This window comes from Schistocerca americana, chromosome 4 (genome assembly GCF_021461395.2).
Source record: "Schistocerca americana isolate TAMUIC-IGC-003095 chromosome 4, iqSchAmer2.1, whole genome shotgun sequence".
Lineage (NCBI taxonomy): Eukaryota > Metazoa > Arthropoda > Insecta > Orthoptera > Acrididae > Schistocerca > Schistocerca americana.
Window position 1 is genome coordinate 580,758,223 of NC_060122.1, and position 72,089 is coordinate 580,830,311.

Consider the following 72,089-nt stretch of genomic DNA (forward strand, 5'->3'; position numbering starts at 1 on the left):
TTACTGGTGGTATTTAATTCATATAATTCATTCCCAAATTCATTTTATTGTTTCGCTTGAAATGGACCACCCCTACCAAATCTGGTAATGAAGTTGCTAATTTTTAAGTCGATCATGTAAACTAAATACATAGTATAAATAAAAAACCTGAATGGATTATCCTATAACAATCACTTTAGTTTAGAGTAAATCCAGTACAAATACAGCGTCTCATACAAACTTTTCGCAGGAGCGCAGTGACGATTTCTTCAGACGCCTATCTAGAAATGATTTACACCTTCACGCTTATTTCGTATGTGCAAAAACGGAGGGGCAGCACGGTCACGGTACAGTGATAGCCGAACGACTCCAAGCTGTGGTAAGATCATCGAGGAAATCACCTTTTCTCTCGTGCTGAGAGGCTTGGCATTTGAAGCACAACAATTGTGCAAAATTTAATCTCCATCTACATCTACAACCTGATGGTGAACCTGAGGAACGTCGTGAATAGATGCCCGTGCATCATAATTATTTTGTCATTGACTTGACGAGAGGGGAGTGTGTCTGGAATCTTCTGTAATCGTTCAGTTTTTTTTTTCTAATGTTACGCGTTTGCTAATTATGTTAGACGCAAGGTTGTAGAACTAATACATATAATACAGGAAACCTGGACCACGAAATGTTGAGATTTAGACTCTTGCCTGTGTGCTATGTCCCTTTTGTTGCTCTTCCCACCGCAAGCCTTCATGCAAGACGATCTTGTTCAGCATTAGTCACAGGCTTACACTTTCTGAACAAATGGGTGATCAAGCATGGAGTGTTATTGTGAACATAGGGGGAGTGTAGATCATACTGGGAACCGAGTTAAGTGAATTTTATCTTCATTTATATTACGTCTGGTAGCATTCCACGAACTTTTCATCGACTTACCATCATGTGGAAGACTGCTAGATTGAGTGAATGGAGGTGTAGAACAGACAAGTGCTCTTCGGCGAATTAAGGTGGCCTTTCACTGTTCAGCCTAATAGCTGGTGTAATCTAACCCGCCAATTCCGCGTGTGACCTATTCGCCTTTTCTATTTTAAAAGTCTGAATCTCTTGTAACCGAATAACGTTTAACAATACGTAGCAGGGAAAAGAATGCTTTTTAAATACGATCGTGGCCATATTTACCCTTATTACCCACTAATATAGATAAGAATTGAGGTAATAATGTTGCGAGTAATTTTTGTATTTCTCCAGAAGTGAAAATGTGGCGTTGGTTGCACTACGGAAAGCGAATCCTTTTGGCGGTGTACCGCTACCTGCTCAGACCGTCTAAAAAAATCCAAAACGAGGTATGGATAAAGGAGATCGACTTTCAGGACTGGTACGCCACTCACTCTGTAAGGCCTACGGGATTTGATTATATATGTATCCGTGTAGCAAACAGCTTGCGGCTATGTAGACTTACCTTATGACAGATTCACTGAAAGAAAACTGTATTTACGAAGACTGTTTTGGTCTCCAGCTCTGAAGGAGAAACTTCAGTACTTAATTTCAGTTTTTATTTCTTTAAATATGCCAGAAGTAAATTTATTTTAATGATTTTTGTGGCAAAAATTTTTACTTGGAAGCAATGTGGAGGGAGACTGAAATTTTCTTACATGGCTTAATGGCTACCATCTTTACTTTGAACGATTACGTAAGGTTAATGATGTGATTAAGCAAATTTAAAGCAAATAATTCTAATTAATTGAACTTTAAAATGACATATCAGACCAACCACACTTTTTTTCTCTTAAAATTGAAAGTAAACAATTATTCTCGCAAGTTACTTTGAAACGGCATTGCAAGACTGCAGTAACACCAGAATTAACTAACCACCATCTTTTAACCAAACAGAATGACTCAGATTAACAGAATCTTCCGTCGGTTCTTGGTAGAGCAACATTATAATAAATGAGAAGCACCAGTTTGCTTTTGTTCCACAATATTGTAGAACAAAAGCAAACTGGTGCTTTTCATTTATTGGAATGACTCAGAGTTTACGCTTAACAAAATGGATTAGGAACTTTGGATCGGTATATGAGTTTGCGACGATGATTGTAACCAATACTTTTAACAAAACTATATTACAACTTTGGCAAACTATAGGGTTGACTATAACATTGTGATACACCGCTAAATATGGCTAACACAAAAATGTCTTTCCTTGTTGGTTGCAATCGTATTGGTGTTGCAGTTGCTGCTAGCTGTATGAATATTTGCATAGCCTCTTCACAGCTCCAGACATGGAATTTATTTATAAATATCATAGAGCTGCAGTAGCCACCTTTATTTGCTGTATCATCAGCTCCATATTCCATCAAACAAAAAATGCCAGCTGTACTTGTTTTCCAATACAAAATAAGCTAGGAGCAATTCCGGATCAATAAATCACTCGCACACCAAATAAGAACCATTTTCACACAGAATATTTACTGTTTTAGTCTCATATAGCCAGACGTGGCACGCCATGATACGCGGACTGTAAAGTGTCAGCTCCTACTCCCTCTGGTGTTCTGTTCTTTTCCTCCCTTACAGTGCCTGCGCAAAGGTCAGCCAAAAGAAAGGAGGTCGAAATCCCATCGTGAATTACCTACGTTTAAGATTTAATTTTGTTTAAATGAATTACATATTTTAACAACCGTTGAATCTTAAATAAGTACAATTATAACTTTTTATAAATTTGTACATTTCATTTTTCATAAAGTGATTAATGTTTCCACAAAATACTCTCTTTCCAACGAAAATTTACCACACATCCTATACTTTCGCTTAGTGACATAGTTATAAGGGGTTTCCTTAACAATAATGTTTAGTATAAGGTCAATCATTTTATCCATTCAGTTTTCATCTGATACTGTTTAAATCAATAAAAACTAGGAGACACTTCAATTTGAATTTAACTGTATCATCACATATGCCCCATATTTCGTTGAATCATCCTAAAAGGAAGGGTTCAAAGAAATGTTTCTTTGGCCAAAACCCTTACTTATGGGCTCACAAATCACTTCCAAAAAATTATAGGTTTTCTGTCAGGTTAGCACACACTGAAAAAACAAGTGTACCTTAAACTAACATCGAAACGAAATTACTATTCCACAACACCTTCTCAGTTTCAACTTAAGTTTCTTTACCCACACAGCATGCGTTTATCACAACATAAATTAATTATTCTTTCCTTTCAGAAACGTCTTTTGCCATATTTACCATTGACTCAACACTTATTGTTAGGTTACTCTTTCGTACTTTCTACCAAACACCAATACTTCTACACACTACCCTCTACATTTAAAAATTTTACTGAAATAGAACAATAAAGAGGCTAATGTGCCCTAGAGCGTAGCTTGATCACTTCCTTTTCATTTGATTCCTTACCTTCGTGGAAAACTACATGATTCTTTCTCAATCTCCATGACATCCAATTTTATCACTGAATTGTGAGTCCTCTTTCACAACTCAACGTTTAATATTTTACTTCATTTCCAAGGCTGCATTATAGGAACCCTGTCCTTTCCACAATATCTTTATATGACATTTGATTTCTTCAAAACTTTGAAAAATGCTTTACACATTGTTCACTACTATTAACATACGTACACTTGAAAATAGTTCTGCAACACTTTAATGAATTACAGTATTGATTTTGTGCTTCTTCCTCTTTCTTTCTTTCGCAATTATATTTAATGTTCTCCCATTGTCGTTTACGAAACTCAGTTCGTACTTTTCCAGGTCGACCACATCCCAAATACTGAAACTCCTTTTTGATATCGTCTATTCTAAATAACAAGCATTGCTGTGTGATACATTTACTATCCTGTATAGACCATTATACAGCAATTTAAATTAGCTTATCACATAATTAATGTCACCCAATTTCCCATGAGATTTTCGTGAGAACCAATTCGCCTACTTTCATCATGCTGACGAATCCTGCTCTCAGCCACCGCTGTCATCTTGTTTCTAAGCAACTCTTTCTTCTCGTCCATTGTCATGTCTTTAAGGGGAAGCTCTAATAACTTTTCCACCAAACTCATTGCTTCTTCTTGTTTCATAATTTCCTCAGGAGTAAATCCGGTACTTTAATGGCTCAATGAATTCATTATCTGCTCAAATTCAGTTACATACTTTCCCCACACTCTGTGGTTCTCATGGCAGTCACTACAATCGCCTAATCTCTCATATATCTCTCTATTGGGTTACTTGATGGTTGGTACGTGGGCATATGCACAGCCTGTGTTTGGTGGCGCCCCATACCATACTAAGACAATACTGAGCAACACTGATAGCCATTGTCAGATAACACTCTTTGGTTTACCGACATTTCGAAAGTATTCGAGAACTATTCTGTTGTATATGGCTGCTGCTGTTGCTTTCCTCAATGGATATAGTTTGATAACTTATGAAAAAAGTTCCACCCCTACCACAATGTATGAAAAAATAATTAGCAGTGGTTTTCAGTAATGGTCCAAATATATCCAATCCAACTATATCCAACGCATTTTCTGGTTTAATAGCTTGCGTAGGATCTCTGTGGTATTTGTCAGTTTTGCATTTTGGCATATGTCACACAATTTTACTCTCTGTGACACTTTCCTTGCCAGATAATTGAAAGTATTGAGTCCTAACAAATTCTCTGTAGACTTTTTGACTCCACAATGATCATAAACCAAATAAAATCAATCACTTGATCTACAAATTTCTCTGGCCAATATATCCGCCATACTCCTGGGCTATCAGCATTATATAAATACAATACTCCCTAAAAAATGTTGTATGAAGCCCTAATATTAGTGACATCGGCATCATCAAATTAGACCTCTACCTATTTCAGTGGCTCCTATTTCTGAAGACATGCCTTATTAAGTCCTTATCTTCCATATCTTTGAAGTAGCTGACCCTGAACCTACCATAATTCTCTTCCACTCTATTTGATGTCTCTGCATTTTCTGATAAATATGATAATGCATTAGACACGTAGTTTTCAGCACCTTTAACATATCTGATCTCTATGTCGAATTGGTGGAGGTAAAGCGCCCATCTCATTAGTCTGTTAATCAACAGTTGCCAATTTTTTAAGAACGCCGATGCATGAAGGTCCAAATTTTCTGAACCCCCAAATAATGGCTATACTTCCTTCTCTGGAACTGATTAACTCCTCTCAAACTTGTTTAGGGTAGGCTGACAAGGGCCACTGGTTCATTTCTATTACACTTAATGATGTTAGTAACCTTTTGGCCTACCTGGCATATTATAAACGTATTAGTTACCCATCCACAAATAAATAACCCCTCCTTCAAATCTGAAATTAATCCTAATCTTCGCCCTACCACTGTCATCAAGCTTGTTCTTTATTCGGGTAATCACACATAGTTTCTGCATGATGCTTTTCCAGGATGGAGCCTCATCCATCATTTACTGTTAACTGGTTGATTTCCAACTGTGAATTCGGAAAGATTTCCCTTCTACCTCTCAGGTAATCATTTCTTGTCCACAATCGATTAGCACTTTCTGCTTAATTAACCTATCGATGTCTAGTATTATCTCTGTACTGAGGTTATGCACCACCGAGAAGACAAGTAAAAATGACGGTTCTTCTATTTTAAAATCGACCTACATCTGATATTTTACTGGTTTGCTCACTTTTCCAGTAGCTCCTATTACTTTGACACCTTGTACAGGCATGTATTCTATGCCTGTTGTTCTTTGATCACTTCAAAGAACGTATCTGAACAGCAATAATCTAAGCGACAGTATCCTATAGAACATATAATTCATGATTATAGACCTCAATCGGTATTATTGTCCATATTCTAGAGTTTGCTTGTCCACCCTCTTTATTTCCCACAACAAATCGTTTTTCTACAGCCAAGTCCAGCCAAGATATCTCTGTTTGTTTATCTTTAGGTTTTATCCTCTCCTCTCATCTTTAACTCTTTGTGCTCACCATCACACATCTTCTTCCTCCTACACATCTCCTCCGCCTTCAGCAGGTAGCAATACTTCTGGACCCTGTGGAGATTCGGCAGCTTCTGATTTAGTTTCTCATTCCAACCCTGTCTTTGTTCTATTGGCTTTACACTGGTCAGTACTGCGTACAGTACCAATCACTCCTTGAGGAAAGATAAATTCGTCACCACTATTACTTTCGGGTGCATAAGTTTTTGGATGGAGCAGTTTCTACTTTCTTTTGCTCTACATGACGCAAGAAATTCCTCAGTCAATCTCTTGATCTCTTTGTCTTCCTCTAACTAGTAACCATTGGAATCAAACATATAATCTTCCTACTCATCCTGGGTAGGTGTTATTGGTCGTTGGACATTATTGACTTCAGCAGCAATACTATCAGATACTAGAGCGTTTAGGCTACCAGTTCGATACGCTAACAGACCTGTCTGATTTTCAGACTCGCTAGTCTCGTGATAATCTTCCTCCTCTACTGAAAATCCCTCAAAATCTTAATGGGACTAAATCACTTTAATACTTGGATCATCGTCTTTAGTCTCAGTTTTGAAAGTTACCTGTTTCGTAATGCCCTGTCCCAATCCATGTTTGTATTCAGAGAATGGGATTAACTCGTCAGAACTATTTGTGCACGCATCTCTGTGCAATGCTTTCTCCTTTCCTTCCTTTCTACTTGTGAGGGTAGAGCCTCTTCTAGGTCTCTAACTTTCGGATTTTGCTCGACTCTCCCATTTTTCACCTATCATATATTTGACGAAGGTCCACAAAATACGCAACATTCTCTGACCTGCCTTCTTATTTGCAATTATTGTTACTCTTCACAACAACGAGCCCCTACTTCGGTACTTTGAAACACCTTCTCTTTGATCCAAGGTCTCTTGTTCTCCTCTGTTTTTACCTCTTTCCATTTGAGTAATTTCCACTTCAGCTTCATGCGAAACTGTTTTCTGATCTACAATACGTTGTCTCTTTACTCCGAGGCTCACTTTTTGCTTGTTTCTGTTGCAAAACGCATTTCCGACACAACCATGCTCGACCCGCCAATTTGTATCTTCAGACTGATAATAGGTCCGCCGTGGTCTTCTGTAGTGTCAGTTTCGCTTTTCCGGGCCTAACAGATCCTGAATTTGCATCTCTATACCCTTTACTATTGTTGAAGTTAGCTCTGCAAAGGCCTCTACCGCGTCCCCTCGTCACATTTATTTGTTTATGCCTTTATGCCTTCTCTTTCAGATGTGTTTTGGTTCCTGGACGATGTTTGGTCGCGTGTTTCTCAGCAGCGATCCTCTCCAAGAAATTACCGAACGTTCTGAGATTACTGCCGCCATCGCGATTCAGATTCTGATCACCTGTCATTCAGATACTCTAGTCGTTTGAACCAGTTTTAACAGTAATCTTTAATGGTACTCTTTTCGAGATTCAAATGGTTCAAATGGCTCTGAGCACTATGGGACCTATCTTCGGAGGTCATCCGTCCCTTAGAACGTAGAACTACTTAAACCTAACTAACCTAAGGACATCACACACATCCATGCCCGAGGCAGGATTCGAACTTGCGACCGTAGCGGTCGCGCGGTTTCAGACTGTAGCGCCCAGAACCGCTCGGCCACCCCGGCCACCTGCCCGTGATTATCTGGCATTTTTGCGAGGACGAATTCTCGCCACAACTTATCCCGGTTTTTCACAGACCAGAAATTCTCTAAAAACTTCCCCTTGAACTGGGATATCGTCTTATTCGTCGCAACCAGGTTCAAACCCTACGTACTTACAGTGCTTGTCATCGCATATACTGAAGAATTTATCTTGTCTTGGGTAACACCCACCAGCAATTCTTTATGAAATCGACCTGATGCCAAACTCCTCGTTTGTTTTGGGGATTGCAGTTTTCCTCTTTGTTAAGTAATTTAGAACTTTGGACAATAAAGGGGGTAGTACTCATTTTAGTTTGGAACTCGATACGCAATGATTCGATTTCATTAAGTATTGCTGTGGTTACCTCACCTACATTGGTTTGCATTTTCATAACAGTATTTTTAAGTGACACGACATATGCTATCGTCTTGTCTGCAATCTTAGTCTTCATTACAGTATCAATTTCTGCAATTTCACTACTGCTATCAGTTCTATACCCTCTTCTATTCTTTACAATTCAGTAACTAGTCTTTCGTTGATATCAAATACTTCGTTTTGGACTTTTGTCAAGTCACTAGTTACTGTCGAATTAGGAGACCGAGTTCAGTTATTCTCTAACTCATCACGTTGAGGATGGCTAAATTTGCTTATTTTACGTGTTATATTGTCATCCAACTGCCTAATATCGTGTAGGACCCCCGTGACTAAGCAAAAGAGCCACGATTGACTCGAATAATGTCTGAAGTAGTGCTGGTGGGAACTGACACCATGAATCCTGCATAGCCGTCCATAAATACGTAAGAATACGAGGGGATGGAAGTCTCTTCTCAACAACAGGTTGCAGGGCATGTTCAATAATTTTCATGTCTGGGAAGTTTGGTGGCCAGTGGAAGTGTTTAAACTCTGAAGTGTGTTCCTGGAGCCACTCTCTAGCGATTATGGACGTATGAGGTGTCACATTGTCCTCATGGAAGTGCCCAAGTCCGACGAATGCACAATAGACATGAATGGGTGCACATCAGACGGCATGGTTACGTATGTGTCACCTGTCAGAGTCTATCTAGACGTATCAAGGGTCCCATATCACTCCAACTGCACACGTCCCACACCATTACAGAGCCTCCGCCTGCTTGAATAGTCTCCTGCTGATATGCAAGTTCCATGGATTCATGAGGTTGTCCCCATACCCTTACATGTGAATCCTCTCGATACATTTTGAAAAGAAACTCGTCTGAACACGCAACATGTTACCAGTCATCAACAGTCCAATGTCGGTGTTGCTGGCCTAGGGGAAGCGTAAAGCTTTGTGTCGTGCAGCTATCAAGGGTATACGAACAGGCCTTCGGCTTGGAAAGTCCATATCGATGATGTTTCATTGAATGTCTCGCACGCTGACTTGTTTATGGCCCGACATTGGAATCTGAAACAATTGGAGGAAGGGTTGCTCTTCTCACACGCTGAACGAAACGATTCTCTTCAGTCGTCGTTGGCTCCGTTCTTACAGGATCTTTGTCCAGCCACAGCGATGTCGGTGACCAGATGTTTTACTGGATTCCTGATAATCATGGTACACTAGTGAAATGGTTGTACAGGAAAATTCCCACTTCACCGCTACCCCGGAGATGCTGTGTTCCATCGCTCGTGCGCTGACTATAACACTACATTCAAACTCACTTAAACTTTGATAACCTGACATTGTAGCAGTAATAACCGATCTACCAATTGCACTTGTCATATATAGGCGTTGCCGACCGCATCGCCATATTCTGCCTGTTTACATACCTTTGTATTTGAAATGAAAAGTCTGTACCAGTTTCTTTGGCGCTTCAGTGTATCACCCTCATATTCTAATTCATCGTCAACATCTTCTTGGACATATTTCGCAAAATTTCAGTTAATTCAGAGGCAGACGTTAAATAATCTGCATCTACCGTCTGCTTCGTATCATCATATTGCCGATCGTGATTTGTGTTCTCTTTTTTTACTTTATGCATTCCTGTTGTTGATTCGCTTAGTCACCCCTTAATCTCGTACCCACTGTCACTAGCCGCCAGTAATGACACTTGACAGCCATTTGCATCACTTTTTCCCACTGCACACACTGTTAATACTGTTCTGCAACCTCTTGATTTTTAGCGTTTCCGAATTATCGATAGCCTAGTCATATTTGCTAAGTCTGTTTCTTCCCTCACAATAATTCTAAAGCAATCTAAGAGGCTGTCGAACTGTCAAAAACTGTCTTTGCTGCACTACCTTGCAAGTTTTGTCATGGAATTTTAGCTTCAAATTCTGGGTTTCGGTTCTCACGCACAAGATTTAACTTCCTTTTCACCAAAAAAAGACCTAAAAGTCCTGTCAGATCGGCAAGTGTAACTGAACCAGCCGATTTCACGTGTGACCGATTTGCCTAGTTATTTTAAATCTCCGAATCATATGTATCGAAACGTGTTATCAAGTCAACAAGTACGGATAAGACGGCATTTGAACTACGAACATCACAATACTCACCTGTATTACACGCTAATATGCATTAAAATGGAGGTAATAATGTGCCAAATAACTTTTGTATGCCTCCAGACGTGAAGACACTGCATTGGCTGTGCTACGGCGGTCGGGCTTACGACTCTCTGGCGTGTACCGCTGCCTGCCGGAACTGCGTCATAAAGAAAGCAACTTTAGTGCCTCCCGCATTGTCTGCGTGCCGCTTCTCAGAAACACACAGCTTGTAGTTCGGCACCTACAGCATTTTCATTAAAACTGCACCACATTACACTGTTATTACTAAAATTGACAACAATCTTTAACATAAATTTGGACATGTGATACCTACTATTTGCATGGTACCTATTTATGATTTAAACTTTTGTCCAAAGCGAAGTGTGGCTAATGGTGTTACATTTTCAGGATTGTTACGTCACACAAGTTATTAAACACGCACCACTTTATACGGCCTACCTGTATGAACTTTTATCCGAATCCTGTAGCAAACAGCTTGCAGCTATGTAGCCTTAACTTAGAATCACTGAAAGGAAACAGTATCTTCAAAGATTGTTTTCGACGCCAGCCAGCTCTGAAGACGTAATTTCAGTTCTTTATTTCAGCATTTATTTCTTTAAATGAGCCAGAACTGAATTTAGGTTAATGGCTTTCGAGGTAACACTTTTCACTTGGAAACTAGATGGAGGCAATCTGAGATATTATTAGATGGCTTAATTGCTGCCATCTTTACTTTGAACAATTATGTAAAGTTAATGTTCTGATAAAGCAAATTTAAAGGGAAGGAATCTCAATAAAAGGAACTTGATAATAACACACCAAACTGACCACACTTTTTGTCCCTTCGAATTCAATGTAAACTACTATTATTGGAAGTCCCTTTCATATGACACTGAAAGACTGCCGTAACACCAAAATTAATTAATTATGATCTTTTACTGTTCATAATGACACAAAATATACATGTAACAAAATGGAGTGGGACTCTGGATCGGTATATGAGTTTGGGATGATGATTGTAAGCAATGCTTTTAACAAAACTGTATTACAAATTTGGCAAACTGTGGAGTTGACTGTGACGTTCTGATACTCTGCTAAATACGGTTAATACGTTATGTCTTGCTTTCGTGCTTGCAGCTGTGTCGTCGTTGAAGCTGTTGCATCCGTGTGAAAACTGGATAGGCTCTTCACGTCTCCAGTGACAGAATTAATGTATAGCTACCACGCAACACGTTAACTTGCTGCCTTATCAGCTCCATATTCCATTATATAAAACCAGTTGGATTATCTTGCTCTCCAAGTCAAAATAAACTAGAGACGTCTTCAGAAACCACAGGTCACTACCACACCAAATATTAAGCACTTTCACACCAAATTTTTACTGGTTAAGTCTCGTGTAGTCAGACGTGGCACGCCATGATACGCACACGGCAAGTGTTGACTGCAACTCCCTCTGGTTTTCTGTACTTTTCCTCCCTAGCAGTGTTCGCTGCAAGGTCAGCCAAAAGACTGGATGCCGAACACCCATCATTTTGTTTAAATGAATTACATGTTCTTATTCCCTTAGAATGTTACAGTTGGTACAGTTATAACTTTTTATATATTTCTACTATTTATTTTTCGTAAGATATTTTCACAAAATACTTTTTCTTTCCCGCGGACATTTACAAAAGAAAGTATATGTTTGCATACAGACGTAGTTATAGAGGTTTCCTTAACACTAAACAAATATTATGGGATTCTCGCGAGTGCTAATGTTGGTATTGGTTAAAAAAAATGGTTCAAATGGCTCTGAGCACTATGGGACTTTACATCTGAGGTCATCAGTCCCCTAGAACTTAGAACTACTTAAACCTAACTAACCTAAGGACATCACACACATCCGTGCCCGAGGCAGGATTCGAACCTGCGACCGTAGCGTCGCGCGGCTCCAGACTGTAGCGCCTAGAACCGCTCGGCCACTCCGGCCGGCCGGTATCATTTAACTTGACGCACATGCTACCGAGGTTGTTCGATACCAGGATACAATTCAGCCCATGTATCGGGACCCCGATTCGATTTTGTGCTTCGTTTCAGTATGAGCTTTGACCTTTCAGTCCCTACTAAAATGTGATGTATTTTAAGTTCAGTTATTTGTGAACGTTTGAATTTTTGTGTGTTAGCGCACGAGCGTCCATGCTGCGTTCATTAGGCGACCGAATGCTCTCTAAATAATGGCGATTAATACAGCCACGAACAGTTTCTTGAAATTCGGAGTGAATAAATGTTCATTTGAAATCAACATAGTTCGTTCAACTTTTTGCCAAAGTGCATTCCAATACTCCATCAAACAGCCTGTGGTTATTAACCTGATGTACCCCGTAAGACAAAGGTACTAGAATGCATTTAGTAAAGTTAAAACCATGATCGATCGATGTGAATGCTGGCAGTTAGACTTCGCTTGCGCTGAATCTCGTGATAAAAAAGAGTACTAAACTGAATTAAATATGTGACTGTACACGATTTGACATTCAGGAGAAGTTGCAGAATAATAAGCACGGATTTGTCCGATAGTTCGCGTTCATGATAATATCCATGCCATACAGCAAAAGTGCGTCCGACCGAATAACCAGCTCAGGATTCAGACGTTTCCGATATTTTTTAAACAGTAGCCACCCTTCAGTGTGAAATGCTGTATGTCGAGTGATTTCAAATCTAATTCATGGCTCGAACGATTCTAACCACCTATTTCCAATGATATGATAAAGTGAAGTTTTGGTAAGTGACTTCCCCCGTGGTTGAACTAAATTCCATTAGTGTTCCTAGAAATATCTCATATCTGCGCCTTCACAGGGAGGTTTCATGCGGTTGTAACTCATTATTTACCAGCAAATCTATACTCCTACTGCCGGAGACTTTGCTATTGTGATTGATTGTAGTTCCTGGTTCCCGAAAAGATAATAAATCGATACTGGTCTTCACGTCTGTTTGAGGGTGGTACAAAGCGAAAAATAAGCCCCCTACTTGTGATGACGTCTGGTCACTCAGCAACGTTGTTCAGTGCAGTCTCTATTTTAACGACTTGTGCAAGAATGAAAATTAATAACTAACGATTGTCATACGTGAACCCTACAATCAGCACTGTCGTAACACCTGCCACAGGTCATCACCCATCTTGCTTTGCTAAGCAGGAAAGTCTACCCGGACGTTCTCTGATGCGTGACTGGCCAACACGGCACGTTCTCGTATTATAGGTTTCCTTATCTTAACAGGTATAAACGGAATCTTACAGGTTCGCTTTGTTGTCCGTTTTTCTGCCTGTTCGTCCGACTGTCAGGAACTCTTTTTCTCATGAATGCTTCGACGTATCACGATGAAGTTTATGTCCCATAGATCAAAAGGTAGAACCATTTGTGTCATGTATTTTGACAATCACAAACTAAGTCATCAAAACCTATAGGTTACTTTCCGTTGACCTAGAATAATGAAAGTTGACGAGAAGTAAGCTTTTACTGCAAAATAAAAGGAGAAAAATCAGAAAATGGTTAATCTGTAATTACATAACAAGGTATATTTATTACCGGTTGTTATCCGAGTCTCTGTGTATCCATCTGTCGAAACCCTTTTTCTCATGAACAAGTAGACGTATCAAGATAAAAAGTAATTGACGGAAAGTCATCGAGTAAAGTGATTTCTAGCGTTTCCCAAGGTAGTGTTATAGGCTCTTTCATGTTCCTTATCTACATAAACGATTTGGGAGACAATCGGAGCAGCCGGAGTTCGGTTGTTTGCAGATGACGCCGTCGTTTATCGACTAATAAAGTCATCAGAAGATCAAAACAAACTACAAAACGATTTAGAAAAAATATCTGAATGGTGTGAAAAGTGGCAATTGACCCTAAATAACGAAAAGTGTGAGGTCATCCACATGAGAGCTAAAATGAACTCGTTAAACTTCGGTAACACGATAAATCAGTCTAATCTAAAGCCACAAATTCAGCTAAATACCTAGGCATTACAATTAGGAACAACTTACATTGGAAGGCACACATAAACATGTTGTGGGGAAGGCTAACCAAAGACTCCGTTTTACTGGCAGGACACTCAGAAAATATAACAAACGTACTAAGGATTCTGCCTACACTACGCTTGTCTGTCCTCTTTTAGAATACTGCTGCGCGGTGTGGTATACTTACCAGATAGGACTGACGGAGTACATCGAAAAAATTCCAAGAAAGGCAGAATGTTTTGTACTATCGCGGAATATGCGACAGAGTTTCACAGAAATGATACAGGATTTGGGCTGGACATTATTAAAAGAAAGGCGTTTCTAGTTGCGACTGAATCTTCTCACGAAATTCCAATCACCAACTTTCTCCTCAGAATGCGAAAATATATTGTTGATACAGACCTACATAGGGAGGAACGATCACCACTATAAAAAAAAGGAAATCAGAGCTCGTGCGGGAAGATATAGATGTTCATTCTTTCCGCTCGCTATACGAGATTGGAATAATAGAGAATTGTGAAGGTGGTTCGTTCAACACTTTGTTAGGCACTTAAATGTGATTTGCAGAGTATCCATGTAGATGTAGATGGAATTTTTGTCACGTACTACGGTCTGTGATCCCTTGGCGGCCTAAAAAATTTAAGGTTAAAGGTCGTATGCACATTTATGTCACGTAGTTTGACACTCGAAAACTCACCAATCGAACTTACAGGATACTTTCCGTAGGATACTTCTCGTTGACCTAGAACTATGAAATTTGCAGGAAACAGGATAATACAATACAAGTAGAAGAGACAAATCCTAAAAAATTTTAAGCTATAATTATGTCAAATAAAAAAATCTTTTTGACGTTATAACTTACATTTCATTCATAATCTGTCAGAAACATAATAGAAAAATATTACTCCATGCAAATAAAAAAATATAAGTTGTAGTCATGTTTTAATAGGTACATAAAAATATTTTATCAAATCTTTTCTCTCTGCATTTATATACAAAATTCCGCTGCCCGCTTCATTGTCTACGTACAGCCTAATCTCAGGGCAGAGGTTTTGACAGGCTCTTGAAATTCCCGGAACCGATTTGTGGTCAGTAGTTATATCGGTAACAGGCAAAATTTTCGATTTTCTGGATGGATGAACTGTCTATATACATGATTAAGTAAGTACTGGACCCTCAGTAACAGAGTCCTACTCGCACTTTGCTAATCTGCCCATTAACGAAGTCGTTTACATCAATCTGTAGAATTCCCCGTTTGCAGCTCGTGTCGTCGCTAGAATGACTCCCCTAAATGTCGTTGCTCTACTTACCGTGCCACGAGTCCACAGCTGCATCAGGAGGCATTAAATCTCGCGGTAGGCAGTGGTCATCATCAAGTTTTGGCTCATCAGTTTACATGGTGAGCAGCAAGGATAGTATTACACGTGTATGACGTACAACTGTCGGAATGTGCTCTTCTGACGATGCTTCTCCATCCAGAAAGAAGAACGAACAAGGTCCTGTTGGGTAGGAATCCTATAACACTGTTCTAATCCGTAAGCATTCAAAATAAGCATAGGACTTCAACTGTGTGACGCAGGAACTATTCATCCTTACTTCTCCTTATATCGTCTGGTACCTTCCGATGAAACCAACTACTTTCAGTGACAGCTAATCCCGTGCTGCTACAATAGTAGCGTGTTATAAGGACCTACTACAATTACGAAATCATTAAATGGAAACTATCGTGTAGAGGACGTTGTGGAACAGGTGAACCATAGAGTCAGTTTTATTGGCAACACACTTAAAAGATAATGATTGAAGCAAAAGAAATGAATTGAAGATTGTGTTGCGGCCGGTCGCGTCTTCTTGTACCCTAGGCAGAAATGCTAACGATTGCACCACCGCAGCACTTCAGTTAACATTGCTGCACGAACTACCCAAGCACAGTGCCCCCCTACCACAACCACCACAAACTTCAATTCATCTTCTTCTTCAGTAGCTCTACAGCCCTAGGTGAGCCTTGGCTTCTTCAACAATCTTCTTCCACACTTCTCGATTATTTGCTGCTCTTTTCCACCTCCGGACTCCCATATTGCTGATATCCATTATTACCTCATCGATCCATCTTCTTCTAGGTCTCCGTTTTCGCCTAACTGAATGGATCATACCTTTCATCATTTTCTTTGGAATTCTATCCTCTGCCATTCTCTCCAAGTGTCCTAGCCATCGTATTGGCTGTGATTTCACATATTTTACTATGTCCCTGCCTTGTATTAACTCTTGTAATTCGGCATTGTCGCGTAATCTCCAGCCTTCTTCCTCCCTTATTGGCCCATAGATTTTGCGTGGTATTTTCCGCTCAATGCTTCTTAGAGCATTTTTATCGTGTTCTGTCAATGTCCATACCTCTGAGCCGTATGTGATAATTGGGTGGACTAGGGAATTATGTATTAGAAATTTAGTTTTTCTTGTAACTAGGCTACTTTTGAAAAGCTGCATATTTGCAAAGTAAGCTCTGTTTCCTGCTTGTATCTTTCCCTTATAGCCTTTCCAATACTGTTATCATTTGTTATTAGGGCTCCAAAGTAGTTAAGAGAGGACACTCCATTGAAGCATTTCCCATTGATGTTTAGGTTTTTCGGAGTTCTTCTGGCCTCAGATTGTGACATTACCATAAATTTTGTTTTGTTTTCATTTACTATGAGGTCAATTTTTAAGGCTTCTGTTTCCATTGCCCGGTATGTTTCTAGGAGTGTATTGGTATTTCTTCCTACTATAGCAATGTCATCAGCGTATGCACATATCTGGCTAGTTTTCATAAATATGTTGCCTCTTTTGTTGATTTTATTTACTGCACTATGCAGGGCTATGTTGAATAGGACAGTGGAGAGACTATCCCCTTGCTTCACACCATTATTAAGGTCAAAGCTTTCACTTGTTCTGCTAAGTACCTTTATTTTTGCTCTTGTCTCTGTCATTGTCATTCTGATTAGACTTATTAATTTAGCACATATACCAACTTCTTTCAGTACTCTGTATAGTTCTTGCCGATTTTTGCTGTCAAAGGCTTGATTGAAATCGATGAGTAAGAAATGCAGATCTATATCATATTCATAGAAGTTTTCCATCATTTGCCTTATCACAAATATTTGATCAGTTGTTCCTCTGCCTGGTCGAGAGCCACACTGATATTCCCCTAGTATACCTTCTGCACACTTCCGTATCCTTTCGTTTAATATACTTGTGAAGATCTTTTAAGCTGTTCTTAGGAGTGTTACACCTCTATTGTTTTCACATGCTGTTCTGTCCCCTTTCTTATAAATGGGGACAATTATTCCAATTTTCCAATTATCTGCCATTGTTTCTGTTTCCCATATATCTGATATTAATGTGTGCAGTTCCTTTATTACAGCCTCACCACCAGTTTTTATTAATTCAGCAATAATGCTGTCTTCCCCAAGGGCTCGATTGGTTTTTGACTTGTACACAGCCTGGGAGACCTCTTGTAGTGTTGGCTTTCTTGCCTCATTGGTTTCATTGTCTACTTCCAGCTCCACTCTTCCCTCCTGTGCAGCTGTCTCTTCATCTTCTAGGCTGGTGCTTAGTGTATCTTCGAAACAGTCTGCCCATCTTCCCACTATCTGTTCTTCCTCCCTTATCATTTTCCTCATTTTCCCATCTTTACTGGAACAGGCCATTGTTTTAACTTCAATTCATATATTCTGCTTATTTTCCCTTACATTGTAACTATTGTCAGGCCTCTCCAGCACTGTAATAGCACCCCGCAGCAAAAAATTTAATTTATTTCTTCTGCTTTAGCCATTATCGTAGATAAAGAAGGGACTTAAATGTCTCAGCGAAAAATATAATTACAAGATCTGAAAGATCATCAATGGTACAGGATTTTCCCATTAGGTCCAGCGCTGGGATGCTATTCCAATGCTGGAGAGCCGTGGCAATAGTGACGATGTAAGGGACAATAAGCATAATATGTGAATTGAAGTTAGTGTTGGGGAGGGCACTCGGCTTGCGTAGTTCGTGCAGCAGTGTTGCTTCTAATGCTGTGGTGGTGTAATGGTTAGTATTTCTGCTTATCAAGCAAGGAAACTGGGGTTCAAGTGCTCGCCGTAACACAAATTTTAATTCATTTCTTCTGCTAATCTTTATCGTAGATAAAGAAGGGACTTAAATATCTAAGGGAAAAACGTAATTATAACTCTTAAAAGATGCAACAGCTCTATAAAGACACTACCTATAGTACGCTTTACCGTCCTCTTCCGGCGTACAGCTGCGCGGTATGGAGTCCTTACCAGGTAGAGTGACAGAGCTCATAGAAAAAGTTCGAGGAAAGACAGCTCGCTTTGTACTGTCACGAAGTAAAAGAGGAAGTGTCCTGCATACGAAAGTCATTTGAGCGGAAATCATTACACCAAAGAAGTTTTTCATAGCAACAAGATCTCTTAACGAAATTTCAATCATCAAATTTCACCTCCCCCAACATTGGGAGAAATGATCATTGTGATAAAATAAAAGAACTAAACGTTCTCACATAAATATTTAAAAGTTCATTTCTCCCACACTATGTTCAGGTAGTGTAGTACCTTGAAGGTGGCTCGATGAATCCTCTCTCGACGACGTAAGTAATAATTCCTGAATAGTCATGAAGATGTGCTGTCAGTTTTAGCAAGCTAATAACACAATGTACTTAAAGTTTATTTTCTGATTTCCATTTCGAATCTATTGTCATTGGTTTTTACATTTCTTAGCTCACATTTCTCTTTTACTACTATTTTGACGCATTACAAGCTCCACATCTGATAACGAAATTGTCTATAATCTCCCAACCAAATGGTAACCGGGCCTACGTATGTGCTCGAAACATGTGAGCTAGTAAAGAAATTGAATGCCCTAACTGTGTTCCGTTACGCAGGCACGAGTTCTTGGCGTTGCAAATGAGGGTACATGATTGTTTATCACATTTTACTTACAGGGTTTCGACGGATGCTCTTAGAAGTGTCGGGATAAAACCATGGTCACCATATCATATCCAATCCCACGTAGTTAACTGACGAGTGTCTTTCAACATGTCTTTCCTCACCTACAGCACAAGTGTAACACACTTTCAGATATGCTGGAAACCACAACGACCAGTCATTACTTAAGAACATGGTCATTATCTCAACACATTTTCTGAAAAGGGGGCTATTTTGCCATTTTTTACCATGACGTGCTACGTAGACTAATGGTTTCCTTATTGTCTTCAGACGTTCAAGAACTACTGTTTGACATTGTAGGCACGTGACTTGCAAACCATTTCTTTTGAGTCTCTAAGGCAATCAGCAGAGCGAGGTAAAAATTTTTAATTTAATAACACTTGACGAAGAACTTGCTACTACCTTTCTTTAGTATCAAACAAAAATGAACTGCAATAACAAATAAAAGCCAGGTGTGTTGGTGCCGTAAGGTGAACGTCTCTGATGTTTCCAAGGAAGACAGTAATTCTGCAGGAAGCACAGCAGTAACAGGAGTATTGTGAATTGTGATTAATAGATCAGTCGTTAAAGCATTTGCCGGTAAATGGTAAAGGTCCCAAGTTCGAGTCACGGCCCGGCCCTCAGTTTTAATTTGCCGGTAAGTTCAAAACCGGCGCACGCTCCAACGCAGAGTAAAATTTTTTTTCTAGATGTAAAAGAAATATTAACCCTACAAATACATGAATAAAAACGTGAGGAGCACTTATGGTTACAGGTTCGTTTAAATGGTTCAAATGGCTCTAAGCACTATGGGACTTAATATCTGAGGTCATCAGTCCTCTAGACTTAGAACTACTTAAACATATCTAACCTAAGGACATCACAAACATCTATCCAAGGCAGGTTTCGAACCGGCGACCGTAGCAGCAGCGAGGCTCCGGACTGAAGCGCCTAGAATCGCTCGGCCACAGTAGCCGGCCAGGTTCGTTTAGTAAGCACGAAAGTGTCACGGAGATGTTCCTTCAACTCTAGTGGCAAACGCTGTAAGAGAGCCCTTCGGAATCTCGGCATGGTCTACTGTTAAAATTCCGAAAACGTACCTTTCCAGACGAGTCGTTTGCTATATTGCTTCCACCTACGTACACCTCGCACAAAGAAAATGAAGTATAAATAAGAGGGATTACCATAAATCGTACATACGCGAACCTTACGCGCATGGGACAGGAAAAGGGGAAGTGAAAAAGGTACACAAAGCATTCTCCGGCACACACCGTAAGGTGGCTTCCGTGGTATAGATTTAGTCGACGTGGAAACAAGACTCCTATGTGCGATGAATTATCCCGTAGAAGAGCCAGCTGTCCGAAGCGCGGTAGAAGCGGCAAGTGGTGTAGCGGTTAGGGTGAATGTCATGCAAGCAGGCGACTGCACGAGTACCTGTCTCGTTGGACTGAATGAACTACACTAACCCCACTACTTATTCTGTAGCTGTAAATCCCACATTTGGAACAGTATATAGACACCAATATAAAGATATATTTCAGGACTGTCTTTAGTAAAAGCCGTTGTTCATACCTGTTCTTAAGTGATTTAACACCTCTTTCGAGATTATTGTAGACATGGAGCTAGTGGGGCGTTACGACGATATTATGATGATTAAGAGGGGCGTTCAATAAGTAATTCAACACTTTTTTTAACGAAGGTTGGTTTCATTCAGAATTCCACGGTAATATTCGCCGCTCTTTTGGCAGCAAACCCTGTTCATCGACGTAATCTCCTTTCAGTGTGACGGCCTTACGCAACCTATGCCCGCAAGTACCACTATTTTTTTTTTTACTGGTCCACGATGGAGCCAACGTCTTGCTGCAGCATTAACCTTCCCTTTATCCACGTACTGCTTCCCGTGGAGAGCATCCTTCATTGGACCAGACAGATGGATTTGACAAGGTGCGAGATTCGGGCTGCAGGGTGAATGAGAAAGAACAATCCAATGAAGTTTTGTAAGCTCATCGCAGGTTAACAAACTTGTATGGGGCCCTGTGCAGAATACCCTTCAGAGTTGATCGTTGCACCGTAAGAAAGGACGTCAGAAGGACCTCTTCAGAATCCCAGAAGAACGTCTTCCCTTTGAACTTTGTGTCGGCGGAGGGATGGTACGTCACCACTACATGGATTGCCATTTTATTTCCGGTTCGAAGTGATGAATTCAAGTTTCATCGACTGCGACGATCTTCAACAAAAAATTGTCACCATCAGCCTCGTAACACGCTAACAAATCCGCACAGATGGTCCTTCGTTAGTCGAGGAGGAACTTAGCGGGCACACACCTTTGAGTACCCCAACGGGTGTACGAATATCTCAGCACTACCAACAGAGACGTCCAGTTGTGCAGCGAGATGTTTGAGTGTGAGACATCGATTATCTCGAATGAGAGTCTCCGCACGTTCCAACACTGTAGGAGTCACAGGTGACTGCGGCCGACCTGCACACGAGAGTCAGTCAGGTTTGCGCGGCCGGCCTCTATAGCCGAGCAGGTTCGAATCCTTCCCCGGGCATGGATGTGTGCGATTTCCTTAGGTTGGTTAGGTCTAAGTAGTTCTAAGTCTAGGGCACTAGTGACTTCAGATGTTAAGTCACATAGTGCTTCGAGCCATTTCACCCATTTTTAGGTTTGCGCAATCTTGTTGCGGATATGAAAACGCCACGGCCAACGACTCACTGTGCTTTTGCTCTCTGCCTGGTAGCCGTAGATATTCTGCAATCGCCCATAAATATCTGCGATGCTCTGGTTTTCCGCTAAAAGAAACACAATGACGTCCCTGCTTGTGTCGCACCTCCGCTACAGACGTCATTTTGAAGGCTACGTGGAGCACCACGATCTATTAGAATTTGATTAAACTATAGGAGCTAAAGCGGGAATATTCCACAAAGACTCGCAAGAAATTTCGCAATCTTTCAGCCGAAATTGGCCGAGACAAAAAATGCGTTGCTTTACGTATTCAACGGCCCTCGTACATAACCATATCAGCGTACCAACACATGAAAATTACCACGTACTTGGAAATAAAACATGCGGAACCCGCACTAGTTCCAAGTCTTTTCATCGGGTCGTGTAATGAGATGTGTGTTCAGGAACTATATGAAATTATTTTTATGAAACACACACACACACACAGCATGAACGCGCAGTTCTACTGTTGGAGCACCAAAGTTGTCAGTGATCAAAGTCTTCCGATTAAACATGAAATGGACGTATTGCAGTCAACCTTTATTAAATTTTAGGAGTGATGCCTGAGGTATTGCTTTCAGGAATCTCCGATTTCATGGAGGCACTAAATTTTAAGGTGCTCTTGCAAGCTTTGGTGAATCCAAAACTGTTTCATTCTATCATTTCCTCGAAAAAAAAAAGACGTTAATTTAAATAAACTATATTTGTGACTCAACTGCGGAGAAACTGGTTGCAGATGCTTCTTGATCCAGGATGCTTGCAATTGACATATATTGGTCTTTAACTTGAAATAGTCTCATTATTTTGCAACAGTTTCCATTTTGATTAATAGTGGTTCGATTTTATCGTTACCCGTAAAATTCAAAACAGTAGTTTTATTATCATAGATACAAGAGCATTAAGTAACACGAAAATTGCAATGTATGGTATATGCATATTACTCGTTGCGTAAATATTACGAATGTAAGCAGATAATTTTTAAGTTTATTCTTCTATATTGCTTTTCCTCCTACAACCATGAATGTCACAGTAAATATCAGGAACATCAACGACATTGTGACTCTCAAATAGGTTTTGGTAGTTAAGTGCATCAGAGGGATGTATTAATAAATTTTAATGGAAAACGTCATTATCTTCCCGACTTACCCTAGGTAAATTAACTTGATCTCCTGACTGATTTTCTATATTAAGTAACAAAGTTTTGCATAACAACATAATACCGGTTACAGCGAATCGACGGATATATCACTCTGAGTTGCATCGGCTGTCGTATAAAAAGTGCCTCCGTGGTTCCTAAGACGTGTTTGCTTGCACATGGCGATGTTGCATCCCGACTAACAATCGTAGCTTGTTCATCCAGTACATCCTACTTGCGTCAATAGAAAGCTTTTAATCCGGCAGTTATTTTATGGCACGTAATTACATAGACATGTTCTGTTAAACAAACACAAATCGATAATCGGTGAAAAATGACTTGTCATTCGATTCGTTGATTTGTTTTCGAGATTAATTCCATCGTAAACTTACGATGAAGACGTCACGGAACATTTATTTTAGTATCGTCAGGCCAGTGTTTCAACGTGCTTTCTGTATGATATTAATCATAGCATTTGCAATAAGTCTAAATCTCATCATAATATGAATGCGAGAATCTGCCTTCATCTGCGCTATAGAACAGTATGCTCTGATGATCTGCAGCACAATATGAAAGCCATCGTACAGAGTCTGACGGGGACAGGGGACGACAGCACGAGATTCAGTGAAAGGCCGGGAGAGTCAGCTGCGCGCTATGCCGGACTAGAACTGCCCTTTTTATGTTCCGACCTCATAAAACAGCCGTATAGATCCACGCTCGCTATCAATGTTCACCTCCTGCCGCCTCACACCTCTTTTCGGATCCATTCTCTCGCAGACCGCCCCCTTGATTTATGGAAATGTTAAGTCGGCAGCAAGTGCGGCTGGGGTGAGCGGTAAAACAATTCTCCCAACAGAGAGGAAAACCACCAGGCGTTGCGTTCAGCGTCTGCTGAGCAGTCGTCACGAGTGTGAGAGCGCTCACTGAACGCGACCTCTGTCCTTCTCACTTCATCAGTGACCAGTGCTGAATGGGTGCTACTCATTACCTTCCGAGTACGCTAAACTGATTATCTTCATGTAACTCCAAAGTTCATGATTTTACATGTGAAGATATTAGCGATTTACGCTAAAAGAGAAGAAAACGAAGCATCACAAAAGAGACATGCAAATATATCACAAACTGATGTTCATACAAGCATTGACGGAAAATGCAGAATTGTAAACTTTGGCGACCGATGGATGAATTTGTGATGCTGCAGTGCAGTTTAACCGTGCAGTTGGCAGGGATTAAAAATAGGGTTCCGTCGACGCAAAAGCAGTTATAATTAGGCTCACACTAGTACCAGGGGCTTTATGTGTTTATTAATAGTCTATTTATTGTACAAAGTCTTAGGGACAATTAATATGACTTAATGGTCAGTTGCTAGATAAGGCCCCTAGCGTTCGAATCTGCTGTTCCCGTGATACAGTATCGTGAGGCCATATTTCAACAGGGAACTGTTCCTCCACAATTATCACTTGTCTCTGTGAAGTAGGTGACGTTTGGGCATTCTCGTGGGCCCCAAGACCCCATATCTTGCCCATACTGAATATGGGTGGTACCAGCACAGACATCAACTCCGTCCTAGTATCTGCATGCAGGACACCAGGGAGTCCAATTACAACAGTTGTGAGCCAGATTGTCCTAGGAGACGACTTTCTTTTGTCATCAGTCCCCTGACAGGTTTGATGCGGCCGCCACGAATTCCTCTCCTGTGCTAACATCTTCATCTCAGAGCAGCACTTGCAACCAACGTCTTCAATTATTTGCTGCATGTATTCCAATCTCTGTCTTCCTCTACAGTTTTTGCCCTCTACAGCTCCCTCTAGTACCATGGGAGTCATTCCCTCATGTCTTAACAGATGTCCTATCATCCTGTCCGTTCTTATCAGTGTTTTCCACATGTTGCTTTCCTCTCCGATTCTGCGAAGCACCTCCTCATTCCTTACAGGACAGGATACAACGGCTTTATGACACCCTTCCCAATCGAATCCATGTATGCATACAATGGGGCTTATACCGCCAAGTTCTGTATAAATTTGACTCGATTTTGTAATCACTGACCCAGCACTGGGGATCTTTGGTGTAACGTCACGAGTGCTGGACTGCTGTTGAAATTGCTCGTCAATATTTTATACAGTTACTTATTTTACAGTTCATTTATGTTAATATTTACTGTAAAAGTAACTTGGTAGTGGATTTTCATTAATCTCAGTCTTTCTTCCTGTGTTATTGAGTAGAGTGGTCTGTTATTCGCGAGTGTGCTTACGTCGTTCGCCCAAGCCTCACTCCTCAGTAGTTTGTTTACATTTTGCGGCGTGCAGTTGCAGCTGTAGCGGTCATTAAGCAAAGTACTGACAGAGTTATTTGTGTACTGTTGAACATTTATTAAATTTAATAGTTTTCAGCGGTGTTTCGTGCTGTTTGTGGCGAAATAACGATTTTTGGAACGTTTGGAAAAGTTCGCTCACTGTGTTTTTTAGGGTCTTCTGTGAGTTAAAGTCGTTTAGTAAATTCCGTGCTTTAGTTTTCAGCTGACGTTTCTTGTTGGTTCTAGCGAAATATTTCAGTGAAATTTACATTCAGTGTTTTAACTTCGTTGAGTGTTCTAGTGGCCGCTAGAATTTTGGGCTTTAGCTAATAATTTTGTGAAATTTTGTTGGTATTGGCTGTGGTGTGGTAGTATTAATACTTTCTTAGTAGACAGAGAATTTAGGGACCGCTATTGTTAGTTCTATAAATAGTTCTACTGGTGTAACTGAACTTAGGTAACACAGGCGTATAGTTTTTTTCAGTAACTGTAAAATTTTACCACGAGTGAGAAGTGTGGGCTCTGTCGTAGGTTTGTGAGTATTTGGTTACTATGTGGGCTTTGTTGAAAGTATTTTTATTGGGGGGGAGGGGGGGAAGCAGTGGGGAAGCCAATGGGCATTCTAGCGAAATAATCTCCTGGGAATGCAGAATCTGTAGTAGAAATAAGTTGATACAGGAGTAGGAGCGTAAGATCTGTGCCCTTCAGGTGCAGTTACAACGCGCAAAGGAGGAACTAGATACGTTGAGGTTGGTGAAGGGTGGTGGGGAATGGAAAGTGGCAGTTGGCAAGAAGGGAGATAGGAGGAGGAGGTCTATAATGATATTTTCATTCTGCAGCGAAGTGTGCGCTGATACGAAACTTCCTGGCAGATTAAAACTGTGTGCCAGACTGAAACTCGAACTCGTGACCTTTGCCTTTCGCGGGCAAGTGCTCTACCATCTGAGCCATCCATGCGCGACTCACACCCCGTCCTCACAGCTTTACTTCTGCCAGTACTTCGTCTCCTACCTTCCAAACTTCATAGAACTTCTCCTGCGAACCTTGTAGGGAATATATAGCAGTCCTCAGCAGCAAAGTAGAGGTGTGGTCCAGAAGTTGCATGAAGTGTTGGGGAGTGAGTACCAGGTCACCAACATTGTGAAGCCTTGTTCAGGGTTGGCTCAGGTGACTGACAGAATAGGTGAGGTATGTAGGAATTGTATGAAGGAGGATCTGGTAGTGATAGTGGGTGGAGCAGAGAACAGTCTTGATAGGGACGGGGAATATGATGCAGTTGGTGACCTGGTATAGATAGCTACTCAAATGGTGGCACTAATGGGCATTTCGTGCAGCTGTTTCAGCGTCATGTTCGGCCTCATCTTAATGCGGCTGTTAGGCACATTAACGTGGGGCGGGAGAGGGTGCTGATGGCAGAGGGTGTGGGTCACATTTCACGGGTGCCAGTTGCGTTTATGAGTAGATCGGGTTTCACTAGGAATGGCCTGCACCTCAATAGGTATGGGAAGGGGAGGCTGGCAGAGCTTATAGGTGACAGTGTAGTGGGTAATGGTGGGATCACTCATAGAAAAGTTCCTGCAGTAGCTGGTGCTAGAGCTGCACCTCTTTTAGATTGAAGTTCAATGATAGCTATACCTTCCTAAAGGAAGTCCCTCTAACTAAGGGCACACCTTCAGAGGACGTCATGTTTCCAAGTAGAGAAGGAATTAGCATATTTCATGAAAGTACAAGAAGTATTACAGATAAAGTTCGTGAACTGCTTATAGATGTTGACTCTGAAATTATTGGTATATCGGAGCACCACTTTAATAATTTGACAATTAAGGGGATTCCTTCACTAGGCTACAGATTATCAGGTTGGTTTTCAAGGAGTTCCTTGTGGGTGGAGGAGTGGCTATGCACGTAAAAAACAGTATTTCATTTCAGTCCATAGACGTATCACGGCACTGCACTGAACAGATATTTGAATGTGGTGCAAGGTCAGTTGAATTTAGAGAAACCAAACTTCTAATTCTTGTTGTTTATGGGTCCCCTAACTCTGACTCTGCTGAAACTAGAGAGGGTTCTAGATTCACTTTTTAGGAAGTACCAGAAACCAGTAATATATGGTGACTTCGATATATATTTTGTATATGATGGTGCAAGAGAAATTATGTTGGTAGGTCTCAAATTCATATGATCTGCTGCAGACTGTGTTCTTCCCAACTAGGGTGCAGGGGAACAGTAGCACAGCCATAGACAATATTTTTACTCAATCTTCATTACTAGATGGGCTTTCAGTTAGTAAAAGGGTGAATGCCCTTTCAGACCATGATGCACAAATTTTAACACTTACAGGCTTTTACACTCAAACAAATGTCACATATAATTACAAACTATGTAGGAAAGTTAATCCAACAGCAATAGAGAATTTCTTAAATCTTGCCAAGGATCAAGAGTGGCAGGATGTTTAAAGGGCCGATTACATAGATAATAAGAATATGCTCCCCTTAACACATTTCTCATGCTCTTTGAGAGTTGCTTTCCATAAGAACGTTCTTAACGGGCTACTAGCAGCAATAGGCAGCTTGTGTGGATGACTAGTGGAATAGGGATATCGTGTAGAACAAAACAGGAATTATATCAAAATGATAGAAGTACTCACAATCAAGCTACATTAGCCCATTACAAACGGTATTGCAAGGTGATTAAAAATGTTATTAGGAAGGCAAAGAGTATGTGGTATGCAAATAGAATAGCTAATTCACAGGATAAAATTAACACCATGTGGTCAGTTGTGAAGGAAGTGTCTGGTCAGCAGCCCAAGGTCGACGATATAAAGTCAGTTTGTAGTAAAAATATTTCTGTTACCGATAAATCAGATGTATGTACAGTATTTAACAGTCATTTTCTGAGCATTTTTGGTGAACTAAATAAAAATTTAGTTTCTACAAGGAATCATATAACTTTCTAGCCAAATGCCTTTCCGAGATTGAGGTCTGAAATACTCCTCTGTGATACAGACAAGGGGGAGATCGAGTCAATAATTAAATCACTGAAGACTAAGGACTCTGATGGATATGATGGAGTGCCTGTCAGAACATTAACGTACTATGCTGCGCGTTTTAGCCCTTTATTTAGCCATACTGAATGTTTTCCTTCAGGAATGGTCCGATTCCTGAACAATTAAAGTACTCAGTAGTAAAACCTCTTAATAGAAAGGGTTAATGTAGACAATTTCTATGCCGTCAGTGTGTGCTTAAGTTATTGAAAAGGCTCTGTATTTAAGAGAAATTGATCATTCTATATCACACGATTTGTTATCCAATGTGCAGTTAAGCTTTAGAAGTCGTTTAACAACTGAAAATGCGGTATTCTCTTTTCTCTGTGAAGTACTGGATGGGATACACAAAAAGTTTCGAACGCTCGGCATATTTTTTTTTTGTTTAACTAACGCGTTTGTTAGTGTTGACGACAAAATATTGCTCGAGAAGTTGGACCATTATGGAATAAGGGGAGTACCTCAAAACTGGTTCACCTCTTACTTTAGCAACAGACAGCAAAAGGTCGTTATTAACAGTGTTGAGAATGGCAGTCATGTGCGGTCAGAGAGTACAGTCAAGTGGAGGGTGCCCCAGGGATCAGTGTTGGGGCCACTCTTGTTCCTTATGTATATAAATGATATGCCTTCTAGTATTACAGGTAACTCCAAAATATTTCTGTTTACTGACTACACCAACTTGATAGCAAAGGATATTGTGTGGAACATTGGCCCAGTTTCAAATAGTGCAGTCAACAAAAACTGACGTTTAATTTCACAGAAAGGTTCATATGATTAGTGAAACTGAACAGTTAAAATTTCTAGATGTTCAGACAGATAGTAAACTGTCGTGGAAAGCCCATGTTCAGGATCTTGTTCAGAGACTTAATGCTGTCATTTTTACTACTCGAATGATGTGTAAAGTGAGTGATCGTTCGACGCGAATATTAGTCTACTGTGCTTGTTTTCATTCGCTTATGTCGTATACTGCTGTATTTCGGGCTAACTCTTACCATTCTAAAAGGATATTTTTGGCTCACGAGTCTGAGTACTTTGACATTGACCTCTCAATATGTATTTTCCTTACTGTCATTAGTTGTTCACAATTAACTTATTCCCAAGAATAAGCAGCTTTCACTCAGTCAATACTCGGAGAAATCAAACCTGTATTTGGATCGGTTTTCCTTAACTCTTGTGTGGAAAGGTGTACAATATACTGCTGCATCAATTTTCAATAAGCTACCGCTCGCATTGAAAAATCTTAGCAATAATGCACGCACTTGTAAATCGAAATTGAAGAGTTTCCTCATGGTCCACTCCTTCTACTTTGTCGAGGAGTTATTTGAAAAATGAAGCTGATTCTTGTTATATTGTCGACTACGTGTACTTAAGCTTATGGATTGACTTTTTTAGGGTTAATAAACATTTTATTTTTATCTGCTATTACTTTTATGTTCTATTTTCGTGTACTCACACGTTCCATGACCTTGGAGACTTGCTCCTCAATTTGGTCCTACGGAACTTGACGTCTAGCTATGTAAAATAAAATAGAATAAAACATCGCATGACCCCGAAACCTGTGAAGTTTCATTTCGTGCCCTCCTTCCATAATGACTACTTCACGTCATTTCTTTTTGCCAGGCAGTGCAACTTTGGGAACGAAATTTTGTTTTTACTGTCTGGTACACCGTTGTTAACTTTTTTTATCCCTGCAGTAACTAAACTATTAAACGCACTTATTCATTCATCATGCCGTAAGAACTTTTTGTCAATAAAATAAGCACAGTGGTCTGGAGAACAGTGCAGTACAAAGAAAGTGAATCACAATTTAACAAATGTAAATTATATATGCAGGTGAACATTGCTTGAAATGTGTCTCTCTATCCAACAGACTCTCTGGCAGGAGATTCGCACATTATCAAACGTATCTTGCTGTTTTTCATAAATACATTGACGGAAAAAGTCACAACGCCAAATTTAATTGATGCAGAGTAATTAAATTTCGGGAATAAATTGGTCTAGATGACATATTTATATCATTAACACTGCAAGATCACATGTTAATGTAATTGGGAGATTAGCCACGGCGAATGTGAATTGCTTGTACATTAATAACCGGTTTCACCCCCAGGAGGTTGAATGCAAGAATGCAAACGGGCATACATTGTGCTGTATAGGTTCCGGAAGTCAGTTTAGGGGATGGAGCTCCATTGTTGTTGCACTAGATCGTTTAGTACAGGGACGGTTAATGCTGGTTGTGGATGACGCTGGATTTGTCGTACGATGATGTCCCATGTGTTGTCTACTGGACACAGATCTTGTGATCGAGAAGGCCAAGGCCACATGTTGACACCCTAAACAGCAAATTGAGTTAAACAGCGTTATGTGGGCCAGAATTACACTGTTGGAAAACGCCCATTGGAATGCTCTTCATGACTGGCAGCACAAGTCTAAACACCAGACTGACGAACACATTTGCATTCAGGGTGTACGGGATAACCAGGAGACTGCTCCCGCTGTCATACGAAATCTCCTAGTCTTCTTCAGACGGTACATTCAAGTGCCCACGGCTGCCAGCAATCATGTATAGAGGCTACATTCCTGCCAAGTCGTTCTGCAGTATCGCGGAAGGAACATCCAGCTCCACGTTGCCCTATTACACGACCTTGTTCAAAATCAGTGAGGTGTTGATAATGGCGTCTTTGTTGCCTTAAAGGCGCTCTTGACGAACATCAACTCATTACCTCCAACCTCAAAAATAACTGAAACTCACTATTGATATAACGTGTTTGTTTGAAAATGAGCGAAAACAAGGTTCCCTAGGAATTACGCAATAACTTCTTGTCCGAGTTTTCGTAACCAGACGTAGAACGGGATACGGACAGATGGAATATCAAACTGACCAATATGAGGAGTAGTGTCGCAAAAAACAAAAACAAAAAAAAGCAAATGTCGATAGACTGCTTTTATCGGTGTTACAATGGTCTTTATTATTGTGTACTTATTTTTCTACCGGGCTTTCAGAATGTGATATTTACTGCTGTCGTTACAGTGAACTTTATATATGCCTGATATGTAGTAATGAGGAGACAGAAAACCAATTTTTATTCCTTTTTTATGAAATACATAGCTAATTTATTCAGATATTTGTCGGCGTACGGTAAAACTGCATATTTTGGTTTCTTCTTTATCTCCCTCTTCATTTATTAAGGTTATTTCTCTCACACGTCTCTTACAGCTCTTATTCTACTTATGTGCACGGATTTAATTAGCTAATTCACAATTGCATTCAGTTTCTGTGGCTATGTCCCTCAATGAATTTAGTTCTGTTTTGAGTGTTTATATCAGACAGTATTAAGCGAATTATTCCGTCTTAATCACTATCGTGAAAACACTATCCATCTGAGTAATATTATTATCTTGAAAAAGTTTTAATGCTTTTTCTCAGTAGTCTGTGATATTCATTAACAAGCACCTATTAGTTAATCACTTTTTATCTAACGTTTGTTTACTAATTTATACATCCATGACATTCGCAGTATTTCTCTGAATTCGATACATATTTACGCAACTAATCTGTCTTCCGACCTTCAAATGTGTTATCTGTCAGGCTACTTACTTTCTCTTAAAATTTGCGCTCAGATATAATCCGTTCATTCATTTTGTCACTAAACGGCCAATTTCTTTGCATGCCGTTGTGTAAGTGCTGAAGTTTTCGCATCAATCAAATCATTAACTGAATCAAACGTCAACTGAAAAACATTCTCTCTAAGAGTCTTTCAAAATTTAAGTGTGCTATGTACTTTTTTCAACGGGCATTAAGTTTACGTTTCTCACGAATTCCTCAGTGAGCAACATTTTTGCACACCTCTATTCCACTCATTTTGCTATTGAATACTTACCTTGATATTGATTGTGGCGTACGTCGGTATCAGTTCCTTAACTAGGCATTGCTTGTTGAATTCTGTGTTTTACTCGACGCTTTAGGGTAACACTTCGCGGCTGTCTTGGCAGATTCCAAAATAGTTATTGTTCGTTGAGTTTCACAGTTTTTATAAATGTGGGAATGGTGTTATTTAACACATCGACTTGTTTTATATACATTTAGAAGAGCTAGGAAGGAAGATGTTAATTAATGGAAATGGGATCTTGCAATACGTGGGAAATACATTGATTGCAGTCTGTGTTAAATAAGAAGCGTAATGAACATTAATGAATGTTTTCACGTACTGCTTGAGTTTTTTGTGTTTTCTCGAAGCTGATACTACGAAAACTACGCATGAAAAACAAATTACCAAAAAATAATACATCTTTGTTTGCAACTATGTTAAGCGTAATATGCATAACGTTACCTTTAAACACAAAGCTGACAGAAATTTTTGAAGTCTTGCATAGGACAGAACTTGATGAACTTGTGACGGAAACGGTACACTGAAGAACAGGCCTTTACTCGTAACTGAAACACCAGAGGCAGAGAGGAAAGATCGAGATGCCGTCTACGAACCTCAGGGAAAAAGAGACTGCTTCCATGACGACATTCGGGTGCAGCAGAATATCGTACAGGCAAATAAAAGGACGGTAGAGTGAATAGGCCCAGGGCGAACGGCGCAGCGTATTGCATCTTCCCCCATGCCCCTCCCAGGCTTCGATCTGACGGCTTCCTTCCAGCTGAACCGGCGCCATCTGCGGCTTGGACAACGACAGACTTCTTGCTGCACTCAACACTGAAATGGCAGAATTATCGACCATTGCAGAATAATCTACCGCCATTGGTGCAGTAGTCATGCTAAATGATTCTGTAACTCAGATGGTCGTTCAGACAAATGAAACACACGATCCTGGTGGTAGAATAAATATTAACATCTATACTTCGTTATCGAGGGGCTTAGGAAGAATAGGGATGGAAACCAAGGAAATATTGGGAAAGGGTTTAAGTTTCACGGCATTTCGCAGTGCAATAGGAAACGGGAATAGGTTTTTGACAATCTTTGACACTGCTGGCACGATCGGACGTTTAAATCCTTCTTAAGGACATTGCGGGGTTGCATTCCCTTCGAACGTGACCACGCCTCTTTGGACTTCAGCACAGAACTCTTGTGTGCAGGGTGGAAACACTAGAGGCCGTGCAAAATCATAAACGAAATTTGAACGTGATCCGAAGCAGCAAAGGGTACTTACGCTTTTTCTGTCCTCCTGTTTTCCGCTGTCTTGTAGAGTAGTCACACAGGCGTATAACATTAACGCGTGAATGAATAAAATGGCAAAGGGACCTGCAAAGAATCCCCGAGTTCGGCAACACCATCTGTTCTGCCCACACAACTTCGTTGAAGCAGGTTACAAATGAACCTATTAGAAATGTCATTAAATATAACCTGCTATCTGCTCTAGGTCCTGAAGATAGGAAAGCCTACTAAAGTGATGTCTATGGGATTGCCTAACCTGTAGACACGACACCTTTCGCCAGTCTCATTTGATGTGTAAATTTCTGAAGAAACATTTCTAATGTGCTCAACTTAGGTTCACGGGTGGCACCCAGGGTGTTGCTAAACTGGAGGGTCTCAGAGAGACCCTCTTGCCGTTTATTCATATAAATGTAAATGCCGTAAATGTAAATCTCGCACTCCCATATCCAAGGATGGCGGAAAAGAGAAAGGCTGAAAAAACATAAGTACCATATCGTGCTTCAGATAACACACAAGTTTTATTGAATGGTTTCGAACGGTCCCCACGGTTCCAAACCATACACGGGAGCAAAACTCGTGATCCACTCCAAAGGGATGTGATAGCATTCAAAGTCCTTACAGGGGCAGATACGTCAAAGCATTTGAGCAGTGCCAAATGTGCCCAAAAAAATATTGCACATGTGCAGTAGAGAATAGGTGAGGATGTAAGAAAAAAATGATCAAATGGTTCTGAGCACTATGGGACTTAACTTCTGAGGTCGTCAGTCCCCTACAACTTAGAACTACTTAAACCTAACTAACCTAAGGACATCATACACATCCATGCCCGAAGCAGGATTCGAACCTGCGACCGTAGCGGTCTCGTGGTTCCAGAATGTAGTGCCTAGAACAGCTCGGCCACTCCCGCCGGCTGAGGATGTAAGAAACGTAAGAAAAACTTCTTTTTTTACAGACAAACGTTGTATTAGATATCACGTCAGCAGACAAGGTGCAGCATCATTGCGGCCAGATCGACAGCAAGACTGAGGAGAGCAGTTAGGCGAGAGAGGAACGGGCACTGAGTGTGAGTGCCTGGTACGTCAGCTTACGAGATGACGAATGAAGAGGCCTTGGTAGAAGCCACGGTCAAAGAAAATAATACCTCTAAGGAAAAGTTAGGAGATCTACAACGCATCCTGGACACAATCTACTTGTACCATGATGTGAGCTTCATTCATATGAAAGCCACATACAAACGTTATAACAATGGTTTTGCGGGAGCGTTAGATACCTCGGCACTTCTATCAGGAACTGTTTAGAGCAGCATAAGGAGATGATGGATATCCACCGAACCGGAACGGAGGCGGACATATTACAGCAACGACGAGCGGGTGTTTAAATTCGCCACGGGAAGAAGAAGGGACGCGTTTCTGCAACTTGATGTTCATATTAGCTGAAACTGCCGGAGTACTTGTGCAGAAACGGAGAAGCTTGCACAAGGTGGAATAGCGTGGACCGAAGACCACGTTGTCAGGGGACGAAATCGGTTGTGCCGTTGTCAAACGAACCAAGTAGGCATTTCCCACGATCAATTTACGGTAAAGAAATTAAAACTTTAGCAAGGGCGCATGGTGATTCGAACGTCTGACAAGCAGAAAGGACACTATGATGATGATATGACATCTTTTATGACAACTGAGTATAACTTCCATAGTACTAGAGGGCCCTCTATAGGGTCAGGACTGTAGAGGCAGAAAGAAATTGCAATACATCCATGTTGGCACGGAGAAGAATTTCGTGGGAGGCCGCATCAAGCCAGTCAGAAAATTGATTAAAAAAACATTTGGCAGGTTTAATGAATCACTTAAAGTGGTTTTTAATGCAAGTATAACTAGTTATCCATTTGTGCCAATGTGTACCGCCACACGTCAGTTCAGGCGAAGTTTTCCTAAGCTTTGAGCATCCAGCGGCATCATTCCTGGATACATACTATGAGAGGCTTAAAAAAGGTCACACGTTATTGTCGCGTGTCAAATAAATTTTACCGGCTGTTGCACTACACTTCAAAGCTACGCAGGTATATGACTGTTTTTCAACATATTCACCAGTTCTCTGTCAACAACAGTCAGAAATTTCTACCAATAATTCAGTTTACAGGCAACAGAAATCCGCTGCTTGGTCACGGAGCCATTCGAAAAACGGTGTGTGAACGTCATCATCACTGGAAAATCAGAGAATGTCGTGAAACAGTTCCTCGACTGCTGGACATTGTCGTCCTTGGTAACTTCCTTCCTGATGTGCGTGAGTCACGCTTTGGTCATATTGTTGGAATCATTTATACGACATTGGATTTTGTCCATATACCACCAGAATATCGCGGTGAATCTGTGGGTCATTTTGCTATCCCACGTACTGTGGAGTACATTTCCAGTTGCTGCGGAATTTCATTCCCATGCTGCGAGGCAACTGTAGCCGTACCTCTTCTCACAACGCACTGCTACTGTTGCGCCACGGTCTTAACGTGGGGCGACAAGTGTAACTCACTTTACGAAGTCTCCTCGTAATATTAGTGCTCGGTAACGAATTGGAAGTAGATGTACCGAAGTGGGTGGTGGTTTTTTCTGAACCGCTTTGTGAAAATCGATCTGGAAGATATTCGCGCCCAACAGTAGCTGCTGTGCAGGACTGAAATGACGGTGAATTTTCTGTTACGTGGCCCTCCCCAGTGTTAAAAGTTCGCGGCAATGGACGGCGACCCCAATTATCTAATTATCTAAATGTTAGGGCCAGCAGTGGTTGCCATTGGGTAGCTATGAAATTGTCCGTATCGAGAGCTATTCACGACGCATCTTTGTCGCAGTGCCACGTGGCACTGAGGACCAGTGCAATTCTGACGACATTCTATTTACATTAAATGTCGAGGTAATCCACTCATCATGCTAATTGCACGGCAGTTATATCTAATTCACTCGCTCGTGAGTGCAAATATTTACTCGCTGCGAGCAATACAGTTAGAATATAGGTACCAAATAGTTAAATGATAACACAGCTTATGTAAGAAACGCAAAGCGGGACAAGTGGAATCAAATTTTAACCATAAATTATATTGAAGCACCTGAACTATCAAGACTTCCTTTTAAAATTTTCAGAGGGAAACCTACCGATAATAGTATCAGTTAACTGAAAAACGTCATAGGAATTTAGCGATCTAATTTAAATCTGCATATGTTAACTATCCTTTTCGCTTCTAAGGACGTCGTCTGTGCATTCCGTAACAAGGGTGGTTTCTGTTATGGCTGTACGACTTTCCCAATGCTGGTGCCTGCTCTGAGAGACGGCTTTCTGGCAGAATATTAAATACTTACCCCTTTCTTTCAAAACCTATTAGGAGGAAATATTTGATTTCTGCTCATCTTAAAGTCTGACATCTTCTCTCGGAGTTTCTTTTCGCTATCCGTCGTACTTACTGCCGCGCATCAAAATAAGTAGATCATCACGTGACCAGTCGTTTCATCTCTTACGCAAAACATAAAAGGTCGTCACATGACTGAAGTCTATAATGCTGAAATTTGAATCTCCCAAATCTAAATCATTTAAAGTTTCTCCACGTAGAAAGCACTTGATCATATTTTAGTGAGAAACTGTCTGGTTTTCCAAAAAAAATATCTCTGGGATACAGTTGCTCCTGTGCAGGCAGGTATCCATCTAGTAGATATACTTGACTATGTAAAGCACCCAACCACTTTTCTTTACTTAATTTAGTATAAGACGCGTTTCAAATTTTCGCTGATCTTGGATTTGCTTATATCAATAACAAAATTTTGCCGTCAGAACGAGTATTTGGACATCAGACGCGCTTCAAAATATATCAATTTCTTCACCCAACGCGTCTTCTGGACCGTCTGAAACGATTATTTCGCAATTACTATAATTCTGTGTCCTGTATTATGCACATATCGTGTACCCCTTATACAGTTTGTCACAGAAGGAATGGCCAGTGTTCAGGAATATGACAGAGAGAATCATTTGAAGAAAAAACTTCGCATTGAATTATGCCCTATTTCTGACTGTTTCCGAGGTAGAACACATTTCATTTACACTTTTTATCATTGCATTGACGAAACGAAATAACGATTGAAGGAAATGACGCTTGTCATTTAACCAGGTGCCAGATTCAAGTCATGTGGCGTTCTCACATATGTGGAAATCTTGGACACGCTGTAATTGAAAAGGGTACAAGTTTTCCGCGTGTAATATTCGCCACACTTGCACACAGTCACCTTGTGCTGATAGCAGAACTATGCTGTACCATTTACACAGTGTGTTGGTGATTCCTCACAGCTTGTTGAATTATATTCAAAACAAAAATGCGTAATTGGATGAATACTCGTTTCACTTATTGTGTTTGAATCTCTGGTAAAAAGTCGCTCGGGTAGCCGCGCGGTCAGAGGCGTGTTGTCACGGTCCACGCGGCTTCCCCCATCGGAGGTTCGAGTCGTCCCTCGGGAATGGGTGTGTGTGTCGTCTTTAGCATGAGTTAGTTTCAGTTAGATTAAGTGTGTGTAAGCTTAGGGACCGATGACCTCAACAGTTCGATCCCATAAGACCTTACCACAAATTTCCAAAAACTCTGGTAAACATACTACGATGAGGAATTCAACGTGTATGAAAACGCCGACGGTATTCTTCGACAGCATCAGGAACATTACCATCACAGAATACCAAAACACACACACCACATCTGCACATTCTTCACTATTGTAGATGTGTGGTATTTTAGACAGCGCGTGTGCAGACGAAGTTAACCGAGTCTACTCTCTGATTCCCTCGCACTACATGAATCAAATCATGGAAAACTGCGTTCAGCGGGCTAGTTTAATTGCAGAAACACAGCCCGAGCAGAGTGAAAGCGATGAGGTAAGCTGAAATAGGACCAAACGTCAAAGTGATTGGAAGGGTAAGAGACATACATGTGTGTCAGTAGCCCAATAATAAATATACATTAAATTTGTTGTGTGTCAGAAATGAATCGGAATAAGGCATATGTACTTAAGACATTTTATTACTTCAGATGAGCGTTCCTGACATATCTCAGAGTATTAATCAGTCCTCCTCGGACACCGTGTATACGCTGGTACGCAACTGCTGCAAACCGTTGACGACGTTGCGGAATTACAAGTTTATCTACCACTGAAACTACACATTACTTTAGATTACAATTTTTATAAAAGCTCAGAAATCACTTTTGAAGACATGTGTGTTTTGGGCATATCCGACTTTCAACAAGCATGAATGCAAATAACAAATTTAAGTTGCGTTTTATATCATAGTAATTGCTCTTGCTATGTAAGTAATCAGTAGATACCTTTGCAAAGCGGGAACATTATCTATGTTTCAGTACTAATGTGTAAAATAAAGAGATTATCGATTCGTGAACGATCAGTTACGCAGGTAAGTAAAAAATTAGATAGTGATACAGGTGTCCCGGTCTTCAAATATAATTAATAATGGTTGAAGCGAGCACAGCAGCACGCATTGTGGGAATTACAGTTACGTTATACAACGAATACACCGCAGGATTAGCTCCTTTCGTAGTTCACATTTATCGTGAATCTGCTGCGCAGCGAACAGTTTTATGTTACTGGAAAATAGTGCAAGTCAGTCGTGTTTACAGAAGAGGTTGTAACCTCCCCCCTCACTTATCGACCTTAATGACAGTGAAAAATTAAACCGCGTGTACCTAATGGGAATTTGGGAAAAGCAATCGTCACCGAAGTTAATCTGTCGGTAAAGAGGGAGGAAAGGGTTACATCTATATGAAAGGAAAAATGCAAATGAAACTGGTGGAAATTAATTTTGAAAAGGGGTAAAGTTAATAAAGAAAGTAAATGTGCGGCCGTTACGTTAACAATTAACTAGCGGTAATTAGATATTTGAGATTTGGGGGAAATCACCGTCGCCAGTCCTAAGGACAATTACTATAGTAACTGAAAAAGAAAGGTTATTACACATATAATTAACACTAGAAGCGTGGCAACTGAAGGTTGACACGTGTAGTGTGAAAACTGAAAGTTTGTCAGAAGTAATAAATTTCGCTACACTCTGACTTAATTTAGCAAAAGAATTAATAAAACCGGAAAATCGAAAGTTAATTTAGTGACTGAAGTTAATAGTGAGCTTTCTTTCTGAAGCACATCGAAATCCAGTAAAATACGGTTAGTCTTGGACTACCTCAACAATCATTTCAAAAGCAACTTGACTCTACGCAATTTAGAAACAAGAGATTTAACTTTGAACTTGAATTAAATGATTCTGAACTATTAACAATAGTAAAATTTAGTACGTACCAAGCTGAGCTGCAGTCACAGGTAAGCTAAAATATGCTAACAAAACTCGCACTCTAAATTTGTGCTCGTGTAACCTAAATATTGTAGCCAGCTACTGAACTTTGAAATTAAAGCAGTGAAATCTAATTATATTATTTTAATGCTGGCGTTTGAATTTCAACGACACTCGGGTTCATTTCGGAAAAGGAAGGGACCCTGCTTGGCAATGCAATTGGGACAATGAGCAACAAAGGTTCATGCTAAGTTGCTGTAATATTGCGAGGCACATGGAACAATTTGAAAAGCTGAAGTCTGCCATACAGTTCTGAAACTTTACGTGCTTTTAGTCTTCCTTGTTGGTTGATTGAAGGTTTGAAGCCGTCGATCGAGGAGGTGGCGACAGTCACTCATTGTCGGCCGTCGCTGTTGCAGAAGCTGGATGTTGGCGCGCCTTCTTCTCGACACGGTCACCAGGCGAAACGGGCTCTTGATGTGCGCCAGCTAATGCTTCCCGTCCGCGACACCATGTCAGAAACTATCATCGCGAGTCGAGCGCAATTACAGGCTGCCAAACCCCAAAAGCGCGGCAACTCGCGGGAGCGTCACACAACACCTGCTCCACTCGCTACTCCCGCCAGACCCTCCTACTGTTCTGCCCACGCTCCACGCGGCAGAGTTAACACTACCAAAGATCCTACACACTTTGATTCTTCACACGACCTATCGATGTAATCGTTCGATAGCAGTTTTCCCTAGGCAAGACCCAGCGTAAAATTACAAATAATATTTATGAAACAAACCAATTATACATCGACATAAATGCATAAATATATATATATATATATATAAACAGTAAAACAATTACAATATATAAAGAGACAGAAATGTCATATCTTGAGGTAACAAAACAAGGAAAAAAATAATAGTACAATAGATGGAAATAGGAGGATATGCATTTCCGGCGTTACAAGGTAACTAATAGTATCCGCAGAATTATAGACCAATATCGCTGCTCTGCTTCTGCTGTAGGATCCTAGAATATATTCTTAGTTTAAACGTTTGCTGTTGCTGGAGGTGAAAAAGCTTATCTCAAAGAATGATTCAGGAGAAACCTCTAGTATGACACACAGTTGGCCTTATTCATACGCGATATCGTACAAAGAGTACGTGTTAGTAGATAAATAGATTCCGTCTTGTTAAATTTAACTGTGGGGTATCACAAGATTTGCAGCGATCTGTGTCCGCGTAGACAGATCGTGATGTGACGACTAGCCTCAAGCCACATCTTGGAATTAACTTACGCAGTCGCCTACACAGCCAGTCTCCAGCGACATGTTCGGTCCCTGCATATCGTCTTCCTATACTCTATAAAGGCGTTCTACAGTCTACGATATCGTCAACTGCTAATCAAGACACAAACTAGGTGAGACAAAATATGGGAGACCTCTTAATCTCATGTCGGACCTCCTTTTGCCCAGCGTAGTACAGCAATTAGACGCGGCATGGACTCAACAAATCTTTGTAAGTCCCTTCCAGAAACATTCGGCCGTGCTGCCTCTACAGCCATCCGTAATTGCGAAACGGCTGCCGCCGATGCAAGATTTCATGCACGTACTGCCCTCTGGATTATGTCCCCCGATGGAATACCACAATGTTCTTCTTGAACCATTTCTTTTCACAGCTAGGAGAAAGCTCATTCGTGGAGAGCTCTTTTCGTTTCCTCTTCATGAGTTTTGAAGTTTCGCTTTCGTGTAGCAAAGATGAGCTGAATATTTTTTTGTGCAAACATCATCGTTTACCGTCTTGTGTTTCTCTGAAGAATATTTTTCTGTTGTTGCTCTAATCTGACTGGAATTTTAGGTTACTTTATGGAATTTACGTCACTGTTGACCCTTTTTTAGTGAGTTTCGTTAATAGCTTTCTAAGTATTGTACAGAGTGATATTATAACAAAAAATTTGCATTCAGAACTACAATAATTTTTTTTTTTTTTTTTTTTGCATCTGGGATTTCTTTTATCACGTGAATGAAAACTCCGCACTTTGGAACATTTCCGTGTTAGCCGACCACAGTTGCTGCTTGCCTGAGAGACATAGTTCGTAACACAAATTTGAAAAGTATTCGGTAAGTATGATGGAAGGGCATCAACATTGTTTCCTGTCTCATAAATATCAGTTATAACAAGAGAACACAGATTCGGCTAGGTTTTTCTATATTTTCTCTTTTTACAGATTTTTCCGCATTGTAAAGTTTGGAATACACTATGTATATGCTTATGGGCAAGCAGTAAATATTATATTAGAAAGTTATATTGTATGGAAACTTGTGCTTGCTCTCGAAAACGTTCTGAAATGTTCATTTCTATGCGGCTAGCCAATATTCAGCGTCACTGTACAGCTGTTAAGCGCGCTGTTAAGGAAACGTCTCCAGGAGGAGGGATTCTACTGTTTAAAGGATGGGGTTATTGTTGAATCGGTGAGGAAAACTGGCGAATCGTGCTTTCCCCACAGTTACCAAGTGCAAGACTTTATCGAAATATGTAGTTGCTTTTGCATACATAAAGAGGCATGGTAATGGGTTTGGGCAGTTAAATAAAAAATTTAGTCAAATATTCCGCACAGAGACAGTGTACGCTAAGGTAATGTATCGTTTAATATTATGAATAAGGTGGGACCTCGTCGTCGTTATCCGACACCGTCGCATTTTCTGGATCAACGATCATAATATAAAATTCCATATGTTTTTATTCATCCAGAGGAGTCGCCTGGCATTTTTTTGCTAATTTCTGCAGCATCAATCCCTTCGTTGAAAACGTTTTGTCGTATCACTTAACTGTGTCATTGTTATCTATACCTGGATTCTTCATCTGGGCACCTATTAAAATATGTGCATTGTTTACTAATTTTATTCTGTCAAAAAATACGTTGCAACATTATTGAACCTAATATAAAAATCCTATCTGTTAAATTTTCAGCGTAATATTGACAGCAATTACCAGAAGTTGTTTAGTAATTAACAAGCTATAATTCAGCTGAAGTACATTGAAATTAGGAATTTACGTATTGTTTGCTGATTCTAATTTTACATGTTGCCTGACATGCTATGTAGTGGCACTTTAGAGTTACGTCATTGTCGTCTTATGCTTGTATGAACAGTATAAATAACAGGTTATCACAATAGTAATTTTTCACATACAGATAAAAATATTTAGGGTTGAAAGCGGAGTGGAATAACGCGTTCGCAATATCTTAATTATCATCTGTAAAGAGCAAAGTACATATTATTTCAGAATTAGCAGATTCGTGTTTAAAATGTTTTGCTATAAAAGCTAATAATTTCTAAACATTGCGTAAATTGTACTCTCTGTGAAAGCCTGTAAGCAATATTTGCACTACGAGTCTTTTATTAAGCAATGAAATAACGATGGATAATTAGTGAAAAACATTTTATCCAGTTCAACGGTCGACTGTACTACCATTACAGTTGTTCATGTTCTTCGTTTTATCAAAATTTACTTTTCATCTCTGTTGCCGTATTTCATTCAAGTTCATTGCTAAGAGCAGTGTTCAGTAAGCACAGAAAATTTTTTTTCTGAAAGTAGGTTGTTTTTATTCAGGATGCCAGTACATCATTCTATTCCCCACTCTCTTGGCTACAAAATCTTATTTTTCAACATACTCTACGTTCAATGCAACGGCCGGTACGCACGAGTAGTACCACTCTACTGGACGACGTCTTAGCCAACATCTCGCTGCGTCAGTAACCTCCCCATCATCCATGTACCACTTCCTGTGGATTGCATCCTTCGTGGGGCTTAACAGATTAAAGTCAGAAGGTTTAAGATCCGTACTGTAGGGACAATGAAGAAGAACAGTCCCATGAAGCTTTGTCAGCTACTCTCGGATGCCATACTTGTATGAGGCCTTGCGTTGTCATGGAGATGGATGAGTTCGTTTACATGTTTGTGGCAAAGAAGACTCTGAAATCGTTTTATTAGTTTGCTGAGGGTAGCACAATACCATTCCGGGTTGATCGTTGCAGCATGAGGGAGGACGTCAAACAGTATAACCCCTCTAGGGTGGCAGAAGAATGTCGCCATGACTTTACCGGCCAAGTGTGCGCCTTCAGAGGTGAGGTGATACTGAACAACTACATAGATTGCCTTTTATTTCTTATTCGAAGTGTTTAAGCCATATTTCATCGCCGGATATTTTAACCATCTCTCACGATAAGAGGGAAATCCGAGTTCGAGGTCCTGCCGAGCGCAAATATTCACTGTCGTCGTTCCATTATACAGGTGATGGTTGCCATATTCGCAATTGAGAATACATTTCATGTATCTCAGTGAATTAGTACCTGCACCTCTGGCAGCGGCAAAAAGCAATTTTTCAGGCTTTTGACAGGTAGTCGCCTTAATGTGACTGTGCAGTGTATATGGAAAGTACATCTGTCACGGGAATTGAGAATCTCAACGACTTTTGCGTTATCAGTATCGGTAATGGCAAGATATCGGTCCCAGGAATTGCAAGCCTTACGAAAACGCTTTTGAATTAAGCTGATTTTTTTGTTTTGTTTCGCATTTGCTATTTTATCTGAGCTATATTGACATGCTATGCTACGTGTATGTCTTATATTCTTTGACACTTGCAGATTCACTCATCAAAGCCTGTGGATCTAAACTCATGAAATTTGACAGTAAGGAAGGTTTCACGGTGGAAGTAAACAAAAAAACCAAGAAAAAGGTTAATAATACTGCCAAGGAACAATACGCCTTAGTACGTGACAAGAATTTGAAGTTTACACATCCTGCCGTTCCTGAGAAGAAGGATTTTTAAAAGTCCCACAGACAGAGAAAGCACTCCGTCACATGTGGCCCATCGGGACCATCCGACCGCCGTGTCATCCTCAGACGAGGATGCGGATAGGATGGGCGTGTAGTCAGCCCACCGCTCTCCCGGTCGTTACGATGGTTTTCTTTGACCGCAGCCGCTACTATTCGGTCGAGTAGCTCCTCAGTTAGCATCACGAGGCTGAGTGCACCCCGAAAAATGGCAACAGCACACGGCGGCCCTGATGGTTACCCATCCAAGTGCCGGCCACGCCCGACAGCGCTTAACTTCGGTGATCTGACGGGAAACCGGTGGATCCCCTGCGGCAAGGCCGCTGCCTTCCACAGACAGAGAGACAGACGGAAAATGAAAGTGATCCTTCACGGGTTTTGTTCTTACAAACTAAGGTACAGAACCCTAAAAGTATTTTGGCATCTCTAGAAATATACAAATACTCAACGCTAATGGCCAAGCAGCCTATAAAATGTTGCAGCATTTGTTGCGATCGTAATTTGCAATCAAGATCACTGTTAGCAAAGCAAATACGATCGCTCAGCTTCTGCTGCGTAGGGACACAGATAGGAATGATGCAACGTGTGAGGGAAGAACGTTCAAGGTTTGTGTCTGAAGTTTACCTGCTCACCTGAAAAGCGCACGTGCCTGCATCGGGTTCGGCAGTAAAGTCGAAGGGGATATCACACAATGCTGATCATTTACATATCCAAGCATGTAATTCAATTCAAGCCCTATGCCGTGACGGTGCTACAGTTTTAATTGCTATCACTGTAGATGTGAATGATACAGAACTGTAACTAAAATCGCTGCAGAGAAACTTACCGAAACGACAGTCCTCGTCCTTCCGCACTGGCTAGGAGAAAGCGCAAATGTTGAGGAGGGTGGGAAGAAGAAGAAGAGACAGCGAAGACATAGAACTATGCTAATTACGTAAGTTCATCAAAGACAAAATTGGCCTCGTCGCGGAACGGCAGGGCTGTATGTATCGAACAGTGTACCGACAAAGCGGGGGTGGGTTCCGGGTGCCAAAGAGTGCTGTGCTCCCCCATCTATCCGGCAGCCGGGTCCCGCGGCGGAGTTGGTAAATAACCAGTGAAAGCGCTTCCCGGCGCCGCATCGCCCGGGCAAAACTGCGCCAAACTTTATTACTCAGGCAATTCCAGAGCGGGTCGGCGGGGCGCGCAGCTCCCCTTTCAGTCGGCGGCTCCAAAGAGCAGCCGTTAAGTTGGCCAGCCTGCGGCCGGCCGCTCGGAACACGGCTGGCCTTCCTGCCGGCGCCCTTCATTGCCCGATAAGTTTCAGCCGGCCCGTCTCCGGTCGTTGCCCCCGCACGGGTTCTCCGGGCCCTCCTAACGCTAGTCTCCCGTTTCCACTAGGATTGATACGTGGCGGCTGGATGAACGAGCTGTGGGCAGATTGCGGTCGCTGAAGAGGGATTTCGACTGCACCGGAAGATCGTTTCACGCTAAGCATCTCATCAGCTGATGGCTGCAGCCTTGGTCTGCTTCAGTTTCCCAATATCACTATTACTTCGGTTACTCCTCTAGCATCGTCTTCGCTGATGGCACTAATGTCTGGTCTACTATCACCACAGTTGCACCCAGAATAACATTTTTCATTCTCTGCCCCAGTTCCCCATTCCTCGACACACCAAAACAATGTAGTTCCACCAATCGCTCCAGATTACCACGCGAATCTGGCCGGCCGCCATGTTGCCCTTCGCCATACGGCTTCATTTGGATGGGTTACGGTGGGCACAGCGTTAGCAAACCGCTCTCTCACCTTTCTTTCCCCTTTATAAACTTTGCAGCCGCTTCCTATTACTCAAGTGGTCCCTCAGCCTGCTTCAAGAAACTGATTGCACCTCTTTCCAATCTTTCACCAACGAGAAATCCCTGGAAAAACCAGGAATTTCTCGGTTCGGAACACATTCAGATGCGAGGGCCACTCAGCTCTTTTCTTCTGTTCCTTTTTTTCTCCCTTTCTGTCAACCAATCTATTTACATATGTTAGAATTTGAAGTGCACTGTTCAGAACAATGCATGGAGTAGGAGAATTAACACTGTTCACAAGTACGTTTTAATTAATCCAACAAATCTCTGTAATAATCGTAGACACTACATTATAGCTACGTATCAAGACTACCTAGATAGCCTCTTCTAATTTTAATTCTTTAAGACACATTAAATATACTGTTGATCAGATTACAACGAGAATGTAGCAAGAATTCCATAAAATAAGCGAATCATTGTCGTTAGTGAACGTATCCTCAGATTATCGTAGTAATACCGTTTTCCTTGTTTACACATAAATATGAACGATGTTCAGTAATGAGACGTGGCCGGCTCACGTTGATGCTATTTGTTCTTTGGCATTTTGTTACAATAGAGTGGCGTCTTATTTCTTCCTGAGTTACTACCATAACGAGTTGCTGACTTGCCTCCGTCAGTGGCAGCAGCAGCGCTTATCGATACTAGTCCTGCTGTACAATGTTTGATGTGACTGCTATATATCCGTGTATCGGTGTGTTTGGCAGTCGGTCGGTTGGGACAGAGCAGTGAGGAAGTCTCCACAGCGTGAAGTCAGGTTGGGACTGCTCGCGGCGTGCAAGCGCGGTCAGATTGTCAGGCGCTAGCTGCGAGAGCCCTGAGTTGTTCAGTGTCCTGTGTGTGGCCTTCATGCGAGCTTTTACGTGAAATATTTTTAAGATAAGGCCTTCAGCCGACTTAAAATTTGAAGATTGATTTGTTTAAAAACTAAATTTTGAAAATTTGTTGTATCTGAAATTCTGGTTATCCAGGCCTTCAACCGACTTAAAATAATATTTGAAGATGGATTTGTTTAAATACGAAATTTTGAAATTTTGGTCTTTCTGAAATTCTTGTTATTCAGGCCTTAAGCCTTGAGTTGTTCAATGTCCAGTGTGTGGCCTTCAGCCGAGCTTTTACGTGGAATATTTTTTAAGATAAGGCCTTCAGCCGTCTTATATTAAAATTCCAAGATTCATTTGTTTAAAACGAATTCTTTTTTAAATTTGCTCTATCTAAAATTCTTGTTTTCCAGGCCCTAAGCCCTGAGTTGTTCAGTGTCTTGTGTGTGGTCTTTAGCCGAGTATTTACGTGAAAAAATTTTTATGTAATGACTTTAGCCGCATGTATTCTTTAAAGCAATTTTTTTATAATTTGGGTTCAGGCCTTCAGCCGTTCTTGTTTTTGGTGTGGTTTTCGGCCTTCAGCCCAGGAGGTATCTCAAGTTTTCTCAACTAGGCCTTCAGCTACGATATTGTTCAACTTTGATCCTTTTAAGGGACTGTGTAATTATGTGGTTCTTAGGAAAGTAAAACTTTGTGTGTTTTGTGCAACTGAAAGTAAGTGACTACGGCCCCCTCCACAGCCATAACCTGATCCGCTCTATCCTGCAAAACCAGATTTCAAGTAAGTAACACTAAATTATTTTTCTCGGTCACTTTCGGTTGAAAAAAAAGAAGGGGCATTTTTGTGGGACATTGTGAATATCCCCACTTCAGCTTCTGTAATTTCATGAAGTTCCGATATTTGGCGGCACTAGATGTAGCCTACTAAATGGCGACTATGGCGGAGATGCACTCCAAGCAGAGAGCTGTTACTGAGTTTCTTTTGGCGGAAAACCAGAGCACTGCAAATGTTCATAGGCGCTTACACAAAGTCTACGGAGACCTGTCAGTGAACAAAAGCACGGTAAGGCTTTCGGTGAGGAGTCTGTCATCCAAGCAACAAGGTTGCGCAAACCTGTCTTATCTCCCACGAGGCGACGGGCCATTAACAGCTGTGACTCCCTGCAGTGTTGGAACGTGCGGACACTCTCATACAAGGTGATCGACGGTTCACAATAAAACACCGCACTGCACAATCGCTCTGTTGGCAGTGCTCACACACTTATCCACCAGTTGCGGAATGCGAAGGTGTGTGACTTAATGCGGAATAACAAAGGTACTGGAATATCTCAGAGTCAGTGACGATCTGTAGGGTACCAGTAGGGGTTTGGAGCTACACTATGCCCAGTTCTGTGGCCAGCTGCGCTAGATTTCCCAGTTGAGAATCCATGGTGCGGATAACCCGACCGACATGGTCCCGCAACTTCTCGATTAGTCTTAAACTCTTGGTGTTTGGTTGATATGTGAACACGATAAACGCATACTGGTGCCCTTCCAACCATGCACCAACTGCGAGCTCTGTGACACGGTGTGCTATCCTGCTGGTAGATGCCTTCATGGCGAAGAAAAACACGCTGTAGGGATGTACATGCTTCTGAACGACAGATATATACTTTTGTTGACCCATTGTGCCTTCCAAAATGACGAGATCACACACAGGAACGGAAACATTACTCAGACCCGAAAGGGTCCCTCCTCTGGGCTGGATCCTTCCGACTATTGTTGCAGTCTGTTCGCCATGTGTCCATTGAAACATAATACGTGATTCATCTGAAAAGGGCAACTGTCGTCAATTAGTAGAGGTCCAGGTGCGGTTATAGCGTGCCAATTCCACCCTTCACCGCCTATGAACAGAAGCCAACATGGGTGCACGAACCAGGCGCCTGCAATGGATGCCCATACGCAGCATCTTTCGCTGAACGGTGAATGAGTGGACACCGTTGGTAGCTCCTTGGTTCATCCTGATAGTCAGTTGCTGAACAGTCACATGTCTACTCGCTTGTACACCTCTTTGCAGCCGTCGTTCACCCTTTTCATCTGTAGCCCATGGTGCATTCGTCGCCGGTTTTCGATAGGGTCATTTTGCCTCACTCGCTGATCGTTAACCCTGGAGGCAAGGGAATAGTTCACAAACTTAGGCGTTTCGGGCTGATAGACAATGATCTTTCCCTTCTGGGCGTCAGATAAATTGCTCCGCTTCCGCATTAGGCAACGACTGCACTGTTGCTTTCTTCTACAGGTAAATGACAAGGCTGCAAGTAGTGAAGGGAAATAAGACTAACAGAATGTAGAGTATACATGGAAGAACATCTCGTGAAGGTGGCCCATGAAAGAACACTTCGTAGGGTTCTGAACAATGATCGTGTTAATGATGAAGTCCCATGCTCTGTGACACAGCGTAGGGGAACGATGCGGGAGACCCGTACCGCCTTACTAGGCAAGGTCCTCGTGGAGGTGGTTTGCCGTTGCCTTCCTCCGACCGTAATGGGGATGAATGACGATGAGGAAGATGACACAACAACACCCAGTCATCTCGAGGCAGAGAAAATCCGTGACCCCGCCGGGAATCGAACCTGGGACCCCGTGCTCGGGAAGCGAGGACGCTACCCCGAGACCACGAGCAGCGGACGTACTGAACAATACCAGGTATAATTCCACAACATCCAGAAGAAAGCCATATGCAAGTAAAGCAAACTGGGACAATCGTTTAATATTAGCCAATGTGTACGTAAAGAAGAAAAACGAGTTCTGGCCGTGTGTTATAAGTAAGTTCAATGTATATCGAAGTCATAGTAGGTTAAAGGTGTAAAGGCAGAACAATATTGCTGGGATCTTGAAATGATGTATGCTACTGTCAGATATGGGAGCGACAGCGTAATGAGGATGTGTAACATCAAGTGTGTGGGTGAGGTGTTTTTAACATTTTACTGCAATAACCTCTGCGCAAAAGTGATTAAAAACTAAATTTTGAAAATGAGTTTTATTTCCAGAAAGACAACGATCCCAATCAAATCTCTGAAGTGTCTGGGTTATGAATCATACACCATAGCACTTAAAACACCACCTCATTCACTCGACTTTAACCAGATAGAAAATTGCTAAATACGATCAGGAAACATTTCAACGTAAGTAAAACAACACACACAAACATTATTCCGCTGAAATGGAATAACATCGATTTGAACTTAACCAGAAAGCACATACATTCAAAGACATGGAGTATGGGAGCAGTTATTCACAGGCAAGGCATGAGAACCAGTGCCAGACTACTGTGTTTTCGTTATTTGAATACTTATGTCCAAATCTTGGAAGATCATTTTTCAGTTTTCGTTACTAAAAATTCATTTCAATTTAAGTAAATACATGTGCCATAAAAAATGACGTATAGGTGTGTTAAAACAAAGAAGAGATTTGTTTAATTTAGACCGCTACGGTCGCAGGTTGGAATACTGCCTCGGGCATGGTTGTGTGTGATGTCCTTAGGTTAGTTAGGTTTAAGTAGTTCTAAGTTCTAGGTGACTGATGACCACAGAAGTTAAGTCCCATAGTGCTCAGAGCCATTTGAACCATCTTTTCTGTTTAATTTACTGTGAGTGTTTTGGTAGTAAAACGTTGTCATTTAGTAGCATGCAGTTGAAATTTGAATACTTCTGTCTGTCTTCATGCTGAGGAGCCCTACCTTTCTCGTGAAATACGATATTGTGAACAATATCATGCAACATTAACTTTATCCATTACTCATTTGCTGTGTACAGATATGGACGGCACCTACTCGGTATTCCCGCATCTGGCGGTTAAATTTTAGCAAATCGTTCGATTCCGAGTTCAATACAGTATTAAAATGTTCCCTTTGCAACTCCATATCCTGCTACAGAATACACTACTGGCCATTAAAATTGCCACACCACGAAGATGACGTGCTTAAGACGCGAAATTTAACCGACAGGGAGAAAATGCGGTGATATGCAAATGATTAGCTTTTCAAAGCATTCACACTAGGCTGGCGGCGGTGGCGACACCCACAACATGCTGACATGAAAGTTTCCAACCGATTACTCACACACAGGCAGCGGTTGACCGGCGTTGGCAGGTGAAACGTTGTTGTGAGGCCTCGTTTAAGGAGGAGAAATGCGTTTCCAACATTGATAAAGGTTGGATTGTAGCCATTCGCGATTGCTGTTTATCGTATCTTGACATTGCTGCTCACGTTGGTCGATATCCAATGACTGTTAGCAGAATATGGAATCGGTGGGTTCAGGAGGGTAATACGGAACGCCTCGCAGGAACCCAACGGCCTCGTATCACTAGCAGTCGAGAAGACAGGCATCTCACCCGCATGAGTGTAACGGCTCGTGCAGCCACGTCTCGATCCCTAAGTCAACAGATGGGGACGTTTTGCAAGACAACAACCATCTGCACGAACAGTTCGACTACGTTTACAGCAGCATGGATTATCAGCTCGGAGACCATGGCTGCGGTTACCCTTGACGCTGCATCACAGACAGGAGAGCCTGCGATAGTGAACTCAACGACGAACCTGGGTGCACTAATGGCAAAACGTCATTTTTTCGGATGAATCCAGGTTCTGTTTACAGCATCATGATGGTTGCATCCGTGTTTGGCGACATCGCGGTGAACGCATATTGGAAGGGTGTATTCGTCAACGCCATACTGGCGTAACACCTGGCGTGATGGTATGGGGTGCCATTGGTTACACTTCTCGGTCACCTCTTGTTCGCATTGACGGCACTTTGAACAGTGGACGTTACAATTCAGATGTGTTACGACCCGTGGTTCTACCCTTCATTCGGTCCCCGCGAAACCCTACATTTCAGCAGGATATCGCACGACTGCATGTTGCAGGCCCTGTACGGGCCTTTCTGGGCACAGAAAATGTTCGACTGTTGCCCTGGCCAGCACATTCTCCAGATCTCTCACCAACTGAAAACGTCTGGTCAATGATGGCCGAGCAACTGGCTCGTCACAATACGCCAGTCACTACTCTTGATGAACTCTGGTGTCGTGTTGAAGCTGCATGGGCAGCTGTACCTGTACACGCCATCCAAGGTCTGTTTGACTCAATGCCAAGGTGTATCAAGACCGTTATTACGGCCAGAGGTGGTTGTTCTGGGTACTGATTTCTCAGGATCTATGCACCCAAATTGCGTGAAAAAGTAATGACATGTCAGTTCTAGTATAATATACTTGTCCAATGAATATCCATTTATCATTTGCATTTCTTCTTGGTGTAGCAATTTTAATGGTCAGTAGTGTATGTTAAGTATACTTTAACAGCAGTGACAAAGAGACGTTGCAAAAATGTGAAGACATAGTCCTATAAACTGGAAGTTGTTTCACTCCTCCTGCATTAAATGCAAATGAGAAACTTCTGAAAGTAAATACGAATAATAAGGATCATAAAACCATATTTATTGTATCTAATACTTATATCACAATAATGTGTGTTACTGTCGATGCTTGACAATCCCTGAAAAGAGCATCTGTATTCCTGACTGTCCCGGCCACGAAAACTGACAATGGTCGGGAGAGCGGTGTGCTGGCCCCACTCCCCTCCCTATCGGCAACCGGTAACGCCTGTGGGCAGAGGATGACACGGTGGCCGATAGGTACCTTTAGGTCTTAAATGCTTGTTCGGACGGTGCTGTGTTCCTTTTTTTTCTTTTTTTAAATTCCTGACTGACTTACAACCAAAAAACCTGTTGCAGTATAAGCAAACAGGTGATATCAGATTTGCAAGACAACGGTGAATCCCAAAGGCCAGACCAGGTAAAACTCTACGGAGGACGAACTAAGAGATAGTTTTTGTAGAAAACCACATAAATTAATATTAACTCTTTTAATATGACATATTACATCTATAATACATATATATATTTTATCAGATTGTTATCTAAATATCTTTTCGTGTACAGTAACTTGCTGGTTTCGACTTATGATACTCACAGAAAATTGATATTTATTTCAGTCAATATTAACCACTGGTAAAAACGAAAAATACGCTTCAGTACAATAGCTTCTGCAGTGCTAAATGGATACTGTATATTTACGAACGTCTGATATTAGTTAGTTTGCCACAGCCGACATTCTGTCTTGAAAAGATACATCATGTCTCTCCGATAGGGAAGATCGAGGAAACTGATATCAGTGTGTTGTGAGCTGCTTCGATGTGAGGGTGATGTCATCGATAATGGACTGGTGGCCTCAGGAGGAAACAACAGCCGCAGCTTTTTGTGTTTTTCCGGGTCATGATGCGTGCAATAATGTGAGGCAGAGTGCCTAACACGCAGTAACGTTGTAATTACTACCTCATTCCTTTTCTTTAAATAAATAGCTGCGCCAGAAGTAATAAGTCGGCGGAGAACAGTCCTTTCTATTCGTAGCATGTAGTTCAGTGTTGTTCGTAACATAGCAGATGCACAAGGAAACAAGCTGCGAAACACACTTCAGAGCTAATGCTTATATAAGTGTGTCTTGGCCACATACAAAGCGGTTCCTGTTAGGAACTATTGCCTTCATTACACTATGCTGGTTTCACCTTTAGGAGTTGTATTAATGAACGGTATTAAGTCTACTTACTCAGCTACGTGCATTCCATATGTACGTCTTTCTTCTCGAATATACTGTTGCGTTTTCGGAACATCTCTCAGGTTTAAATTGGTCGTCACTTTCTTCTGTCTGAGTCTTCCGTCTAAACCAAGCGATTGCTGCCACTATGGTTGCTGGATTAGTTATTCAAAGTTTTAATTAACTGTTTCGCTTACATAAACCAGCCTCTTAATATAATTGCTAAGTGTGAGTGAATCCATTACTCTCACGCCACACTGTCTACAATGCTCCGACAGCAGGTGTTCACTACGCTGTCACAACCGCTTAATACCTCATTACAAAACGTGGTCGCAACAACACGCGTTTGACACGGAGCCTAACTGCGGTCTGTTACGGATGGGACGACCATACGGAATAGGTTCCCACACACGTGAGTGACAAGATCTTTTAAGGGGAGTACGTATGGCGGAATTGGTCAAAAAGTTATATTTTCGGATTATTATCTTTTATTAATATTTGATCTCTCCTGACTAATTTGATGCATTATTTGTCGAAAAATTCCAATTGGAAGTGTCGTTTTTATCATTTCAAAATTGATAGTGCCTGTGTAAACTTATCCGGTCGTTCTGCACTGACTTGCCTAAGTATCTCTATCTCTTGAACTATTCAATCTACAAGGCTGTGGTTTTCAGCTATTTAATCCTTGAAATCATGTTAATGTTCGTGTTAAGAGGTTAGATGCACTGTGTAAACAGAAATGGCGTTATAGCACATGCATTTTGTTTATTTACTTTGTGGTTGTCGTGTTTCATAAGTTTTGAAATGAAAACATAGTGGCTTGGTGTGTAATTATACGCTCTTATATCTTTTTTCAACATGACGAAAAGAAAGGGTTGTTTTAAGAAGCGACGTTTCCATAAAAATCAGCATATCACAAAATCTGAATCCATTGTCGATCCTGAAATAGATTTTTCACAGACCCGTGATAAGGACACGCCTACTAGTGCTTCGAAGAGGAAACTTGGAGACCATGAGGATTTATTTATTGGCAAAGATCAAAATGGTTTAGGTTATGTTCTTTTAGATTTAAGTGTGTTGACACGTTTTGCAAGATGCTGTGTCATGTAAGGTTTGTGGTGAGCAAATTAGCATCTCTGAGGACTCTGCAAGGACTGGACTGGCTAACAAACTTGATACTTAGTGCGATGTTTGCAGGCTCTCGACATCATTTTGGACTGCTGAAAAGTGCAAGAATGATTTGTTTGAGAGCCATGTTTGATTCCTGTGTGGAATGAGGTGCATTGGGAAAGGATTGACTCCAGCTGAAGTATTATGTGCGACGCTGAACTTGCAAACCCACCAACCAGATCAAGTAAGTACACAGAAGTAATAGGTGAATGTGTCAAATCTGTTGCTGTTGGTTCTATGAAAGCTGCTGCTAAATAAGCAGTAGAATTAAATAACACAACAGCCTTATCTCTGGCAGTTGATGGCACACATCAAAAAATGCAGTTGCATCTGTCACTAGTGTTGACACAGCTAAACTTTTAGACATTGAAGTGCTAACTAAATACTGTCATCAGTGTAAATCAGTTGATGAAACAAGTGAACGCCATAAAACAAATTGTGCTACGAATTATGAGGGAAGTAGTGGGGGTATGGAGACTACTGCAGTTGTTTCTATGTTCAGACGTTCACAACAGGAGAGAGGTGTGTGTTACACAGAGTACCTAGGGAATGGTGATTCAAAAGTTTACAAATCAGTAGTGGAAAGCCAGCCTTATGGTAATAAGCAGATTATTAAGACTGAATGTGGGTGCCACGTTCAAAAACGGATGGGAACACGTCTCCGAAAATTGAAGCAGACAAAAGGAAAAGAGAAGTTATCAGATGGAAAGACTCTAAATGGTAAAGGAAGACTTACAGAGAAAAACATTGATGAATTCCAGCATTATTATGGAATGGCAATAAGAAACAATACACATGACCTACAAGGGATGAAATGAACAGTGTGGGCTACATCCTTCCACAAATCTTCCACTGATGATACACGTATACATGGTCTTTGTCCACCTGGTGCTGACTCATGGTGCAAGTACCGTAAAGCTCAGTCAGCGGGTAGCGAGGAACAATTTAGGCACAAAAATAGCATACCATCTGCAGTGATGGAAGCTATTAAACCAATATGTAGAGAATTAGCTCATCCTGACCTTCCTTCCAAATGTCTCCATGGGCGAACACAAAACCCGAATGAGTCTTTCAATTATGTAATTTTAACCGGCATACCAAAAAATGTCTTTGTAGGAAGGAAAACTCTATGCTTGGGTGTTCGTGGTACTGTGTTAAGATTTAATGATGGTATAAAGGGAAGAACTGGGGCACTAGAGGAACTTGGGATCACTCCAGGTGCCAACACTCTGCAAGCCTTTCAGCGAATGGATCGACTTAGGATCATGAAATCCAAGCGTGCAGCAGAGGAAATGACTAAAGAAGCAAGAGGCAGGAAAAGAAGGAAGCTTCTAGGTTTGCAGCATAGTCAAGAACGGGATCCAGATAATGCTGATTATGGGCCTGGCTGTTTCTAGAAGCTGGTATGCCTCCATCTGTAAGTTAATGTCAAATAAATTGTTTGAACTTGAATGGCCGGAAATGACAATTTTAAAATTATTTGTCCAATTATATCAGGAACTATTACAGATAAATATCTCTAATTTTACACTATGTTACCACTTAGTATACTGCAGCTACTGAACCTCCCAAATATCTCTACCTCTAACGGTTTTTTATTTACGGAAGGAAAAGTGGACTTCTAAAAGAAAATATTGAACAACATTTTTAAAAAATCATACCTAGCTAATTATTTCTCTGTACATTTTGATTCTGTTTCAGTAATCAGAAAAGGAGTGATATTATACATCCCAAAAAATTCAGGTCTCTATCTGTCACAGGTTCTGAGGTAATGGATCATCAATATTGCAAATTTAACACTGTGGGTATAGGACGTACGTACTCCTCTTAAGTAATACAACCCAGTACGATGCCCTCGACGGCGAGTGTTCGTCAGAGACAGGGAATCATCAGGTCTGCCACAGGGAAGAGTGATAGGACTGCTATTATTCTCCATCCACATAAATGATCAAGTTGAGCAGCAATCTGCCACTGTTTTCTGATGATGTTGTGGTGTAAGGGAGAGTGTGAGTAGGCGGATACGAAATGACGTAGACCAGTTTTCTAATTCTTCTGATGAATGACAGATAGCTAGAAACGTAGAAAAATTTGTTTTGACAGTGCTGACTAGGGAAAGCATGTAAGTAAGATATTTAGGTTTTTATATTGGTAACGCCACGTAGCACTCTGTATGAAAATCGATGACTGCGCTGTGTGCAGTCTGTGGCTGGTCGGACTCATTTTTGGAATATTCGCTTGTGTAGTGTTGGGAAGTTGCATGAGAACAGCGCGTAGCCTTGGGCAGTTGGAGGTGAGGCGCCGGCAGTGGTGGATGTGGGGAGAGAGATGCCAGAGTTTTGACAGGTTACTATGAGCGGACGATATGAACGTGTGTCCGTCAGAAAAAGGAAATTTGTAAGACTGGATGTCATGAACTGATATTATATATATATATATATATATATATATATATATATATATATATATAATGACTTTTGAACACTATTAAGGTGAAGACATTGTTTGTTCTCTATCAAATTCTTTCATTTGCTAACGATGCCTATCAGTAGTCGGTGCCTTCAGTAGTTAGAATCTCTTATTTAGCTGGCAGTATTGGCGCTCGCTGCATTGCCGTAGTTCGGGTAACGAAAATTTTTGTGAGATAAGTAATTCATGAAAGGTATAGATTATTGTTAGTCAGGGCCATTCTTTTGTAGGGATTATTGAAAGTCAGATCGCGCTGCGCTAAAAATATCGAGTGTCAGTTAAGTGATAATCAGAATAAGTAAAGAGAGAAATGTCTGAGTACGTTCAATTCCGCTCAGCTGTTTGAAAATCAAATAATGTAAGAGTTTGTCCAGCACTGTCATTCGTAATTTTCAGAGGGAAAGTTTCAAGCAATCCCGGCATTGGTAGTATTCTGCTTGAACACAGTCATGTCGATTAATTATCTAGGGTCACGTCGATTAAATACCTAGGTGATACTTTGCAAAGCGATATTAAATGAGCCGTCCGAGATGGCCGAGCGGTTCTAGGCACTACAGTCTGGAACCGCGAGACCGCTACGGTCGCAGGATCGAATCCTGCCTAGGACGTGGATGTGTGTGATGTCCGTAGTGTAGTTACGTTTAAGTAGTTCTAAGTTCTAGGGGACTGATGACCTCAGAAGTTAAGTCCCATAGTGCTCAGAGCCATTTGAACCATTTGATATTAAATGGAATGAGTATTTAAGGAATGGCGAGTGGCTGACCCAGGTTTATTGGGAGAATTTTAGTAAAATGTGATTTATCTGTAAAGGAGACCGTGTATAAGACACTTATACGACCCATTCTTCAGTACTGCTCGATTGTTTGGGATCCCAGCCATTACAGGAAGACATCGAAGCAATTCAGAACCGGGCTGTTAGATTTGTTACCGGTAAGCTGGAGCAACACGAAAGTATTACGGAAATGCTTAAGGAACTCGAATGAGAATCCCTAGAGGGTTGGGGATATACTTTTCTAGGTACATCATTAAGAAAATTTATAGAATCGGCATTTCAAGCTGACCGCAGAATGATTCTACTGCCGCCAACGTATATTTTATGTACGCAACACAAAATAAAACAAGAGAAATTAGGGCCCACAAGGAGGCATACAGATAGTCGTTTTTCCCTCACCCTGTTTAGTAGTGGAGCAGAGAAGGAAATGATTAGTAGTGGTACAAGGTACAGACAGCCAGGCACCGTACGGTGGCTCGCGGAATATGTATGCAGATGTAGATGACCAAATTTAACTTGAAATACCATGCTCCTTTGACAGCCTACACTTAACACAGAATCCCTGATATCATCATGTGGTTCAATGTCTTTCTACACGTAATTGAGTTGAGCAAGGTAACAGCCACTCGGAATCGCTCTTACAAAACAATATAGACAAATGTAAACATACAGAGATTATAAATATCCATATACCAGGAGGTGTAAAGTAAAGTTGATTACTGAGAAGTTGACTGTTTGATATTGTAAATGGATATGTGGACAAATATCTCAATTATGTTTGATGTAATTGTGACACAAAGGACAAGTGAACAAAAATACTCAGCTGATGTGTATGAGCTATTTAGTGGTGCGTCAGACGTTCGGATCGAGTGTACTACTAAAACGTTGTCGATTGTAAATAGCGATCGCATGTAGATTTGAAAACCTAACCAACGTTATCGTGATACACAAATACATTTAGATCACTGAATGACAATAGCACGTCTGTACGAAATCTAAAACCATCGTTCCTGCTACTTGAACGCAATCTTTGCTTATGTTTCACACTAAGTCTTACCTTTTGATCTCATTTTGTTAAGTAAATAACGCTATCGTATTTAATCTTGTTTACATCTATCTCATAAGTGCTTAAGAAAATTATTTCGGTAATTATTACTATGCTACTACATTCACAAAATCGAACACTTACACAGATTCCAACATTTTGTATAATTGTGAATTCTAACAGTATGATTGGGAGTTTCATTGCTGTCAATATAATTGATATAATGTGGAGTACAATTCATTCTTTCCTGCATGAAATGAAAGCAATGGTACCCTGAATTTGTTCAATTTAATTTTATAGTTCGTCGATACTTTACTTTTTATACAATGTAAAAATGTTCAATTTAATTTTATAGTTCGTCGATACTTTACTTTTTATACAATGTAAAAATAAAAATGGTGGCTGAACAATAACTACGAATAGCAGATGAGGCTGACCTGGAGACGTACTACAGAGATTGGTGCGATCGTGGCAATGTTGCTGCTGTTTGAAGACCGCTGGTCCAAATCTAAATGGCGGTGACTGGCTCGTCGATTAGAAATTTAATTACCAAAATTCGAATTTAATGTCCAGAAGCTGCTCCAGCACGTACTCTGTATTGAAATCCACACTGTAGAAAACTTTAAGTAAATAGGACGCGGAATGGAATATGTCATATTAGTGAACTTGACAGATACAGATTTAAGTCTGACAATGGATGACTGCATAACTGTGGGTTTCTGTGGCAGATCGTCTGTTCATTAATTTCAGTTCAAAATCAGTGATGAGAAACGTGGGCCCTCAAACAATTTAGTCTTATCTTTTAAGATAATTTACAGCTCAATGCACAAATCATTATTGGTTGGTCTTCAATCATCAGTCCATAGACCAGTATTTCCACAGTCTATTTTCTATCTAATGCAACTCGGAAGAATAATTCCGTTGATTGTTCAAAGAAAACACGGTATAATTGCGTTCTCTTAAAGTGATTGCTCCTGGTTCTAGATTGTTCGATGTATAATCAGTTTCTTCGTCTTCTTCCGGACATCTTTATTAATGGCCTTGAAATAAATCTTCTCGCTTGTAATTCTTCATTTCTTCGTTGGTATTCTTCACTTACACTTTCCTCTTCTGCGTTGGTCTTCGGTATAAATCGTCTTCTCCAAATATTAGTAAATAAGTCCCGCAATAGTGAAATAGTCTGACTTTCACTCACCTCTCCGTGTAAATTACAGCTCCCCGTCGGAATTAATTGTCCTTGAGCTGTTAATACCTTCTCTTCCTTCCACCGCTATTATCCGTAAAACAATTAACTTTACATAAATCGGTCCCACGCTAGCGTCAGACTATCGAGAGACCTTCACGTCCTACCACGAACTCCTTCCTCATCGACTTTCAGTAGCGATCTCATTTTTTTTTTCTTTTTTCATGGATAACACTTTCCAAAACAGTGCAAAGCTTCCAGAAATAGACAGAGGTCACATACAACCACATTTAAAAATAATATTACAGCTCAAACACCATTTTCTTCACAAGTTCACATACGCACGGAAACTCGTAGAAAAAATTTTATATGTGCGGCTGGTCCCGGCGGAGGTTCGAGTCCTCCCTCGGGCATGGGTGTGTGTGTTTGTCCTTAGGATAATTTAGGTTAAGTAGTGTGTAAGCTTAGGGACTGATGACCTTAGCAGTTAAGTCCCATAAGATTTCACACACATTTGAACAATAAATTACATATATACGGAGGGGATGGGGGGAGGAGGCTGCTGCATAATCACTGAAGAAGCTGAAATACGCCAATTACTCTGCTTACTCATTTACATGCATTTCATAAACTTCTCTTAATATCATTTCTTCTTTTTGTGTCACGTACATGTTTAGGTTTTCGGACAGTGTCCTTTTGAGATTCGTATATACCGTTTTACCAGTAGTTGTACTCAAGAGCAGCTGTCAATCTCAGGTAAAATGCACACGTTTTCTCTATAAAAAATAAATAAACTGTTCAGTTTTCCTGAGTACTATTCGCATTACTGTGCTACAGTTAGAACTACAATCGTGGTAGAAATGTACAGCAAGACACTTTACGACGTTTCAGGTACGAGATTTGTTTAAAGGAATGAACAAGTCATTTATGCTTTTGTTAATGTTACAAGATGCTACTTTGGTTCACACTCTTAAGGCTTTCCGGATTGTACCTGTACCAGCTACTGAACCAATGTCTCCTACTTTCAGCCGAGGAGTACTAGTCCTGTAGACTAGTTCACGATAGTTATCATGGGCACACAGGATCTCACAACAAATACACCATCCACAGCTATGTGTACAAAAAGGTATTTATTGAGAAATTTAGTAGCGAGCACGTTGATTGCACATAGGAGCATAACGGAAGCGTGTGTAATAGACCAATGTTTATCTGTATGTAAAAGCATTTATTGGGAAACTTTGCAGTGAGCACATTGAGTAAACAATCACGTATAACTGACTAGTGATTAGCGCTCAGCTGTGGTTAAAAAATTGTTGAGTGATTTAAAATAAAATACGACTCAATAGCACTAAAATACATAAAAATTATCATTTAATAAAGGAACCAACGCCTCTGAACAACTAACAGTCCACTGCATTTTGTTCGTAGACAGCGGAGTATATGTCATAACGGAATTACCAAAAAGTCGGGCTTACCACCGTAAAGGATATGTCGTTTAATCGATGGGTGCTACTCGGTTGCTCTTGATCGAATTTGCAGGGTACATGTCTCCTTGAGATCGTAAAGCAATTGACGCAATTACTAGAGTCTTCACGACTCCAACCGATCAGCTGGTTGTGACTGAAAGAGCAAGATTCCTGACCTCGAACAACTGTTCCATTATCGGCTTTATAGTATCTCTGTTCTCCATCTGCCATTGAGTGACTATAAGCACCATCCGATACTAGCTGCTAACACAAAGAAGTGGATCCTCCCCTTACCTGGCAGACACCAATGTTAGTTTTCTCTGTATACTGGCAGGACATGACAGCGTGGTGCTGGGGGCTGCAGAAGTCAGAAGGATACTGTGGCCTTGGCGACAGTCTACCAGGAGATTTGGTGTTCTTAGGATCTGGATCGTTTTAGAGTTGCCAGAAGCCCTAAAATCCAGCAACCTCTAATTTTTTCATTACATTGTAACAAATGAGCTGATGGTGTCATCAACGACCAAGTCACGGGGTGCTAGTCGAGGTAGTGGATAAAATTTTTTTCTGATGTACCCGCTAGTTCGGTTCAATTCCTCGTATAATCGTAAAATTGAGCACAGCAAATTTGTGCTCAGTAGGATAAGAGGACATAAATAACAATACATAAATGCGCAGACATAAACAGCGAAAATCTACAATTAAGTAAGATGTCAAGTCTGTTAGCAATTACGTCTGTTTGAGAAATCTAATGTAGGCAGGTAGTTTACTTCAGTCTCTTGAAATAAGTGAATTCTTACTTCAGAGATCACATTTTACGTGAGGCGTCAGTAACGTCACTTCATACTGAATGCAAGAGGGAGAGAGAGAGAGAGAGAGAGAGAGAGAGAGAGAGAGAGAGAGACATTTCTTCTGCTGACCCACCCCGCACCAGCCTACTCGTCTTTACCTTTCTAGGGAAGGTTGCAGTCATAACATGTACAATGACTCCGTCATTCCGTCCGTTAACGGCAGAAAATTTATATGCTCTGGTATTACTCTCATGAATTAACTAGATGCAACCTAGTATCTGTTAAACAAGCGCTTATTTTTAAAGTTAGTGTATTCGTCAATTTAATCGTACGTCACAGTGCCACACAACAAGTATCGTTTACATGACAGCACCATCGTTATTTGGCTGTTCTGTTCTTTTATTTCTTTGTGGACAAAAGCAAGTGAAAGAATAACCATATGGCAAAAATATTATCATTTAGACTGTTCTCCGTGAATGTGCCTCCTAACAAGCTGCACATTACATGGTGAATCACAATCTCGTGTTGTATATTTCCCGGTTATTGCTTGAAAATGTTTGAGTTTCGTGATGAATTTGAACCAGAACCACAAGAAGGTAATGTAATTCATGGTGTTTGTACTTAGGTTGCCACCGTGGTTTTTCAAAAGAAAATGTGACATTCTCATCGTGTTTGCTCCACCAACGTTGTACAAAGTGGTGTTATAGATTGTACCCTTAAGGGAAATACAGCAGTTATTCTAATTACTGTTTAAAGTAATAAAATGTTTATTTATTCATGTACCTCTGTACAGTATTTTTGAGATAAATGGAAATGAGTATATTTCATTTATTTGTTAGCGCCATGGGATACATCACCTACTTCTTTTGCTGCTGAGCCCAAATAAAACAGAACCCTTTTCTCCTGCAGCAGACCAATCGAAAAACTTGAAACTAAAAGCCACTACATGGCAGTCGAGGGAGTTTTCTAGATGTGCTGAAGATGCAATGCAATCAGCATAACTAACTGACTTAAATTATGTACTTAAATAATACGAATTATACTTATCGTTCATTCACATTAAATGCCACGACTCAGAAACACTTACATATACCTCATTGTTGTAGTACAATCTTAATTAGCATACTGAGATGTCAGAATAAATATGAGAGGGCAGCAGCAATCTCTAAAAGCATGTATTGGAAGCCATGCTGTACAACTTACTTCTTCTTTTCTGGAATACCTAGAAACATTATATTTAGAGTGTTATACGTAAATTGCATAATCCGATTGGAGAAAGAAGGAGATCTGAGGAACTAGCGCATTCTTCGTGCAGGAGATATAATCACTGAAGTCGCATGGAGTAGCCGTGCGGTCTGTGGGGCCTTGCCACGATTCGCTCGGCTCCCCCCATCGGAGGTTCGAGTCCTCCCTCGGGCATGGGTGTGTGTGTGTGTGTGTGTGTATCTGTGTGTGTGTTGCCCTTAGCGTAAGTTAGTTAAAATTAGATTAAGTACTGTGTAAGCCTAGGGACCGCTGACGCTCATGCAATCCCAGTTGCAAACGCAATCAGAAAGCTGCTGTGCTTTTCAGCTCATTTCATTCACAAGATTCGGGGAATGCATGTCTTACGTAGAGTCAAGTAACGTTAAATTTCTCAAACATACACTACTGGCCATTAAAATTGCTACACCACGAAGATGACATGCTACAGACGCGAAATTTAACCAACAGGAAGAAGATGCTGTGATATGCAAATTATTAGCTTGTGATGCCTCATGTAAGGTGAAGAAATGCGTACCATGACATTTCCGACTTTGATAAACGTCGGATTGTAGCCTATCGCTGTTGAGGTTTATCGTATCGCGACATTGCTGCTCGCATTGGTCGAGATCGAATGACTGTTAGCAGAACATGAAATCGGTGGGTTCAGGAAGGTAATACGGAATGCCGTCCTGGATCCCAACGGCCTCGTATCACTAGGAGTCGAGATGACAGGCATCTTGTCCGCATGGCTGTGACGGATCGTGCAGCCACGTCTCGATCCCTAAGTCAACAGATGGGGAAGTTTTGCAAGACAACAACCATCTGCACGAACAGTTCGACGACGTTTGCAGCAGCAGGGAGTATCACCTCGGGGACCATGTCTGCGGTTACCCTTGCTGCATCACAGACAGGAGCGCCTGCGATGGTGTACTCAACGACGAACCTGGGTGCACGAATGGCAAAACGTCATTTTTTCGGATGAATCCAGGTTCTGTTTACAGCATTATGATGGTCGCATGCGTGTTTAGCGACATCACAGTGAACGCACATTGGAAGGGTATATTCGTCATCGCCACACTGGTGTATCACCCGGCGTGATGGTATGGGGTGCCATTGGTTACACATCTCGGTCACCTCTTGTTCGCATTGACGGCACTTTGTACAATGGATGTTACATCTCAGATGTGTTACGACCCAAGGGTCTACCCTTCATTCGATCCCTGTGAAACCCTATATTTGTTGTTGGTGGTTGTTGGGATGTTTAAGGGGAACCCTATATTTCAGCAGGATAATGCATGGCCGCTTGTTCCAGATCCTGTACGGGCTTTTCTAGATACAGAAAATGTTCGACTGCTACCCTGTTCAGCACATTCTCCAGATCTCTCACCAATCTGGTCAATGGCGGCCGAGGAACTGGCTCATCACCATACGCCAGTCAGTACTCTTGATGAACTGTGGTAACGTGTTGAAGCTGCATGGGCAGCTGTACCTGTACATGCCTACACGCCATCCAAGCTCAGTTTGACTTAATGCCCAGGCATATCAAGGCCATTATTACGGCCAGAGGTGGTTGTTCTGGGTACTGCTTTCTCAGGATCTATGCACTCAAATTGCGTGAAAATATAATCACATGTCAGTTCAAGTATAATATATTTGTCCAATGAATACCCGTTTATCATCTGCATTTCTTCTTGCTGTAGCAATTTCAGTGTATATCTCACGATAAGAGATGCTAAAATCTGAAGCTTAACATTAGCTGTTCTGTCCTAGTGACATTCGCTACTGGAACAGCATGGAGGGAGGGAAAGGTCAGTGATGAATTATGTGCATCCTGCTAGACACCGTTCGCTTGCGGGATGCAAATCTACATGTAGAACAGGGCTGTAGACGGTGCCGCTAGTGTTTAGTCTGCAGGGGTCGGGAGGGGAGAGCGATGTGGCTTTGATGGAGACCAGGGCGCGCGTGTGGCGCGCAGCCGGTGCCGCCAGCCCGTGTCGCGCCTCGACTCCTGACGGCACAGCCGATGACGTCACGCGGCAGGCGCCGGTGTGGCAGGGGAGGCTGCTCTGGCGAAGCAGGTGCCGGCGCTGCGTAGGAATGCGCTGCCACAGGCAGCTGCCACGGAGCTGTGCGCCTAGGAGGCACTGGTGGCGCCAACACCGACTCAGAGGAAGGCCTCGGCGCTTGTTGGTGATGTCACGCCAGCTAGGCACGGCGAACGCCAGGTCTGTTGCAGGCAGAAACGCCTGGGCGTGCTTATCACTATAAATCTCTTATTTATTGACAAAATGTTTGGTATTGTTTTGGATTCTGCAGTTTTATTTAGATGAAAGATTTTCTTACAATCGTAAAGCTACAAATGAAGAACATAGTTCTGTATTACTGAATCCTGTCGAAACAAATGTAGATCAATATGACAAGATGCTTTGCCCCATTGCAACCTTCGGAAATTTTACATTCAAGTACTTGCTCCGGACACTGCGAGAGGGCTGTACAAGCAATGATCACACGCACGGCACAGCGGACACACCAGGAACCGCAGTGTTGGCCGTCGAATGGCGCTAGCTGCGCAGCATTTGTGCACCGCCGCCGTCAGTGTCAGCCAGTTTGCCGTGGCATACGGAGCTCCATCGCAGTCTTTAACACTGGTAGCATGCCGCGACAGCGTGGACGTGAACCGTATGTGCAGTTGACGGACTTTGAGCGAGGGCGTATAGTGGGCATGCGGGAGGCCGGGTGGACGTACCGCCGAATTGCTCAACACGTGGGGCGTGAGGTCTCCACAGTACATCGATGTTGGCGCCAGTGGTCGGCGGAAGGTGCACGTGCCCGTCGACCTGGGACCGGACCGCAGCGACGCACGGATACACGCCAAGACCGTAGGATCCTATGCAGTGCCGTAGGGGACCGCACCGCCACTTTCCAGCAAATTAGGGACACTGTTGCTCCTGGGGTATCGGCGAGGACCATTCGCAACCGTCTCCATGAAGCTGGGCTACGGTCCCGCACATCGTTAGGCCGTCTTCCGCTCACGCCCCAACATCGTGCAGCCCGCCTCCAGTGGTGTCGCGACAGGCGTGAATGGAGGGACGAATGGAGACGTGTCGTCTTCAGCGATGAGAGTCGCTTCTGCCTATGTGCCAATGATGGTCGTATGCGTGTTTGGCGCCGTGCAGGTGAGCGCCACAATCAGGACTGCATACGACCGAGGCACACAGGGCCAACACCCGGCATCATGGTGTGGGGAGCGATCTCCTACACTGGCCGTACACCACTGGTGATCGTCGAGGGGACACTGAATAGTGCACGGTACATCCAAACCGTCATCGAACCCATCGTTCTACCATTCCTAGACCGGCAAGGGAACTTGCTGTTCCAACAGGACAATGCTCGTCCGCATGTATCCCGTGCCACCCAACGTGCTCTAGAAGGTGTAAGTCAACTACCCTGGCCAGCAAGATCTCCGGATCTGTCCCCCATTGAGCATGTTTGGGACTGGATGAAGCGTCGTCTCACGCGGTCTGCACGTCCAGCACGAACGCTGGTCCAACTGAGGCGCCAGGTGGAAATGGCATGGCAAGCCGTTCCACAGGACTACATCCAGCATCTCTACGATCGTCTCCATGGGAGAATAGCAGCCTGCATTGCTGCGAGTGTATATTTACTCGATCCATTTTGTTATCGAAACTTAACCCAACCCGCTTATAATGATCTCGTTTCTTTAATTTATTTACCTATTTTTGTTTGACATCGTCACTGGAAATGTCAACTAATTTGCATGTGTAAATGTCCAACAGTTGACAGTCATTAGATTCAGTCGTCTTCAACGAAATGAATTCTAAACAAGAAACAAAATAGCTTCATACATCGAAAGTACTGCTGAGCTTAAACTTCTTTAAACATGCACATTAGAAAAGATAAATATTCCCCTCTTGCAACTGAAAGGAGAAACTTTATAAGATAAAAAACTTTTATTTGATAAAAAAAGTATCTCTCTTTTGCCTCTTCATTAACATTCAGTGCTCCTCACCCCATAGTCAACCAAGATACTTAAAGAAGAGCACCAATATGATCACAGTTTTATTGAAACGAAAAACGAGTACAAAACGGCCAATAGATGACGTTGGACGGTGGGGCGCTGCTTTTCAAACTGCCAGAGTAATGGCAGATACGCGGATAAGTTACAGATTCGCATCGTCCCTAGTCTGGTTGGTAAACACCTGCTGGAAGGTACGACCTTCAGGAGGGACGGGGCTCCGCCCATATTGCTACAAATGTGAAAGATCTCTTGTTCACATCGTTTGGTGAGGATCGCATTCTGAGCCGCCAATTGCATTATGCTCGGCCTGCCAGATCCCACAACGTAAGTCTGCGTGATCATTGATTGCGGGGTTACCTGATGCTGAAAGTCGGCGTGCGACCTCATTAGGGATGCTAAACAACAACATCCGAGGCAGTTTCTCGCCATACCTACAGATATCCCGTAAAGTGCTCTTCACAACATTTCCCAGGTATTGTTGATGAACGACAGTATGTGTTACCAAGAACATCGTCTTTACTAAATGTCACCACGTGGGATTAGCCAAGCGGTCTAAGGCGCTGCAGTCATGGACTGTGCGGCTGGTCTCGGCGGAGGTTCGAGTCCTTGCTCAGGCATTGGTGTGTTTGTTTGTCATTAGGATAATTTAGGTTTAGTAGTGTGTAAACTTAGGGACTAATAACCTTAGCAGTTAAGTCCAATTACATTTCACACACATTTACTAAATGTAAGTTGTTATGCTAATTATTGCCTTCGTATCACACGAAGCATCTGTTGTTGATTTTGTGCTCTGTATTTTCGTTTCTATATAACTCCTCTTCATATAAAGCTTGAGTGTCAATTCTTATCTCTCTTCCTACAATATTCCCCGAAGTACTGAACTGTTTAATGTTAACGGATTTTGGATTACCCTGTATTTAATTCAGTATATCTGGACTGTTATCTACTACGATATGTCAGCAGTAATCATCTTCCACACTTTATAGGTTTAGAAAATGATGGAAATACTCAGGCAATGAGCAAATGACAGTCTCTGTACTTTATTTTTATGTACAGACGAAAGACTGGTGGATTTTTGCTTTTTATCTGTTACGTATTTTAGGGTGCGATGTTTAGGCTACGGTTTGGCAAATGAAAAGTTTTAACATGTCTTCATCGAATAAGAGCGGCACATGGCTGGAGGACGTAGGATGAGAACCATATTACCTCTCAGCGTTTGTCCATTTCAGTTAGCTTTGAAATTACTGAATCCTTAAAGTTTCATATCTTGTTATTTAAGTATACAAACGTCAAATACTTGGAAGTCGTATGACAACGTTTAATGTCAGGTAGAGCTGACATACTGGCAAGTTTCACGACTGTGGTGTTACGGGGCGTTACGAAATTTTTGTTTCTCCAGAAAATTCGTCAAAGGATATTCTCGTTTTAATGTTAAAAACTTTAGATGCAAACTATCCTTCATAAAGCAGTGCAAAGTCTGAGTGTCTCGTTTTAAGACTCGATATTTCATCGCTGTAGATGAAAATTATTTATTCTTTATTAGTTAAAGGAAGCAATTTTCCTGGGTAGGGTGTCCGATCATTTTGAAATGAAATGTTCATTTTATAATTTCGCCATTAGCGAATTTCTCCTCCTTAGGCATTACATCATACTAATAATTGTGACACATATTGCACGATACAGTCCACACATCGGTGTGAGGAATAATCAATATGTGATGGCGTTTCTAACAAGCGTTTCGCCAGCCATTGTAGGCACAGGCACAACTATCTCACATGTTAGACTAAAAATTAAAAACACAATCCTTATGCGGTTGTGTCAAATGGTTTAAATGGCTCTGAGCACTATTAGACTTAACTTCTGAGGTCATTAGTCGCCTAGAACGTAGAACTAGTTAAACCTAACCAACCTAAGGACATCACACACATCCATGGCCGAGGCAGTATTCGAACCTGCGACCGTAACGGTCACGCGGTTTCAGACTGAAGCGCCTAGAACCGCACGGCCACACCGGCCGGCCGCGCTTGTGTCATCGTGCCAGCATAAACACATTAAAACACGTCGCTGCAACTATTAAAATGATTACACACAAGTCGTGGTCACCGTCTTATAATGAATTATAATTCACTATTGCCGAAATATTTGTCGCGATATAAGTAAGCAGCTATGTTGGCGTTTAGAATTTTTTTAATCATTCATTTTTTCGCCACAGTTGTATGTGTATTTTACAGTACGACTAATTTCGAGCGAAGATGAATATCTTCAGATCAATGTAGTTTCTTAATTAACCTGTAGATATTAGAGAGCGGATTTCCAAATAGATCTGAAGTTGATCGTTTATAATCGAAATTAGTCATACAGTAGAAATAATGTGCAACTGAGAAGGCAAAGTAAGTGATTAAAAATAATTTAAATTCAAATAGAATTACTTATGAATTTAATTGCTGCAAGTATTTTGTGGACTATCATCTAGAACTCCAGATATTATAACGGAGCATACATGCTATTAATGTCATACAACACCTATCGTTACAACAACATATTTCTTTACAGTTATTGCTTATTATTACAACACGTATATACATGCCGTAAAAAATTACTGTAATGACATGAATAATAACAGTTCTTCTAATGGTCTCTGCAACTTGAAAATACTTCATCCGATATGCATGTAGAAAAAAGGGGGAGGATGGGTAAATTGAAGAAGTCTAGTAAAAGATAGTATGAGAGAAAGGATTAATACGTAACAGGTAGAGATATGGCTACTACCTTACCGCATCCTTGGGTTGTGGCCTTCTAATACACTATACAGCTCGCAGCTAGTTGCCTACTTGCTATTAGTATTCTACTCGCATGCAGTCTGTACATGTCGTTCAGACTCTGGAGGTGGAGAGACTTCGCTCCCCTTGCGGGGTAATTGATAATAGCAGTAGTCCTACAATCGGATTCTTTTCGTTTTGCGTCGTTCATTCGTTGCTTCAAAATATATGGAGGTATGTTCTGTCTATGCAAGTAAATGAAAAACATTTTGTTTTATGCCATACGCGTTCCGCTTCTTTTACTTATGAGACGACTTCAGTTGCGATTTCCAGTGTTGTTAGTTCATGTGTAGCTTCCTGGAGATACGGTTACGCCGTCTCCATACTCTAAATGACCTCATTTCGGCGTTTACAATACCCATATTTATTACAACACCACACTAACTCGTTTCACCCTGTTAACAGTTTTTGGAGAATGACGATCTCCTCTATAAAAGTTAATATGGATTCCGCAAATAGAGATCTTGTGAAACTCAGTTCGCTCTGTTTCTCCATGAGACCTACAGTGCTATAGGCAAAGGCAGTCCTGTCGATGCGATGCTTCTTGATTTAAGGAAGGTATATGACATTGTTCCAAAATACCATGTAGTGAAAAAAATATGAGCTCACCGAGAATCGAACGAATTTACGACTGGATTCAAGGGATCCTTGCCGATAGAACACAAACACCGTGCTCTTAATGAAACAAAAGATGTACAGATGATCCTTGGAGTACCCGAAGAAAGTGTGATAGGACCGTTACTGTTCACAGTGTACGTAAGTGATTTAGTAGAGAGCGTCGGAAGCTATTTAAGACTGTTCGTAGACAATGCAGTTCTCTGTAGGAAATTAACAACGCTGGAAGACAGTATAAATTTGAATGGTGCAGGCTATGGCACTAGAATGTGAACATAAATAAGTGTAATGCGCATACGTAGGATAAGAAATCCACTACCGTAGAACTCAACCATTGGTTAAAAATTGCTGAAAACATCTCTATTGTAGAGTATATCGGAGTAACTATCCAGAGCGACCTTAAGTAAAATGATCACACAAATAGTGGGTAAACCAGATGCCAGACTGAGATTCATATGAATAATCTTAAAAATATGTAACTCATCTACGAAAGGGAATAGTTACAAGGCGCTTTTTCGACAAATTCTTGAGTATTCTTCATTAATACGGGTTATTACGAGGTAGGGCATATAGAAGGGATAGGGAAGATCAAACGAAGAGCGGTGCGTTTCGTCACGGGATCGTTTGAGCCAGGTTATCCTTGGAGCAGGAGTTTTGCGCCGA